Raw genomic sequence first — 72,089 nt, forward strand, 5'->3', positions numbered from 1 at the left:
TCAGTTTCAGTTTTCATTTGCAAACGATTAGCTGGCATGAATTGAACAGATGGAAATGCCATTTTTACGATAGTTTTGTTACAGTGATCAGCCACACAAGTGTCTATTTTATGGGTCTTTTCTGTCATCAAACCCAAAATTTCCTAAGTGGGAACTGGGGAAGAGCAGGGAATGGGATTAGAGTAGCAAGCTCCAGTGGGGGAGTGAGCACCAGCATAGACACGATGGGGAGAGCGCGGGGAATGGGGTTAGAGTCTAGAGCTCCAGTGGGGGAAGCGAGCTCGATAGGATGGAATTTTACAGCACAGAAGGAGGCCATTTATTTGCTCCTTGATGCAGACACAGTATGCCCACCCTCCTGTGCTGCTAGTATACCCTACAATACATTCATGAAACTCTGAACCAGCGATATACAAATTATTTGTTGAAGGCTAAATGACACACATCGCTTTGTCCCTAATCCATCACCCAGTGAGAGCTGCTAACATTGCGTGACTGAAATAACAGAGCGTGGAGCAGTTGGAAACCATAACCTTTCCAGTATTGAAGCCAAGCTTGTGAATTCAGTACAGCTGGCAGATATTTCTCCTGGCTGACCATGTAGACCTGTCCTCTGGTAGGAGCACTTTGATTTTGGCATCTAGGTTCCTTATTAAATGATTATGATAACAATAATAATCCTTGCATTTGATACAGCGCTTTTCACATCTTCTAGACGTCTCAAAGCGCTTCACAGGATATGCTGTAAAGTGAATTGACTGTATATTTGTGGGCGAACGCGCAGCCAATTGCACACAGCAATGTCCCACAAACAGTCGTAGATTGAAAATGACCAATTTATTATTGTTTTTGGTTTTGGAGGATTATTATTAGGCTCTGTGTGGAGTAAGGAAACTTGCCCAAGGTTTTGCCCTCTGCCTGGAATTGAACTCAGGTCCCTCACTTGCAAAGCGAGTGCTCTAACCACTGAGCTACAGGACTCCATTATTGACACTGGAAGAAACTCCCTTCCCTCCCTTCTCACCCACCCTCTGGGACTGTTTACCTTGCAGTAAGTAGAAGCCCAGTTGTTAGACAATTGGCGGATCACTTTTCTGGGGGTAATAATCCCTTCAAAAAAATCTAATAATAATTTGGTCACGACTGTATATGCTGTGCGCAATTAGCTGTTGTGTATCGTCCACAAAATATACAGACAATTCACTTTACAGTAAATTCTGTGAAGCGCTTTGAGATGTTTCGAAGACGTGATAAGGTGCTATATCAAATGCCAGGATTATTATTTTATTATACATTATCCTTTTTTAGGAACCCTGAACCTGTGCCATCTTGTTCTGTTGTTTGGATGCACCTGAATGTATTGTTCCTGGTTTTACTTTCTCAATCCTCTTTAAAATCGTGTGTGCCTCTGAGACATCTCAGTTAAAGACTGAGGAGCCCTACTCTGTCTGATCGCTGCTCTGAGCTCGTTCCTCTAACACTTGGCATCATTCTCATCCCTGTCAAGGCTGGGAGTCTTTAGGAACAGATGGAAAAATGCAATGTATGCAACCAGATGTGAAAATTAGCACTCAAATCTACTCGATATGTCACATTTTTCAACCTGTTGTGCCAAAGTGGCGGCAGTCTTTTGACAACCTTCTCCACCCCCATCATAGTATAATCCACGTTTTGCTTTGAAGTGACCTTGAAAACCAATAATATCAGAACTAATGGCAATTTACTTCTGATGACTAATATGCACATCTTTATATTTGCTCTATCCCAACTTTTATTATATGTGGAAATAATTCTGGGGTTTATGAAGCTTTTTATGTAGACATTGTACACAATATATACAGGTTCCTAACTCTTGTTTCCAATAAATTGGTCATTTCAAGGCAGCTCTTCCTTGCAATGTAAGTTGGTATGAAAACAAAGCTGATTTTTGACAATTACAATAATCTCAATTTAGGACACCTCAATAAAAGATAATAATACTAATAATAATCCTTGCATTTGATATAGCTCCTTATAATGCCATTGAGAGCGCTTCACAGGATATACTGTAAAATATTTTGACTGTGTAATTTGTGGGCGAAACATGGCAGGCACTTTGCTCATACTCGTGTCCCACAAACAGTCATGGAGTAAATGACCAATTTGATTTGGTATTGGGTCAGGACACTGGGAGAGAAAACTCCCTTCTCTTTTCGAACAGCACCGCGGGATCTTTAACATCCACCTGAACAGGCAGACGGGCCTTGGTTATCGTCTCATCTGAAGAATGGCACCTCCCACAATGCGACACACCCCCAGCACTGCATTGGAGCATCAGCTTAGACTATGTTTCCATGTCCCAACGTGGGGACTAAACCCGCAACCTTCTTGCTCAGTCTTTGAACATATTCAAGACTGAGATTGATTGATTTCTTGGGATTAAGGGATATGGGGATAAGGCGGGTAGGTGGAGTTAGAAATAGATCAGCCATGATCTTATTGAATGGCGGGCAGGCTAGAAGGGCTGAATGGCCTACGCCTGCTCCTAATTATTATGTTCTTATGTTCTTGCTCAAAGGTGAGAGAGTGCTATTTCTGAGCCAGGCTGACACGTGGGATGTTAATGGATGGTGATCTATGGCAGTGCTGTGTGTCAGTGTTGGCTCAGTTGGTAGCACTCTCATCACTGTGCCAGAAGGATTGTGGTTTCTATGATTTCTATGGGATTTTGAGTTTGTGGTCTGGAGGCTAACATTGTCGGAGATGCCGACATTCAGATGAAATGTTTAACCCATGGTGCCTGTCTGCCTGTCTAGGGATATGTAAAGATCCCGTGGCAAAATCCCGAAAAGAGAAGGGAGTTTCTCCTGGTCAATGCATGTTACAAGAAAAAAATAGTAATAATCTGGTCACTCAATTCATGACTGTTCGTGAGACGCTGCTGTGTGTAATTGGCTGCCGCGTTTCGCCCACAAAATGTACAGTCAATTCACTTTACAGTATATTCTGTTCTGCGATTTGAGACATCTCGAAGGTGTGGTAAAACTCAGTATCAAATGCAAGGCTTATACTATTATTATATATGCAAGTATTATTTAAGAGAGAAGGAAGTTTCAGTTTTTGACCCTGAGGCAGGTTCTTATGTGTGTTGCTAAAAGGCAACTGTGCACAGAATGAATGGTTCGTGGTGAGAGGAAGAGATACCCCATTACAATAAGGTGGCATTTTAAGGCAATAGGACTTTTTATAGACTATCAGCACAGAACTTCCTTGGACCAAAGTAGTAATGGGCCGTAATGGTGCAAAATTCCAACCAGGTTTCTTCTCTTCTCTCTGTTGTTTCTGTGTGTTTGTTATGGTGTGAGTTAGTACTTTTCCATGTTCATTATTGTCATATAATCACTGTCAATCATAGGAAATCAATGTACTTTTTATTTATCCAATTTGTACACAGATGCTCCACTTTGCCACTTAACTGTAAATATACTGAATGCTTATTTATGATTGTTTTTGCAACACAACAACACAATGGTGATGGGTTGAGAGGAGGCCTTAGCTCACTCCTCAGCAATGTGGGTGGTGTTCTGTCTGAAGAAGACTTTGCATTTTTGTAACGACGGTACTGTTGGAATATCACAAGGTGCTTCACTGCAATGATAATAAGCGTTCATCATTACAACAGCCATCGCCACTCACTTCAAACCCCAACCCTCGAGCATAAATGGCAGAATTCCGGCCTCATGATTCACCACCATCTGTGGCTCGAGCACCTCCACACCTACCACCTCTCCCTTTTGACAAGTACAATAATCTCAATTTGGGACATCACAATAAAAGATAATAATAATAATAATCCTTGCATTTGATATAGCTCCTTATCATGTCATTGAGACGTCTCAAAGCGCTTCACAAGATACACTGTAAAGTGTTTTGACTGCATATTTTGTAGGCGAAATGCGGCAGCCAATTTGTGCACAGCAGCGTCCCACAAACAGTCGTGGAGTGAATGACCAATTTTATTTGGGGGATTGTTGGCCAGGACACTGGGAGAAAGAAATACTGAGTAAATATAGACCTGGATGGATGGGTAGTGACCGTAGGCAAATAAGATGGAGAGTTTGTCACTTCAAAGTCCATGAGGTGATTGAGCAATTCATCTGGATGATTGTTGGCCAGGACACTGGGAAGGTTTAGAGGATCATCGATGGTATTGGTAGATACACATACGCATGCATCGTACACATGTACCCACAGCCCCATCTTGGACCCCAACAACTAATTATGGTTACACAGCGCCATGTCGGGAGGACATCCCAAGGCGCTGGACAGTCAGGGATTTGGACCTGAGCTGGGGGGGTCCGGAGCAGGAGGGGTGGAGGGTAGGAGGGTAGGAGGGTGACTGAAGGTGCAGTCGAAGAGGAGTGTCTTGAAGGAGGCAAAGGAGGCAAAGGGAACGTGGGCTGGAGTTCCAAAGCTGGGGGCAGAGAAGCTGAAGATGACTCCCAAGGGGAACCTTTCAATCCCAGATAAATGGGATTGAAAACTGAACCCAATTTTAAACTTTAGAAAGCATCAGGAGAGTAGAGCAAGAGGTCACAGGTTTGTTTAGAGGAGTAAAGGGGGCAATTTCAGGACAAATCCCAGGAAGTGTTCCTTTACCCAGAGGGTAATCGATGATTTGAACAGGGTTACCTGGAAAGGTAGTTGAGGCCAGGACACTGGGATTCGTTTAAAAAGCAGTTGGATGCTGCTGTGGTGAGAGGATGATTGTTATAGAAGGACGAGATAGAATGGGTCGAAAGGCCTTCTTCATCTGCCCTTGATGTTTCTGGGCAGGTTCACGGAGAGAAAGTGAGCCCGAGCCCAGCTCTGCGAACTACCTGACCTAATATTTTCGGATTCTACATGAAGACCGCCTGAAACTAAAAGTGAACGCTGGATCATAACCGACAATCTGTCAGCTCACATAGTCCAATAAAACCTCCTCACGTCTCTTTTTAAAAAGAGAGAGGTCGGGAAGGAGGATTTGCAGGATAACGACCCTCCAGGAAGGAATCAGACGCCTCGAGCAAGAAAGAATCTGACTGAAATATTAAGCGATATTTTTAAGAGGTCTCACAGATTATTCAGAATTTACTCCATTATTTCTTTTAAATGATGCCAACCTTTCTGCTCCCGTTCACCCCCCACCCCAGCACCTCTGCAACAACCTTATACAAGTGTTAGATGCACACACACGAACACACAATCAAACCTCACACATATTTGCACACACACCCAGACACACACACACATAGTCACAGACACACGCACACAAACACCTCACACACAAATATACACCCACACACCCATCCCCATGGAACAAACACAATAGTTTGGCCATTGGCAGTTGCCATGTTGTTTCTGGTCGCAGTGGGAAAGGTTCATGAAAAAATTTCCTGTCAGATAGTCGCTTAATAACTCAGCCTCAAGTCATGTTCTTTCACTCCACTGTATTCTGTGAAGCGCTTTGAGACGGCTCGTTGACGTTATATCAAGTTCAAGGATTATAGTTATTATCTGGTGTCGCACCGTTTAAAAAATGCTGCATTTTGTAACCAATTTGATACAACTTTCGATAATTATAATAATCCTTACACTCAGTACAGCGCCTTTCACTTCAGAATAATGTCCCAAAGCGCTTCACAGGATATAAATGCGGTGACTGTTTTTTGTGGGCAAACATGGTTGCTAATTTAGACACAGCAACATCCCACAAAAATGACCCATTTGATCAGTGGGGGGTTGTGGGGGGCATTGTAGCCATTATCCATTCTGTTATAACAATAATAATCCTTGCATTTATCATGTCTTTGAGCCGTCTCAAAGGGCTTCACAAGGGAAACTAATTGCGCACAGCAGTGTCCCCCACAAACAGTCGTGAATTGAATGACCAAATTATTATTATTTATTGCATTGGTCGGTTGGTTGGTGAGTCTGTACCTCGAGGGCATCCATCTCCAACCATTACCAGGAATAAAAAAACAAGATTGAGATAAAAAAAATTCCGAATCGATGCAGAGGGTTATACAGGACACAGACTGCCTGAGCAAAAACACTGTTGAAGGAGAATTTACAAAAGTTTTTAAAGGGAAATTGGACCAATATTTGGAAATATAAAATGGTGCGGGGGAGTGTGTGGGCAGGTGAGAGGGAATAGCAGCACAGCTCTGTCAGAGAGATCTCGACACAATGGGTTGAATGGCTTCCTTTCACACTATAACATTCTTTGTATTCCATTCTGACAAGTACCTCCATTAATAATAATCCTTGCCTTCGGTACAGCGCCTTATCACGTTTTCGAGGTGACTCAAAGCGCTTCACAGAATATACTGTAAAGCAAATTGCCTGTATATTTTGTGGGTGAAATGCGGCAGGCAATTAAGCACAGCAGTTAAACTCCTGTAAAGCGATTCATCAATCAACTAACAATTGGGTTCCTACTTGCTGCTTGGTAGACAGAGGCATGTGGAGTAAGGAAACTTGCCCAACGTTTCGCCCTCAATCCCTCCGCCTTGACCCTTCCCGCCCCACCTTCAAATCCCGCCTGAAGACCTTCCCTTTTGATTGTGCTTATGGTCGCCTCTCTCTCCTCCTGGTTCGGGGGTCAGACCCGCCACTGTCAAGCGCTCTGGGACGCTACCCTGAGTGAAAGGTGCTGCATAAATGCAAGTTGTTGCTGTTAAACGACAGAATGGAGTGGTTGACGTAGTGGGGAATCGAACCCATGTCTCTGGATGAGCTACAGGAGTATCACACATTTCATTGTACAGTTTCGGGCAAAGGGGGAGCGGGAATGTAGACTTGCTCTGACTCTGATGAATTGCTCTTTCTTCCTTCTCCCCCCAGCCTGATGCCTGTCAGTAGACCTGGGAAGCCTGTTGGGTGTCGTGCTTGGATATTGGTTGCCATGTTCCACCTCGCCATGGATTTTTCTTCTTGTGAGACGACAGTTCAGGGTCAGAGACTGGGTCAGGGTGTGGGGTCTCCACGTCCCGTGGCCCGTCACAGAACCCCCAGCGCCCGGCCCCCCTGGGAGTATAAACGTGCCGATCTCGGGAGATTTACAAAATGGTGGTGGCTCCGCGCCTTGCACTCTGAGCCAATCCCCCCCGAGCCAAACCGAGCGACTGGGTGGGAGCGAGGAGCAAGCGTGCAGTCATCGGGTGCCCACGCTGTCGGTCCGAACATTCAGCTTCTCCTCCCTCCGGCCCCCCGGCCCCCGGCCAGAGTGTGCGGCCCCCGAGGCTGGGCTTGCTGAGGAGGGTGAGGAGGCGGAGCGAGGGGCCGAGGGTGGGTAACACAGTGACGCAGACGCCCACCTGCACTGTGAACGACGGCGAGGGACGGGTCACCGTGATGTCCTGCGCCATCGACTGGGGTCCAACCCGCCCGGATTACTCCAGCGAGTCCAGTATCCTCCCTGGGGAGCACAGCCCCCGGCCCTCCACCACCACCGTGGCTCTGCTCACCTCGACCAGGACAGCCCCCCGATCAACCACCACCACACGAGCCACGGCCACCGCTATGCAAACCACAACAGGAGCCCCCCGGACCACCAGGTTAATGGGACTGCAGCCAGGGTCTATCAGTACAGCGAAGCCCAGGGACACCATTACCCCCAGGTCACACAGGGAGCCAGGAGAGGCAGCAGGTATGTCAACCCCTAAACCAGCTCCGTTCAATCATCTAACAACAATTTGCATTCACGCAGCGCCCTTGTGCGGGGCGGGTAACAGAGCACTTGACAGTGGCAGAGTCTGATTACAAGCCATAGGGAGAGGGAGGAGGGAGGTGACCGATCAAAAAAGGAAGGTGTATAGGCAGGATTTGAAGTTGCGGAGGGAGGAAGGGAGGGAGAGAGGGAGGGAGAGAGGGAGGGAGAGAGGGAGGGATTGAGGGAGAGAGTTTCAGAGTTTCGGGGAACACATGAATCATTTAATCACATGAATGGCTTTGTTTTGACTTAAACCCGAGGATTAATGGCTTGTTTTCCAAGAATCTACATTTAGTTACAGAAGAAAGAGAAAGGGCTTGTGTTTTTATCGCAGGTAATTACTGTTACACACAGTGACTGTATTGTCAGCAAGTACAGAAATCATTTTGCACACAGCAAGGAGGGAGTGTTAGGCCTGCCCTGAGGATTCAACACACAAACAGCCATAATCTGAAGGATCAATTAATCATTGGGATAATTTCTGGCCAGAGCATTGGGAAACTCCAATATTTCAATCGTACCCAGGGATCTTTAATGCCAGCTAAGTAGGCAGTGAGACCTTGGTTTAACCGCTCATTCTAAAGGCTGGCACCTCACACAATAAATGGAGTCCTGTAGCTCAGTGGTTATGGCACTTACCTTGTAAGTAAGAGGTCCCGGGTTCGATTCTCGGGCAGGGTGAAACGTAGGGTAAGTTTCCTTACTCCACACGCCTCTGTTCACCCGGCAATAATTAGGCACCCGGTTGTTAGTTGATTGGTGAAATGCTTCTCCGGGAGTAATAATCTCATCAAATTTTTTTTCTAATAATAACTTGGTCACTCGATCCACAACTGTTTGTGGGATAGGGCGCTATATCAAATGCAAGGATTATTATTATTAATGGAGTGCTCCTGCCAATCCTGTGCTGGCGTGTTAGCCCAGACTGGGGTTTCAACACACTACCAATTTGACCCAGAAGCAAGCGGGCAACGTGATAGAAATGATCGCCATGATCTTATCGAATGGCGGGGCAGGTTCGAGGGGCCGAAGGGCCTACTCCTGCTCCTAATTCTTATGTTCTTATGTTCTTAAATGTAATTTTGTTGTTGTTGTTGTGGCTAAAGTATAGAAAGCCAGAAATGAGTTGAAGCATTTAGGAGAGAAGCAAATAGATATTCAGGGAATAAAAATATTAAGGAATTTGGAGCATATGAACCAGAGAGTTGTTACGGTTTGGAATGTACTGCTTGAAAGGGCAGTGGAAGCAGATTCGATAATAACTTTCAAAAGGGAATTAGATAGGTAAAGGAAAGGAAAGGAAAAATTTGCAGTGTGATGGGGTAAGAGTGGGGGAGTGGGACTAGTTGGTGGCTCTTTCAAAGAGCCGGCACAGGCACGATGAACCTCCTTCTGTGCTGTAATATTCTATGATTCAATTATTCTATGACTCTATAGGTCAGGAGCAGTAATTGAGGCAGAATCCATATTGACCTTCAAGAGGGAACTAGACAAATACGATAAAAAGAGTCAGCTACAGGGGTGCGGGTAAATGGGCCCAAAAGATTTGGAATGCACTGCTTGAAAGGGAGCGGCACAGACTTGATGGAACGAATGGTTGCCTTTTGTTCCGTAAATTTCTATGGTTTCACAAGAAGACCATTTGACCCAATGAGCCCGCTCCCCCACATTCTGCACTGCTTACCCGCCAGCCCCCTCCGCCTGATCCCCATTTACACCACTTCTGACCGTATTCTCGATATACTCAGTTTTGGGGTACACTGTCCACTGGACCTTAAAGGTAGAATCAAATGGAGCATTTAAAAGGGAAATAAAACAGATGTGGCTTGGAACACTCAGCCGGTCAGGCAGCAAATATGGAGAAAGGAAAGGTGCTAAAGCTCATCGACCTGAAATGTTAACTCACTTTCCTCTCTCCATAGATGCTGCCTGACCTAATTCCCACCAGTATTTTTCCTTTTGCTTAAAAGATCTACGATGACATAATAAACTGTCAGAGTAGGCTTGATGGGCTGAATGGCCTCCTTCTGTTGCCATGGCCCCTCTGTCTCTTAAGATTACCAACAACAAATTACTTTTATACAGTGTGTTTCACCTCAGGAGGACACCGGACAATGAGAGGTTTGCAGCTGAGCTGTGGATTGGGATCAGAGAGAGGGTGGAAATTTCCCAAGTTTCTCATCATCTCTTTTGCTGAATCCCTGCGGTATATTGGAACATAAAACAGAACTGTTGTGGAGTCCTGTAGCTCAGTGGTTAGAGCACTCTCTTTGCGAGTGAGAGACCTGAGTTCAATTCCAGGCAGAGGGCGAAACCTTGGGCAAGTTTCCTTACTCCACACAGAGCCTAATAATAATCCCTCCAAAACTAAAAACAATAATAAATTGTTCATTTTCAATCTACGACTGTTTGTGGGACATTGCTGTGCGCAATTGGCTGCCGCGTTCGCCCACAAATATACAGTCAATTCACTTTACAGTGTGTTCTGTGAAGCGCTTTGGGACGTCTAGAAGACGTGAAAAGCGCTATATCAAATGCAAAGATTATAACTGGAATGATGCCAGACTGAGAGTAGAATATCTGCCCATCAAGCAGACGTGTCGCCATGTCAGATTATATATTGGCTCACGCGGCTCAGTGACAGCCAATTTACCTAATGCTAATTGTTTCACCAATTCATTTCTTTTATCAGCTCATGTTTGCATATTACCTCTTCAGTATTTGCTGGCACAAGAGTGGACATGTGTGGAAATTGGCCAAATCAAATTTAAAGGTTCCGCAAAATGAATGATGATTAGTCAACATTTGGAAGTCTTGTACTCTGAGATGGGTTGAGTGTGGTTAAGAACTGAGCTTGTGGGATCAAGAATAAGTTAGCACTGCAGAATCTAAGGCCCAAAATTGCACTCAGTCTTATTCACTCCATGACCACTTGTGGGACACTGCTGTGTGCGACTGGCTGCCGTGTTTCCCCCACAAAATATACAGTCTACTTTCCAGTATATCCTGTGAAGCGCTTTGAGCCGTTTCAGCGATGTGAGGAGGCGCTGTATCAAATGCTATTATTACGATTATTAATTATAACTTAGAATTGCAGAACTGTGGGAAAGTCTTACTTGAAGCTGGTTTCTTTTTCAGAACTCAGTAAAGCTGGCTTGTATATTAAGAACAAATTTAAGGCTGATCTGAAAATCCTCCTGAACTTGTCCATAAGGCCATGTTTTAATGTTTAAGATAATAATAATAATAATAATAATAATAATCCTTGCATTTGATATAGCGCTTTTCACGTCTTCTAGACATCTCAAAGTGCTTAATGGTGGTGCGGAAGTATAAAAAAATTCTCAAATTCTCAAATTTAGGGTTAATTGGAAAGCTGGTTTTAGAACAACAACAAATGATAATGTACATTTCACATCAGGAGGATGTCCCTGGACAGTCAAGAATTTGGACCCGAGCTGGGGGTTGGGATCAGGAGGGGTGGAGGGCAGGGAGGGTGGGGATAGGAGGGTGACCAAGGCTCGTTCGAAGAGGAGGGTCTTGAGATGTGCCTTGAAGAAGGCAAGGGGGGGAGCAAGGTGAAGGGACTGTGGGATGGAGTTCCAAAGTGTGGGGGCAGAGAGGCTGAAGGCCTCTCTTCCCCCTCCTCTTTCTCCCCTACTCATCTCCCCTCTGTCCCTCCTCTCTCTCCCCCTATATCTCTCTCTCTACCCCCTCTCACTCACCACCTCTCTCCCACCCTGTATCCCCGTACTCTCCCCTCGCTCTCCCCCATCCTCTCTCTCTCCCCCCCTCCTTTCTCTCCCTCCTCCTTCCCCCCCTCTCCCTTGGAACCGATATAATCTAAGCTGACATTCCTATGCCCTGTGTTGCGATGTCGGAGGTGCCATCTTTCAGGACAAGATATTAAAATGAGGTTCTGTCTGTGCCTGTCCAGGTGGGTGTTAAAGATCTCATGGTACTCCTGTATTTGAAAAGAGAAAGGAGTTCCTTCTGGCCAACAATCCCCAGATGAAATTCATCATTCACTTTGTGACTATTTGCAATGCACAAATTGGCTGCCATGTTCACCTACATAAGTATATCTTGTGAAGCAAGATAACTCGACGACGTGATAAGGCGCTGTATAAATTGCAAGGATTATTACTGTTGCAGAAGCAGCTGCAGTGGGTGAGTAGATTTATGTCACAAAGCGCTTCACAGCTGTACTGTAAAGTGAATTTGGTGGGCAAACGCAGCAGCCAAATGCACACAGAAGTGTCCCACATACAGTCGTGGATTGAGTGACCAAATTATTATTAGCTTTTTTGTTTTGAAGAGATTATTATACCTGGAAAAGCAATCCGCCAATCGACTAACAACCAGGTTCCTACTTACTGCTGGTAAACAGAGGCGTGTGGAGTCAGGAAATTTGCCCAAAGTTTCGCCCTGCCGGGGAATCTAACCCAGGTCCTCTCATTTGCGAGGCAAGTGCTCTAACCACTGAGCTACAGGACAAACTCAGCGCTTGCACTGCAAAAAAGGAGATTACCTCTGATCTGCCTGAAGTTTTTCAGATGAAAAGCCTGGTGATATGGCCGATTCCAGTAATCTCTTTGATATTGCCAATAGGTCTTCAGCAAGGGTTTGCGGCCTTAAATTCATATGAAAGTGAACACATAGTTCAGGTTCGACTGCTTAGCATCCAAAAATCATTTCCAGCACAAAAGAAGGTCTTGTGTGTGCTAGTGAGTGCTCCTCCACTGGAGCTCTCTACTCTAATCCCTCTCCTCTTAGCCTTTGTGTCATTTTGTATCAGGTATTTATCCTGAATAACTTTATAAAACTGTCACTACAGCATCAAGCAGTTTCCTTTTAAAACGAATCTCAGTGTCCTGTCCTCCTGCTAACTCGTTCCACTTGTCAGTTGTCCTCTGTGTGACAGTATTTCCTGACATTGCCCTCCACAACCTGCCGCTGCACCAATGTCCTCGTGTCTGCCTTAGGACACCGGAAAATATTGCTTTGGGTTTAATTTCTAAATCCAGTTTACATAGGAACAGGAGTAAGCAATTCAGTCCCTCGATTCTGTTCTGCCATTCTATAAAATCATGGCTGATTTGTACCTCAAGTCCAGTTACCTGCTCTTGCCCCATATCCCTTAATAATAATAATAATAATCCTCCTTGCATTTGATATAGCACTTTTCACGTCTTTTAGGCATCTCAAAGCGCTTCACTGTAAAGTGAATTGACTGTATATTTGCACAGCAATGTCCCACAAACAATCGTGGATTGAAGTGACCAATTTATCATTGTTTTTTATTTCTTGAGGGATTATTATCAGGCATGTGGAGTATGCTGGGAATTGAACCCAAGTCTCTCATATGCTCTAACCACTGAGCTGCAGGACTCCACAACCTAATACCCTAACCTAACAGATATCTATCCACCTCAGTCTTGAAAATGTGAATGGATACAGCATCCACAGCCCGTTGCACACACTAATGTCACACATACAGCCATAAAACCAATTTTACCTTGGAGATTTTTGGCCAGGACTTCGGTTGAGATAAATTCCCTTCTCTTTTCAAATAGCGCCATGGGATCTTTAACGCCCACCTGAACTGGCTGACGGGACCTCGGTTTAACATCACATCTGAAAGATGGAATCTCTGACGATGTATTGTACCCCCAGCACTACATTGGAGTGTCATCTTAGACTATGTGATTCCAAATCCCTGACATCGGGCTTGAAATCACAACGGGGGAACCTTAAGCTTGTGAGCGAGTGATGGCATTTCAGAAAATTCAGGCTTGGGAGGTGTTCTACAGTGCTGCTTGTTGCTGAGATGATCTTTTGCATACATTACCCAAACTGGTAAAAAAAATGTGCCTTAAATACACAGTGTGATGTGTTGCTGATCTCTGGCAGGTAATTAATTGCTGTTAATTATTGCTTGTCTGTGGTGTGGAGCTGCTAACAGCACTCTCACCCATATATAAAAGGTCATCGGTGATGGCAGCCGGCAGCTCTATGTGTGAAGAATTTATGAGTGAAATGCGCAGGATTATCATTTTGTTTTTTTCAGGCTAACTAAATATAGATCCGAGCCCATTTGCATTCTCACTGCAAACTTCATTATTTAATAAAAAAAACAAGATCTGATATTCACCAATCCTGAAGCCCGAAAGTCCGCCTTAATTTAACCTAAAATTTGGAAACCATTCCTCTTTAAGAACTGCGGAAAATGGGCTTCCAAATTAAGCCTGAATTGAAGGATTTTCCACAATTCAATGCCATCTTAAACTTATGAATGTAATAATAATAATCCTTGCATTTGATATAGCGCCTTGTCGCGTCATTGAGACGTCTCAATGTGCTTCACAGGATACACTGTAAAGCGGATTGACTATATTCTTGTTGGGCAAAATGCTGCAGCCATGCCCCATAAACAGCCAAGGAGTGACCAAATTGTATTTGGGGCGTTTATTGGCCAGGACATCGGGGGAGAGAGAGCAAGAAACTCCCTTCTCTTTTCGAATAACGCTGTGGGATCTTTAATGTCCACCTGAATAGGTGGAAGGGACCTTGGTTTAACTTATCATCCAAAGGATGGAGACGTTAAGAAAAACTTGGTTATATTGGATCATATTGCCAAATGAGTTCAGATTGCCAGAGATAAGTGTAAACTGCTCGGTGTTCAGGTCAGACCACGCCTGGAATACTGTGTACAGTTCTTGTAGCTGCAACGTAAGTCAGGTCATACAGTGCAGAGAAGGGGGCGCAAGAATGATTCCCATCATTAGAGGAATGAGCCCTGAACAATGATTAGATAAGTTAGGGCATTTCAGCCTTGATATCTGCAAGGCTTGAAATGGGATTCAGAAAGTCAACTCAAACAATGTCGTCAGATATACAGCTGAACAAAACAACCCAGATTCAGGGTACCAAAGGGCAGTTTCAGGCAGAAACCAGGAAGTATTTATTTACCCATGGGGAGTGAACATTGGGACCAGGTTACCAGGAAGGGGGGTTGAGGCCAAACCTCAGGACTCATTTAAGGAACGGTTTGATGCTGTGATGGGAAGAACGGTGGGTGGGTATTCTGGAAGAATGAGATCAAATGGAGTGAGGGGCTGCCTTCATCTGAACCTCTTTGGCCTGTAACTTGGTGGTTGGAGCGCTAGCCTCACATATGAGAGGAACTGGGTTCAATTCCAGGACAGGGCAAAACTTTGGGCAAGTTTCCTTACTCTACATGCCTCTGTTCACCTAGCAGTGAGTAGGAACCCAGTAGTTAAATGATTGGTGGATCGCTTTTCCAGGGATAATCCTTCAAACTAAAATAGAAAATCAATAATAATTTGGTCACTCAATCCACGGCTGTTTGTGGGATGTCGCTGTGCACAATCGGCTGCCGTGTTTCTCCCACAAATAATAGTCAATCCACTTTACAGTATATTCTCTGAAGCGCTTTGAAACGACTCAAAGACATGATAAGGCGATACATCAAATGCAAAAATTATTATTGTTATTATTGTTGTAATGTATCAGTGTATCCCTACCCCTGTTTGATGGGTTGTTGTCAATGCATGTGATAAAATGGTAAACTTTTAATCATTGATAATCAGTCTGGTTGCATTAACTGGATTGCCGTGAAGCACTTCCTGATACCAGAAAACGAGAGGAGATTCTCTTAATGTTGCTCCGCGAGGTGACGGATTCAGATTGAGCTGAACCCAGGCCTTTTGCTAAAACGATTGCAGTTCTATTACATTTGATTGGAAAATAATTGGTCTCGAGACATTTAATTAAAACGAATGGGGACTCAGTAATGAAGGTATAATCACGGTAATAAGTAGGACAACATCCTATTTAGGTACATTGATGCATATGACAGGTTGTGTTACTGAGTTATCAGTCTAAGAGACAGAATGTGGGCAGCCCGTGTTTCTTTAAGAAGGCGCCACTCTGTATTCAGACAGATTCTAAAGGCTTACTTAGATTTCTGGCCCAGCTTAGCTTAGTGCTCCCTATCTAATCCACTTCAATATAAATTTAAGAATTGGCTGTCGCTATTTCATCTGTCATTGGAAAACGAGGAGACCATTCAGGTCTGACCAACCCGTTTACTAGATCTGGCAAATCTTTTAATTCCTTCTCTCCACACCTCTTAATAGCCATACTTACTAAGTATCTAAACACTTCCTTTTTAAATGCCATTGCAATATTCGGAGGGAGTTGCATTGTTGCAATGCATTATCTCCTCAAATGGTTTCTCCTCCGCGTCCGTCCGGTCACCTCTAGTGTATCCCAGGGTTCTATCCTTGGACTTCTTGTCTTCCTCATCTAGATGCTCCCTCTTGGCGATGTCAACCGTAAACTTCCACATGTCAGTGGATGACACACAAATCTACTTCTCCAGCTGTGACTGTAGGGTCACTGATGTTCTCTCGGCTGTCTGGTGGCATCAGGATCTGGACAAGAGAAAACTTCCTACAACTCAATGTTGATAAGACGGAAGCCAGATTCATTGGCTCCCATCAACATCTTCTGTCCTGTGGCTCTGATCTCCTCAACCTCCCAGCCTGTCCCTCAGACTTACCAAACTAATTTGTAAGCTAGATGTCAGGTTCGACCTACAGCTGTCCTTCCTTCCCAATTGAATGGAGGGACTGAATGGTCTTCTCCTGTTCCTATGTTCCTATAATGATTGTATTAAGCCAGAAATCCTAGAAAGCCCTGAAATGCTGGAATCAGGAATGGAAAATAACATTGACTGTCAGTGGAATCTTCAAATCTGACCTTCGTATCAATGTTATCTTTAGGAACAGGTGGAACAATTGTGACATTTCAAAACCGATTCAATAAACATCAGGAAATGCTCAATTTTTTTCCCCAAAATAATACAAATTCCTTCAAGAAATAAAACAGCTTTCATGTCAAAAATTCAGTTTCATGTCTCTTCAGAAGGTTAAGTCATATGTGAACGTATGTCCTCATCAGGAATGCACACCAAAAGTTCTTGTGACTCCCTACTCGTGATACAGTGATCAAAGTCGTACAGAGGATTTGGGTACTTCAGTAGCTCTCTGTATATGTTCACTGTAATAGAATTATACAACACAGAAGGAGTCCATTTGGCCCATCGTGTCTTGTGTCGTCCTTTGTAAAGAGCTTCCAAACCAACCCTACTCCCCCGCTGTTTCCCCATAGCCCTGTAATTTTGTCCTCTCTTATCTACTCAATTATAATAATTATCTACTTCTCTCTTAAAAGGTGTTATCGAATCGGCTTCCATAACCCTTTCAGGCAATGCATTCCAGATCCCAACAACTCGCTGTGTGAAAATATTCCTCCTCATCTCCCCTCTCTTGTTGTTGTTGTTATTGTTGTTGGGCCAGCTGGACGAGGTTGGTAAGATCCGTGCTTGCCTTCCTGACAGACTGCAGCAACGGCCGATATTATTTCCACTCTCCGCGCTGTGTCCCTATCTCTGGCCAATCCTGGTGCCCTGAAAGGATGTTCACAATGGAGGGAGGGAGGTTGTAATGTTGGAAATGTTCGCGGACGTATAAAATCACCCGCCGAGTCACATGCCGCCCGCAGACCACACTGTCCTAGATTATGAGCTCAAAGTCGAGGCGGGAACATAGGGACAGAAGGAAGCTGTTCAGCCCCTTGAGCCTGTTCTGCCATTCAATAATATATTAATGTAATATAAAATATTCATGTAAAATGTATTTTGAACCTAAAAAAACCTTTTGACCCGCACGAGAGATTGCTTCTCATGGAGACTGGAGACATCAGCTTGGCTCAGTTGATAGCACCCTAGTTTCTGAATCAATGGTTGGTTGAAGTCTCATGTCACGCTCTCAGTACACAAACACTTGGATGGGGGGAGCAGTGCTCCGTTGCCGGAGGTGCCTTCATTTAGAGGAAAACTTAAACCTGTTCAGGTGGATCCCATCATTGGAAAACCCCACAGGGTCCAGGCCGACCTCCTCCAGTTAAATGAGTCAACAATAATAATTAATAATAACAATCACATTTGCAGGACCTTTCTCCACACAAAATGGCAGACAGCAATATATACAGTCACTCCACTTTACAGTATATCCTGTGAAGCGCTGTGAGAAGTCTCTACAACGTGATGAGACGCTATGTCAAATGCAAGGATTATTATCCAACCATGTATATATATATATATATATATATAGAACAAACATGGTAGCTGTCAGCTTACCTTCAGTTTGAACTACGGACACTTGACAAGCTGACTTGCTTTTGGAGGATCTAACTAGATGCACCACGAACTTACGCAAATGGCTGTCAAAGCTTAATCCGTAACAGCATTTAAAAGAGAAATAGGTAAAAACCTGAAGAAAATAATAGTAAATATTACTCCCTGACCATGCGTCACTTCAATATATCCATTCCCTTCCTCATCATATTTGATATAACAACATTAGAAACGCTGAAGAAAAAAGACCAAGGTCTAGTTTGTCTTCCACCTTCCGGCATAATGTGATTTCCTAAAAGAAAACTATCTAATCTGTGTTTGAAGGAATCAACACTTCCTGCTTCAACCGTCTCCCGAGGGAGCCTGTTCCACAGGTTCACTATTGCTGTGCGCAATTGGCTGCCGCGTTTCGGTCACAAAATATACAGTCAAGTCACTTTGCAATACATTCTGTGAAGCTCCTCGAGACGTCTTTTTTCAAAGAGCCGGTCCAGACAAGATGTGCCAAATGGCCTCCTTCTGTGCTATATAATTCTATATGATTCTATGATCTCAACAATGTGATATAGCGCTATATCAAATGCAAGGATTATGATTATTATTGTGTCCTTGGTGGGTGGTTGATGAGGGGCTGGGGCTGCAAATAGAGGGAAGAGTACTGTAAGGGTGACACAGTGTGTTGCTATGCAATGGCGCCAGGCTAGTCCGGCTCTTTGTCTATAATCTATTCTAATCGCCCACAAACACAAGCCTGAGTCACTCTCTCTTCCCACTCAGATGCCCCCATTCCCGAGTCACAGCTATGTTTGCCAAGCCATTTGCCAAGACAGGGATTGCTGAATCCTTACATCAGGGGCTGAGCGGCTGGAAGCTCGCACTGATAGGGGAATAGAGTTTGCAAGAATGGGAAAATCTGGGAAAATCCTTATCATTTTCAGGTCACACCTGAAGACCTTCCTATTTGACTGTGCCTATAGACACCTCCCCCTCCCCCCGGCTCGGAGTCGCGCTCTACCACTGTCAAACGCTCTGGGATGCTAACCTACGTGAGGGCGGTGGGGGAGGGGTGCACTGTGAAAATACAAGTTGTTGTTGTTAGTTGCTCACTCCACAGCTGTTTGTTGGGCCTCGCTGCACACAAATTGATTGAAGCATTCGACTACAACATACACAGTTACTACACTTTATAATAAATTCCGTAAAGTGCTTTGAGATGTCCTCCTAATGTGAAAGGCCCTATATAAAATGCAGTTATTATGATTATGATTATGATTATGATTATGATTATGATTATGATTATTATTATTATTATTATTATTATTATGTTATTACACTTTAAATCACTTGGTAGAGCTAATTTCTAAATAGTTTATTTCTAAAGTGATGGTCAACCAGACCAACAACTGCCACCTTACATATGACTGGATGTTACATTCCTTGATCTATTTGCTATTCTTAAAATACCTACTTTTTACAGGAGGTTGATAATTTGTACAGCAGATATGGTGTCAAACCATTTCTGAATAGTCTTATAAACAATCTAGTAAATGCACTGATGTTTATAGGAACTATGTTTGTTTTATTCAGCCACATACATTCACATACAAGTTGTAAGATTACATTTCCTGATCGTCTCCAGTTCCTTAGTTCAAAATGAGGAAGTGTGAGGTCATCCACTATGTATCCAAGAAATACAAATCAGAATATTTCCTTCATGGTGAGGTAGGAACTGTGGAGGAGCAAAGGGATTTAGGTGTCCATGTACAAAAATCGCTAAAAAACAGTCATAGGTAGAAAAAGTAATTAAAAAGGATAATAGAATGTTAGCCTCTATCTCAAGGGAGCTGTAATCAGAGCTGAGAAAATGATGCTTCAGTTGAGCAGAGCCTTGTGGGGTCCTGTAATGTAATGGTTTGAGCACTCACCTCGCATGGGAGAGGACCTGGGTTTGATTCCGGGGCGGGGCGAAACCTTAGGCAAGTTTCCTTACTCCACATGCCTCTGTTTCCCTAGTAGTAAATAGGAACCCGGTTGTTCGTCCATTGAGGATCGCTTTTCCAAGGTTAATAATCGCTGCAAAAACGTATTAAATTTTTTTTTTGTCTGTTTCTGACTCCATGGCTTTTTTTGAGCCATTGCTGTGTGCAATTAGCTGCTGCGTTGCGCTCACAAAATATACAGTCACTCCACTTTACAGTATATTCCATGAAGCACTTGGAGATGTTTCGAAGACGTGATAAGGTGCTGTATCAAATTCAAGGATTATTATTATTGGTCAGACCCCATCTGGAGACTGCGTTCAGTTTCGGGCACTGCACCTCAGGAAGAATATATTGGCTCTGGAGGGGGTGCAGCAAAGATTATGATACCAGGGCTAAAAGGGTTAAATTACAAGGACAGGTTGCATAAACTTGGTCTCTATTCCCTTGAGTTTAGAAGATTCAGGGTGATCTGATTGAGGTGTTTCACATGATAAAAGGATTCGATCGGGTGGGTACAGAGAAACTATTTTCTCTGGTTGAGGAATCGAGAACAACAATAATAATAATAATCCTTCCATTTGATATAGGACTTTTCACGTCTTCTAGACGTCTCAAAGCACTTCACAGAATAGACTGTAAAGTGAATTGACTGTATATTTGTGGATGAAACGTGGCAGCCAATTGCGCACAACAGCGTCCCACAAACAGTCGTGGATTGGAATGACCAATTTATTATTGTTTTTTTTTGAGGGATTATTATCATGCGTTATTATTAAGGAAACTTGCCCAAGGTTTCACCCCTCCGGGAATCAAAACCAGGTCTCTCGCTTGCAAAGCCAGTGCTCTAACCACTGAGCTACAGGAACAAAGGGGCATCAGCAGGATGGAGGGTAGGGGCAGAGTGGCAGAACGCCCGCCTGCCAATGGTGGGAGGGGGGCGAGGTGGGGATGTGATGCAGGCTGGAGCCCTCTGAGAGGAGGGTGCGGGCAGGATGATAGGAGCTTAGGAGGTCGCAGAGGTAGAGTGGAGCAAGGCCATGGAGGGCTTTGAAGGTGAGGACCAGGTTGAGGTACAGATCAGCCATGATATAATAGAATGGTAGAACAGGCTTGAGGTGCTGAATGGCCTCCTCCTGTTCCTATGTTGTAATTACTTGGGATAGCCACATCAATAACACTACATGTGCAGTCTATTTCATTCTTTACTATAATATCTGGTCTGTTGCAATTTTATCTGGGGAAATTGTCATGTCACTTATGAGGGATGATACAAAATCATTATTATTATTATTATTTTTAATAGATATTTATTATAATTAAAAATGATATTATCATTGATAGCTTGTATTATTATTAATGATAGCTTTATTGTTATTAATAATAGCCTTTTTATCATCATTATTATGATGATGATTCAATCTCCTCTGCCATGGTACAACTCACCTTTACACAACTTTTACCTATTCAAGGGTTAGTCCTTAATGTGGACTAATCCTTGCTTGAAGGATAGCTTGACAAGTGATGTTGATCACTTCTTTAGTGCAGCTTCAGGAACAGTAAAACAGTAAATCCCTACTGATAGAGGTCACAGGATCCCAATTTTATGTTTTATATACAATCCAATATTAAAATGTTTTTCATACGGAAACTCCACTTTGTCTGCCCACATCAGCAATCCTTTAATTTGATCAAGTAATAATAATAATCATCCTTACATTTGATGTAGCACTGTCTCAGCATTGGAAGGGCATCTCAAAGGCTTCACAGGATTCACTGTGAAGGGCAGTGACTGTATATTTTGTAGGTGAACACGGCAGCCAATTTGAACACCGCAATGTCCCACAAACAGCACAAAGTGAATGACCAATTTTATCTGGGGAACTGTTGGCCAGGACACTGGGAGAGAGAGAGAAACTTCCAACTCTTTTTGAATAGTAACTCTTTACGCTTTTGCACAGGAATTTGCTAGCGGAACAGGCTTCAGGGGCTGAATGGTGTGCTCCTGTTCCCATGTTCCTATGTTGTAATCACTTGGGATAGCCACATAAATAACATTACACATATACAGTCTATTTGATTTTTTTATGATAATATCTGGTCTGTTACAATTTTATCTGGGGAATTGTTCATGTCACTTTTGCTGGTTGATACAAAATTATTATTATTGTTATTATTATTAATGATAGCCTTTTATTGTTATTAACAATAAAAAGTATTAACTGTGTGTTTGTAGACAAACATGTCAGCCAGTTGCACACAGTAAGGTCCTATAACATCCTGGGCAGGGTGAAATGTTTGGAAAGTTTCCTTACTCCACACGCTTCTGTTTACCAGCAGTAAGTAAGTAACTCGGCTGTTAGTCGATTGGCGGAGATAATAATCCTTAAAAAAAAAAATTCAAAATAATTTGGTCACTCAATCCACGACTGTTTGTGGGACGCTCCTGTGCACAATTGGCTGCCGCGTTTCACCACAAATATACAGTGAATTCACTTTACAGTATATTCCGTGAAGCGCTTTGAGATGTCTCGAAGATGTGCGCTATATCAAATGCAAGAATTATTACTATAACAGCTTAGAGCTTGATGACCAATTTATTCCATACTTAATTTAAATAGTATCATGGGTACTTTAACATCCACCTGAACAGGCAGACGGGAGCTCAGCTTAATATCTAATACAAAAATGCAGTGTGCCCCCAACGTCAACCTGGACTGTGAGCTCCAAAGTCATGGTGTGTATGAACCCACAAACCCTCTGACTCAGAGGCAACAGGACTACTGATTGAACCAGACTGATCAGGCTGAGCGTTGGGGGCTCACAACACATTATTGTGGAGGTACGGGAAAAGGGGTTTGAGTTTGTCTTCTACAGAGGGGTTGAAGGAAAGAGAAGCGAAGAGCATGGCAGGCAGAAACGCTGAGATAGGCAATGATGGAGCTGATATGTCCACATGTTGTTCGGATCTGGAATGCACGGCCTGAAAGGGTGGTGGAAGCAGATTCGACAACAGCTTTTAAGAGAGAATTGGAAAGATATTTTGGGAGGACAAATTTGCAAGGCTGTGGGGAGAGTGGGATTAATTTGGATAGCTCTTTCAAAGAGCCAGTACGGGCACTATGGGCTGAATGGCCTCCTTCTGTGCTGTATAATTCTGTGAGTCTATGTGTAGAGACTCCTGGGGGAGGGAGGAGGAGAATGTATAGGGCATCCTGGTCAAAGGAGTGTGGTAAACCATGTGCAAACATGCATGTGCAAAACAGGTGCCAAGTTGTGAATGAGGAGAGGAAATTCTCACAGTCTGTAGGTTTTCCGACATGATGGGAGCCCAGGATTTTTGATAGGTCAGAACTTCAGCTGTTTAACATGGACACAGAGCTGAGCAATGTCAGCCGTTACAGTATTAATGTGGGTGTGTGTCTCAAACCTTGTGTATCTGTCTATTAGATTGTGCGTATCTGTCTATCAAAATCCACATATCTACAATATATGCTGTGTATCTCTCTATCTCACTGAGCAAACTGTCCAGTGAATCTTGTATTTTTCTTCCTGCTCATTATGGATTTATCTGTGTCGAACCATCGTCATTTTTATCCATCTGCCTGTGCCTACGCTGTGAGTATAGTGTTGAGTTCCATAGCTCAGCTCAGCTCACAAGCAAGAGGACCCAAGTTCAGTTACCAGGCGGGGCAAAACCTTAGGCAAGTTTCCTTACTCCACACGCCTCTGTTTACCTAATAGTAAGCAGCAACCAACCCAATTGTTAGCTGATGGGTAGATTGCTTTTCCCGGGGTAATAATCCCTTAAAAATGTATATAGTTTGGTCACTCAATCCCCAGCTGTTTGTGGGACACTGCTATGAGCAATTGGCTGTTGCGTTTTGCCCACAAAATGTACAGTCCATTAATTTTACAGTATATTCTGTGAAGCCCTTTGAGACGTCTCAATGATGTGATCAGGGGCTCTATCAAATGCAAGGATTATTAATATTATTATCAGCTCTTTGCCTTAACTTAACATCCTTCCAGTGAGATGTTAGTCCTAGCTCTCATCTACCTGCTCTTTCGGTGGACGATAAAGATCCTATCAGAAAAGAGAAGGGAGTTTCTCTCTCGAAGTCCTTGCCAACAAATCCCCCAGAAAAAATTGGTCATTCACTTCATGGCTGTTTATGGGGACTTGTCCTGTGCAAAACAGCTGCTTTGTTTGCCTCCAACCACAGTCACAGCATGTGACAGTAATTAAGCTGTGAAGTGCTTTGATATGATAAATCAGTATAAAAATCATCTTGCGTCTTTATAATTAACTGTTTGTTTCAGAGTGTGAATAGCTATCTATTTTTCTGTTTTATGGCTTATCTTTATATCCTTCTGACTATATGTGTGTGTGTGTGTGAATCTCTCTTTGCAACTCTCTCTATGTAAATCTCTCCGAATCTCTCTCTGCATCTCTTCTCTGTGCATTTCTCTCTCTTGGTATCTCTCTTTCACAATCTCTCTCTCTCTCTGCATATCTCTCTCTCTCTCTCTCTGTACATCTCTGCAGTAATATTTGCTGACTATGAGAAACACATTCCAGGGATGGCTTAAGTAAGGTGAAATTACACAAGAGATACAGGAGATAGAAAATGAGTCATTGAAAGATATTGATGGTACTCAGCCTCCGAGGTTCAATTGGAGTCAATAAGTTAGAAGAAGAATGACCAGATATATCTTTTTTTTTAATCTCCAGGTTTGGCCGTTCACCAGATCATAACCATTACCGTGTCCCTCATCATGGTGGTCGCTGCCTTGATAACAACCCTGGTGTTAAAAAACTGGTAAGTCTGTTTGTGAGACTCTTGGTCTGTAACAGTTAGCAGTGAAGAGTCTAGTGATAATCCAGTCTCTAGGTTGAAATATATCATGTTTCAAAATGTGGTCTTAGTTGGTCAGACAGCTTCGTCTCAGAATTTTAAGACATTTATGTCGTAGATTCTTGAATTCGCATTTGGAAGCCAATCCCTTAAGAACTGTGGAGAAATGGCTTCTTTGTTAAGGCTGAATTCTGGGATAACTGAAGTTGTAAAGCAAATTGGTCTCACAGGCTGAGACTAGAGACTAGAATTTTGAGCCTCTCATGCGGTATGTCTGAAGTGTGTGATAGAATCTGTAAAGAAACATTTTCCATCTATTCTTAAAGTCTGGCCATGAGTGTGACACCTGCCCCCCACCCACTACTCCCTCCGTCACCATCCCCACACCAACCCCACTGCTCCCTCACTGCCCCCCCTCCCTTCACACCGCCCCCCCCACCCCTCCACTCCAGCACAATGGTTGAGTCTGAGTATTTCAGTGTCAATATTGTTGCTGTCCATTATTGCTGGCAGTGTGTGAGGGGCTCTCCAGTTGACTTGAGCTGGGATATCCCACCAAGACCAAGACGTTGGATCGAAGATCTGAAAAGAGTGTCGCAAACGCTTAGCGGAAATCCAACTGACCCCAAACATCAGACCCAACCATTCTCCTGAAGCTGGTGGGGGTGGGGTGTAGGATTAATTCACACCAATAGCCATCTCTTTAGGAATAGTTGGAAAACTCTGATGTATCATTAACATAGCACATGAAATGTGTTAAGAAACATTGCATTTTTCACGTTTGCCCATATCATCGTCCTGGCTATCCCATTCTCTTTGTAAAGGAGGGAGGAGAATTGGGAATGGAGGATTCAGCTTCTCCCAAGGTGTCCTGTTCAGTCAGAACATGAAAGGGGGGTGGAAGCAGATTTGATAATAGCTTTCCAAAGGGAATTAGATAGGTACTTAAAAAGGAAAAATATGCAGGGCTTTGGGATAAGAGCGGGGGAGTGGGACTAGTTGGTGGCTCTCTCAAAGAGCCAGCACAGGCACGATGGGCCAAATGGCCTCCTTTTGTGCTGTAAGATTCTATGATTCTATGATATTTCCAGTGAGAGTTAAGCCACAGACCTATTTTTGTGTCATTATCAAGTTTATCACTGAGGGGGGGGGTATTTTTCACACAGCTGCTCAGCTTAACAAGTTGGGGGAACTGAGGGAGGGAGAGAGTGAAGGAAATGCAGAAACAGGTTTGATGTTGGAATTGTCACATTGAATCGAAGAAACAGTGGGTTTTCATTACCAGAATAATCAACTGAATTTGGGATATGAACAGATTTTCCCCTTTGCCTCCCATTCATTACCCACCCCCCACCACCCCCAACCTCAGGACAATCGGTCAATGTGATGGGACGAATTTAGCATCGACTATTGTTTGGTTTGATCGCTGGTGTTCATCTGGATTTCGGCTCAAGCCAATTGAATCCCGGGAAGCTGGGGCCAAACATCAGCTTCTGGCTTGGGATTGGTGCAGAGCTGTCGGGAGTTGGGTAGAAGCAACCCCACAGGTGGAGTGTGGAGGGGATAGACAAAGTCATCACTGAGGACGAGGGGAATCTGTCTTTGAGTGGGGTTGTTGACTGCTTCAAGTTTCCAATGAGAGGTTCACCACCTTTGATTCCTTACTAACAAAATCTCACTGGAATCAGGGGAACATAGGAACAGGAGGAAGCCATTCACTCTTATAGAATGTTTCACCATTCCATAAGATCATGGCTGATCTGAAACTCAACTCCAATTACCCGCCCTTGTCCCTTGATACCCTGACATACCACCTATCTATCTACCTAAGTCTTGTAAATGTGAATGCATCCAGCATCCACGCCTTTTGGGGGAGAGAGAGTTCCAGATTTCCACTGCCCTTTGGGTGAAAAACTGCCTCCTGATTTCACCTGATTTCGGCCACAGATTGCACTCAGCAACGGGAGTGTAGCTCACAAACTAGCAGTAATCGTCCAGGTCAAAATCGGGACGTCTGCCCTATCCAGGAGCTGCTGATAAGCCAAACTGGCAGGTTTGTCATCAATGGTGCCCTGGAGACTAGGGGTTAGCCTAAACCTAACCCAAACTCCACACCCAGACCACAGCAAAGGCATGACTTAATTATTGCGTTGCCAGGAGACAGCTCAACCCCAGAGTCTGTTTCCTCAGGGCTGTTGACCACCCACATTTCACTCTAGATAATGCCACGTTGGGCAAAACAAAAAGGTACCTTTATTTCCCAATTTTGTAGCAGGTCTTATTCATACCAATATAGCATAGACCGGAGCCATGGGCAGGTTTTAAGAAAGAGTTTTGAACACACTGAGATAGAGAGAGAGAGAGAGAGAGAGATATCTTGAGACATTTGGAGAACGGAGAGCTGGGGGAGAGTTCCCACTCTTTTATTGCTGTTGGACAGGGACAAGTGGATGTCTCAATGACGTGATCAGTGCAAGGATTATTATTGTTGTATATTGGCTAAGAGCAAGGCTGAAAGTCGATCAATGGTGGGGTGAAGGATTTGTGTAGAGAGGAAGGAGCGGATAGGGAAGTGGGTGGGAATGGATTGTAGAGGTAGGACAGAGGCCAGGGACATATTGGCTAAAGGTACCAAACCATTCACTCCCTGGAGAGCACAGAAAGTATTCCTCAGGCCCTGTTCCCACCTCCTCTCCCTTCTCCTATTGCTGTGTCTTTCTTTTGAATAGGGGAAATTCTATTGTACAAAAAAAAACAGGAAGTTGGGAAAGGTTTAAGTCAAAATCAGATTGAGAATTTCCTTCGGAGATTTCCTTTACCTTTTCTCAAACTCTTTCTCCTTTGTTTTCCTCCTGGTGGGGTCTTCCCTTCCCACGATGACCTCACAGCCTAGAGCACAGGTGAGCAATTCTGCCGTGACTGTGCGTCAGCCCTGTTTCTGTATCTTTGTTGTATGTTAAATAATGACTCTGTTGCACACTCGTCGAGGTTAACAGTCAATGCACTAACACCCCGCCCGGGAACCGGGGGTCACCTCCCCTTTCATCCCACTGCGTCGCCCACTCCTGCTGGAGCTTTGGTTCAGTCCAACCCTGTTAGAGCTGAGTCTGATTATAGCGCGGGTAGGAAGTGCAGTACAGTTGCCACTTCCTGCATGACCTGATGACTCGGAAGCGGAACTGGTGGCCATTTTTATTTTGCAGATCCCATTATAACTCAGGGTCTGAATATATGTTCCCCCATGTCCCCCCTGGTTTCAGGTCTTGACTTTCCCATAACTTCAGCTCGAGTGTTGGTCCCAAAAGTGTTCGATTTGAGCGTAAGAAACTACGTTACAGGTTTACCTCAGCCAGTATCCTGTAACACACCGCTCACTCACTCGCTGTGTCCCAGCTCAGATACATGTGCTGTTCTCCTTCACTCGCTTGGCCTGAAGCAGTGATCTGTGGCCTGAACAATTGGGCTGAATTCCCGGCCAGGCAGGAGTTCAGATCTTACACCAGCCGGTAAATATCAACTGAAATCACACTGTTTCTTAACAGATTTGATGAACCCAGGTATCAAATGTGCAATTAATGTAGATTTCTCCCATAAGCATTTTCAGGCCAGGTAGAAGCCAATCCGAGCTGCTGAAACTTGTGTTTCTGGCGGGTGGGGAGGGTTCACTAGGCTTCAGGATTCGTGACCCTTTCGATTAACAATGAGAAGAATGAGGCCAACACACTGATCTATCACCTCCGGGTCCCTGGGAGGAATCTATCCCAGATTGATCGGATGAAAGTCTGTTGAGTCCAAGCGTTCAATGTGCAAATACGTTAAACTGCTCAATGTGGCAAAATTCACTCAAGTTAGCCATGGTGTTGCGTTGCGTGCGTGGGAAATAAGAAACGTCACATTAATGTTACACTGATCCAAAGGGGGACATTCTCCCAGGTCAGATACTTAGTGATTTAGTGACACCCACATCTCCACTTTGTGGTTTGACAGCTAATGATTGCAGGATGTTGGAAGTGAGGGACGAGCAGTAATCAGAGAAACAGAGGATGGAGACAGGAGAATGATCACATTGAATTCGCTCTGGAATGTCCCATTTTCCCATCTGTTCCTAGAGATGGAAATCATCAAATGGACCCCTTCCCCTGTCCACCAAAAAAAAAACTTTGACACAATGGTTTGGGCTTTGGACCAAACTATGGTTCTGAAATCTTTAAGTGTTTTTGTTCCCACAGACAGACTTTAGGAAATGGTGGAAAATACAATGTTTCATAACAGATTCAATGTGACAATTACCATGTTGGATTTGTTACAGAAATGTCGCACTTTCCACCCCATTAAATGCTGCGATGCAGTTTCAGCCCCTGGGGGGACAAACCCTGATGAATGAGTGACAGTTAAACTGAGACATTGGTTTGATGTTAAACAGTGAAAGGATGCGGTTTGAGAAGAGAAATGTAGTTCCTGCTAGTAACCAGCGGCATGGCTCTGAGCTTCACCTCACTAACTGGGTCGGACAGAAAGCTAGGGCAAGCGACTTGAGGTTCACAAGGTAGATAACAAGAGACTTCAGATGAAGAAGGTCCTTTGGCCTATTTTATCTCATGCCTCCAGAACACTCACCCTACCATTCTCCCATCATGTCATCAAGCTGTTTCTTACACAGATTTGCATAGATTGTACAGCATGGACAGAGGACATACGGCCCAACTAATCTGTACCGCTGTTTATACTCCACGCGAGTCTCCACTAACCCCTTACTCCCTCCTTATATCCTTGCATTCCCTTCTCTTATTATTTAAATAAAATGATTTGCTTAATTTTATTAAGAAAGACATATATATATACCTACCTGTTACCTAATAATATATTAAGCAGAAATATTATCTGTTATCTAGCTTCCTCTTAAATAAGTCCAGTATTCTGGTCTGAACCATCTTTCCTGGTAGAATGTTCCTATTGTTATTTCTCATCCGTGTAAAGAAATATTTCCAGCTGTGTGTCCTGAAATTTCACACCTCGAAACCTGTGTCCTCTTGTTCTGTTGCCTTGGGGGTAGGGTATCTGAAAGTATTCCTTTGACCGTGCCTTCCATCACCCTCCTACCCCCACTCTCCCTACCCTCCACCCCTCCTGATCCCAATCCCCAGCTCGGGTGCAAATCCCTGACTGCCCAGCGCTTTGGGACATCCTCCCGACAAGAAAGGTGCTGTGCAAATGTAATTTGTTGTTGATTGTTGTTGTTCTTACTCTGACAGATAATGTAGAACATTTATATTTAAATTCACAAATGTATACATTTACAAATGATATAGCAAAGGTAGTATTTTAGAGAAGCATTTTATAGGCAGTGCAGAGATTTCCATCTCATTGTTCAGACCTACATGTCAACCGAGAGGTGAGATGCCAATGGGAGGCAGGTGTGCTCTTTCCTGCTGTATGTTATGGGGTTAACAATGGGGTGGGATTTGCGATGTTCCACTTATGGATTCCTATGGATCTGCAGAAATGCCGCTCTGCCAGTAGATGGTGGAACGGATTCCCAATGGTTCCCCTTCCATCCAGTTCATAGAATCATAGAATTATACAGCACAGAAGGAGGCCATTCGGCCCATTGTGTCTGTGCTGCCTCTTTAAAAAGAGCCATCCAAATCACCACTTCCCCCCTCTCTCTCCATAGCCCTGCAAACTTGACCTCCCTACATAAAATCTCTTAAAAGTTGTTATCGAATCGGCTTCCACGTCCCTTTAGGGCAATGCATTCCAGATCTGAACAACTCACTGTGTGAAAACATTTCTCCTTGCCTCCCCTGTGTTTCTTTTAACAAATGTTTTAAATCGGTGCCCTCGGGTTACCAACCCACCCGCCCAGTGAAATGGAAAGGAGCCCCCGCTAATTTTGCATGAGTCAGATTCCTTATTAAGAAATATGGCAAATTACCGCAAATTTCACCTACCATGACTCTACTAATCTGACTCACCACCAAAGGAGAGTCGTTTAGACACAAAGATGATTTTGAAGCTAAACCATGAATATTAAACTCCAACAAAGAATGAATCCCAATGAATTCAGACATAGAGAATGTTTATAGCTTCTTATCACATCAAAGTGTTTTCCAGTAATTACTGTCGTGCAGTGATTTTTTTTGTAGGTAATCGCGGAAACCATTATGTGCACAGCCTACGGTCACACACACAGCTCCATGGTGAATGACCGATTAATCTGCAGGATTGTTGGCCAGGATTCCAGGAGAAACTCCCTTCTCCATTGTAGGAATTTTAACAGGTGCCTAAGGACAAGGCAGAGGAGGGCCCCGTTTAAGTGTCCCATCCAAAGGACGGTGCATTTGACAACGTAGTGCTCCAGGATACACTCGAGCGTCAGGCTACACTGTGAGCTCGAGGCCCTGGTGTGGGGTCTTGACATCACAACTTTCTGATCTCAGAGGGAGGAGGGTATCACCCTCATTGCTTTGTGAGGGTGGGGTGGGGGAGGCAGTGGCTGTCAGTAAAGGGGGGGAGAGGGGAGGGGGAGAGAGGAGGGGGAGAGGGGAGGGGGAGAGCTCTCTTCTTGTCGCTGAAGTCAGCAGATGTGTTTATTTCACACAGTTGTGCACAAAACGGGAACCGGCGGCGAAATAACCATCAGAGGAAGATCAACCACCAGGAGGAGAGCTGCCAGAACCTGACGGATTTCACCGCGACCCGAGTGCCCAGTAACATGGACATATTCACGGCCTACAACGAGACTCTGCAGTGTTCTCACGAGTGCGTGCGAGCTTCCATGCCTGTCTACGCGGACCAAGGGCTGCACCAGACTGTGTACAAAACCACTTTCAACGGAAATCGGTAAGGCAGGTGTGGTCTCCAGAGCAAATTGGTTACCGATCTATTCTCTCTCTGTGTTATACACGTACTTGTTTGGATCCGAACAGTACAAATCTCAGACTCGTAGCCCGTGCCGGGGATCGGACGTTGGCGTTGGGCTTTGACCCCCAATGAGATATTGAAGCCACAGAAGTTCCTACTGAGCTATTCCCTGCAGGCAGCGATGCCCAGCAAACGAGTAGCGTTTTAAGTTAGGCAGCAGGGCATTGTGTCCAGTTTTGGGGCTCCTAATTACAGGAAGGATGTAACAGCAATGGAAAAGGTTCCAGCATCGATTCACTTAAATGTCTCCAGGGGAAAGGGGCCTTCAGTTACAAAGAGGGACTTGAGAAGCTGGGCCAATTTTGACTGGTGCTGAGAGGTTAAGAGAAGATAAAGATCAAGATCTGGTGGATTATGCAGGGTTAGACAGGATAAACAGTGATAAATTTCCTCTAAACCGAAGTAAAAAATGTTACAGATGCTGGAAATCTGAAATAAAAGCAGAAGTAGCCACGGGCACTCAGCTGGTCAGGCAGCATCTATGGAGAGAGGAAAGTAAGTTAACATTTCAGGTGTTAACTTTCCTCTGGTGGGTGAATCTTTCACAGGAAGTCACGCATTTAGGATGATCATTGAAGGCACGCAGTTAGGATGATGATAAAAAAAGAATTGAAGTGGAGGGAGGTTAGAAAAGTGGCTTCACTACTTTGTTGAATGATGAAATCCATTTAGCAACTTCCTTGCTGCCGTTTCTCGCCAGCTTTCCCTGTCTCAATGGCTGTAGGCTCCAAAGCAATCTCCGTAGCCCTTGTACACCACTACTGAGCTGGCATTTGTACTGACTGGTGTTTGTAGTCTAAACCTCTTAGGGTGTGGGCTCTTCCTGGCTGGCAAGTTGTAACCGTCACATTGCAAGTTGATGTGTGTTTTTTTGTTGGGTGACGTGGCTTTTTTTTTGCTCTGCACAACGGCCCCTCTCAGGGCAGGTCAGGATGTCTTATCAGTTGTTATTCATTCATTCACACAAGCAGCCTATCATCACACCGGAATAACATGGCAAGAGGGTTTGAGGAAATTATCAAAGGTCGGTATAGGCAACTGCACCAAAGCAACATTTCTCTCTCCCTCTCCCCTGCACCCCCCCACCCCCACACCCTCACATTTGGCATAATAGTTTGGTCAGAAAGTTTGCTCCTGATTGCAGGAAGCAACTAGAAAAGTGGCTTCACTCAGCCCGTGACGTGAGGTGCTCAAAACACAACGTCTCACTATGACTGTTCAAGTTGGCCTCCCAACCATTCTGAACGAGGCTTCAGATTCAACCATTGTGCCAAAGCTGTGGGGGTGGGGGGTGGGTTGGGGGAGTGGAAAGACTCAACTGAAATTCTGCCATTTCTTAACAGATTCAATGTGATAATTAACGCAATAAAAAACGCTTGAACCCATAGTACCAGAAACTCAGAGGAGCTTTCTGATTTGGGTTGAGCACAAAATGCTTTCAACCTTCTCCAAATCTGTATGCAAACAGTGGAGCTGTGCTCAGCACACAGAGCACACGGCACAATTCCGCATGAGCCCAAATTTTAAGAAGCAATAATCTACTTTTCCCCTGAGAGACGGTACTGTGTATATCTCTGGAGTATTGTGTTCAGTTCTGGTCACTGCAAACAGAAGGAGCTGCCCCAGGCTCGAGATGCAACAATAAATGACATTTACACAGCAACTTTCATGTCGGGAGGATGACTCAAGGCACTGGACAGTCAGGGTGGGGTTTGGGAACAGGAGGGTGGGGAGCAAGGAGGGTAGGAGGGTGATTGGAGGTGAGGTCGAAGAGGATGGTCTTCAGATGGGCCTTGAAGAAGAAAGGGAAAGGAAGACACAGTGTGGTGGAGAGCAGCGAGGATGGAGTGTGAGGAGGGACGGGAGCTCAGCTTGAGGAAAGACTGGATATGATGGGTCTCTTCTTGTAAAGAGACGTCTCTGAGCAATCTTTGTAGAGGTCTATAAGTATATAACTAAAAGAGTCCATCTAGAATAATACTTTCAGATACACCAAAGCAGAAGGACAAGAGGGGACAGGTTCAGGGGTGTGAAGTGCAAGTTCAAGACAGACGCCAGGAAATATTTCTTTACAAAGAGGTTATAACAGCTTAGTGAAGAGAGTAAAATAACATAGTATCACGAGCTGAACCACTGCAGATAATGATCTGAGTGAAAAGTATACAAAGATTGTTCCATCCCTGAAAAGCCTGTCTCATGTTTTCCATCCCGTTAGTCTGTCAGCTTGGTATTGAGTAATATATCAAGCTGAATAATATATCAGTGAAACGTGTTAGTGACGATATCGAAGCTGGGGAGGTAAGTGGAGTCTCTCTGGGGCTGAACTTGCTGTGAAAAGACACTTCTGACAAAGATAGACAAATTGCCCATAGAGATGCAGACGCGTTCTCAACAGCACAAACCATGTCCCAAAACAGGTAGCATTATCATCGCTGTTGCCACGCATTTATTTAAATGAAGATTTGTACAGAGCAGTGGCTGGCATTTATTGCACCCAGGTCCAGGCAGCGATGGTACTGAGAGATAAGGCCCTGCTATCTTATCCTTTACGATGACTTACGATCTAAGAGAAGGCAGGAGCGGTGACCTTAAAATCCTTGACTGCGCTACAGTTGGGGGCTTTGGAGTCTAATCAGGTAAATGCTTGCCTCAGTCTGCAAACTCTTGATGTATCAGGGCACAGAGAAGGGCTCACTAATTAACAATAGCAAACCGAGCACCTGACGTTAGCGAGATTCCTATGCAGGATTTATGAGCCTCGCATCCCGAAGGAGTTTTAGCTTTGACACTGGTTAACTGATAAATCTTCCACATTCGTAAGATCTGTTGTTGTAGCATCAACATGTTCCATCGCACACATAAGCACCTCCCAAATCTTAAAGATGTCAAGTCACACAGTACAGCGCAATATCTTTGCCACTGTCTTAAAATTTCAGGTGGAGCAAAGCTTTGGAGAATTCTTCAATTCCATTCTTAATCTGGAAGCCAGTTTCGTTTTAAGTACTGCGGAAAATTGCCTTCTCAATAAAGCCTGGTTATATAGGTTCCTGTCAGTCTGCCCCATCTTAAATTTGATGTGAATGGACTTGAGGCTAAGATTAGGTGGAATTCATCGCCCTGGGCTATTTACATCCATCAGATGATGGTTTGAAAGCCAAGAACAGAGGATTATGGTAATGAGGGTAGGTTTAGAAAATTGGGGATCTCAAAGGAGCAGAGAAGGTTAAAAAAAATCTGACAGACACCATCTTATTATTTTTGCTAACAAAGTATACAGCCACTTTGCAGTATATTCTGTAAAGCATTTTGAGATGTCTCAACGACATGATAAGGCATTATATCAATTGCAAGGATTATTATTATTATTGAAAGGGTTGAGAATGATATAATAATAATCCTTGCATTTGATTTAGCACTTTTCACGTCTTCTAGCCGTCTCAAAGCGCTTCACAGAGTATACTGCAAAGTGAATTCACTGTATATTTGTGGGAGAAGGTGACCAAGAAAAGATTATTCCCTCTGGCTGATGAATTGGTGATGGTCTGGAGGGTGTGGATTTGAGCTCACGTTTAGCGCAGGAAGAGCTAAAGAGGAAAGATTGTCTTCATGAAGAGTGTTATTGGAACATGAAATATTTTGGCACAAGCAGCTATTGAAACTCAGATCACTGAGTAAGTGTCAGAAGAAAAATAGTGTGAAAGAGTATGAAGCGAGAGTAGGAAATTGAAATCAGAGTAGAGATCTCCAGTGGGGCAGTAGGCACAGCATAGACAAGGTAGCATTGTGGTGTGTGGGGGGAGCAACAACAACTTGCATTTATATAGTGCCCCTTACACAGGATAGTGTCCCGTAGCACTTGAATGGGGTTGGGCAAGGGAATGGGATTGGAGTAGAGAGTAGAGAGCACCAGTGGGAAGTTGAGTAGCAACTGCAGCAGCAAGAATTCAACTGGCCAAAAGGCCTTGCTGTGTGCTGTGTTATCACAAATCGTTAACATTTTTGAGTTGTGCAACATTCTGAACCGTGACATCAACTGCTTTTGATGCAGAACATTGGAAAAAGCCACGTCACCCATCACTGGATGTTGCAGCCAGCCATCACAAAGCCTTCCAGCACTGGCTATCTGGCTGGCTATGTGTGTCTTCCTCTCAGTATACAAATGCACGTTTCGCTGCACCTGTCTGAGCATGACAGTTTTCAGGTGTCTGTCAAAGGGATGTCCGTTTGCTTTTCAAGCTGGGTGTCTGTCGGTTCTGTCTTCTGTGAGTTCATAAGCAGCATAGATTGTTCTTTTGGAAGCCTTGTTGTTTCATTTGAAGCTTTGATCTGACTGTGGGGCAAACTGACTGGCTGGAATAGTGTAGCATATAGCCTCAAAGTCCTATAAACACTTAATTCATTGGAATATTGGGGGTGAATTTGGAACAAGGAGGGAATAAAAGGCAGGAGAAAAACTCTATATTTCCTTGAAATAGCAATGGAGAGATGGAGAAGGCAAAGGACATCAGTTCATGACCATTCTAATCTCAAGGCAGAAGGGACCTAAATTGCTAGCTTAACCACTAAGGGGATGGTGATCTGGAAATAATGAAATTAACAAACATATTAATGCAGAATGTTTGTTAACCAGCAGCCAGATAGTAATGTCAAACATGTACCTGTGTTGTACCAACCTGCTATAGAACAAGTACAAATTTACAAGTAATTCTGCCCCTCTGGCAACCTTTTGCCTTCAGCTAGTCATCGTTGTGTGACCAGAAACTATCAGAGAAAGGATTCACACTCTGTTCTTTCCAAATTAATCGTTGGTTTTGATATATTTTGGCTACAAGCCAAGATTCACTTGGAGCAACACTCAGCAGTAGATGTGCTGTTTTGCTCTGTAATTCTTTGGGCTGCACTGATGTGTTCAGTGAACGAACGTAACACAAGGCCCCATAGGATGGTCATCTGTGGAGAAGCCAATGATTCTGCTCGATCGTGGAAGTTCCGGCCCTAACGAGATGTAACGTGCGATGTCTCTTGGTGGGATTCTGTCACACAGAATTCCTGTCAAACTCCGGTCTGGAGGCAGATGGCAGTGATGGAGAAAGCAGTGATCCCATGGCCTAATGTCCTTCTGGTTACCGGGAAAAGTCCTCCCGTTTGTTCGGCTAGGATTCAGAATCCCGTTAGGAAGCACCGCAAACTAGAGCCCAGTAACTGTTGCTTTGGTGCAGTTGATTTAATTGTCCTGGCCTTTCAATTAACCAATTGGGGTGAAACAACATTAGGTTGGGTGAATATCAACAACAACAAATGACATTTACACGGAGCCTTTCACGGCGGGAGGATCTCGCAAGGCGCTGGACAATCAGGGATTTGGACCTGAGCTGGGGGTTGGATCAGGAGTGGCAGAGAGTAGGGTAACGGTTGTTACTAAGGCAAACATAGCAACCCATCTGCACTAAATTGGATAAGACAACATACAAATGACTCAAAATGTTCATCGAAAGGCTAGTTTGAACTACGCAGCACAGCCATTTTGATGTGATGATTTATTTACTGATAATATTGAAACTGAGGCTCCACTGTGACATCTCTAACTTTAATGCTTGCCCGACACCCCACTTTACTACGACAATAGATTTGTTCTGTTTCTGCCATTTGCTCGTCTGTTTAGTACTTTGGAAGCCTCCATGCTGTTGGCGCAAAAGGCGCAAATTCTGTGTTTCTCACGAACCGGGGGCCGAGTCAGAAATAGTGCAAAAGGATTTCTCTCATGAAGATGGGGCAAACTTTGTCACTTATTCAGTCTTTCTGCTGGGCCAACAAAAGGCATTAATGGGTGACTAAGGTGGTGCAGCCCCACTCCGCTTTACTTCAGTAAAAGGGCAACTACACCATAAGCAAATGGGACAGAGTTACATGTGGAAAGGTGGTGGCGTCATTTCCCTGAAGCTTCCATTGGCTTCATTGCCTTACAATGCCAAGCTGGGGTAGTTTCAGCCCTCACGGGAAAGCATTAGTTACATACGATTGGAATGAATTGAAGGGAACCTAGTTGGAATGAACTTGCTCACATTTCTATTTCTGTAAATTGATTGGCTTTCACACTTTTCACTGTGATGTCCTTCTCCTGCCCTGATTCATTTGAGTGGATCAAAACTTTTTCCTTGAGTGTGATGTGCCTTAAAATTTAAGACAGGGCAGAAGCGTGGAAATTTCTCCAATCCAGCCTGGTTTGGGAGCCGCTTTGTTCCGCAGCTCTTAACGAGAAACCGGCTTCCAATTTAAGATTAGATTAAAGGACTTTGCACAGTTCTGCACCATCTTAGATTCTAAGAGAAAAATATTCTCATACGCTTAAGACTAGGCAGAATTTTAAGTCCCTTTCGGGTTTCCCATCTCAGGAAACTACAGAAAAAAATGGCTTTCAAAAAGAACCAGAATTGTAACAATTATCAAAATTCAGGAACAAACTTCAATAATAATAATCTTCGCATTTGACACAGCGCCTTATCACGTCTTCGAGATGTCTCAAAGCGCTTCACAGGATATACTGTAAAGTGAATTGACTGTATATTTTGTGAGCGAAAATGTTAAGACACTGGACTTTAAGGCTGAAGCCCTGAAAAATATTAGGTATGTGATAGCTGAGCTTCTGGGATGTTGGCAGAGTATTCCATTAATGTCTGCATGCCGTACCATTAATTAGTTTACAGTCAGTCAGAGAGCAAAGGTCAGTCAGAGGGGAAGAAGACTGTTCTGTTCTTATGTCTGACTGATGGATGAAACTTAAGCACGTTAAGAATGGTTGTTTTGTTGGTGGGGAGATGATCGGCTTTCACCAAACGAAAATAGGGAGGTTTCAAATATTCCGACCATTTCCGTTCTCTGTCCGCGTTCTATGGGCTGTTTTCTTTTTCCTCCGCCCCCCTCCCCAAGTCCTTTGCTTTTGTTAACAAACCCCAGTCAACCAAAGCTGGGGCGTGTGTTGGTGCTTTGGTCACTTGTGCTCAGTGTGTCTCTGTGCACATCAGATCTTCTGCTGTCCGCTTCTGTCTGCCTGAAGTGAAATGTTCTTGAGGGAAGTGCAGTGGCCACACCAGCATTGGTTGGTTGGTTGGTTGTTTGGACGGTGAAGGCTGGTGACTTGACCGACCAGACTTTCTTGACAAAGTAGCTCTTTGTGGGAACACGTTAAAGCATCGACCTTCAGAGAGAGGCAACTTTCCCAAGACTTGGGGGCAAAAACATATTATACAAGCAAACAAATACTTATTTCAGAAAAAAAAGTTGGCTCGCTCATTAGGTCTCGGCTCCAATTGGAACAAATTTGCGTTACGTGATGTGATAAATATTACAAGGACAAAATTTTCAATCCTTTGGGATTTAAATTCCCCCCCTCTCCCCCGTCTTCTGGAGATTGGTTTCTCCCTTCAGCCATTATGGCACATAAATGCCACTATATTGTTTTGGCTTAAAATAAGCCAAACCTTCTAATATTAAAAGCTGTTTGAGTGGCTAGATTTTTTTTAAAAGGTAGTGAAAAGAAAATGACGGCAGTTCATCACTGAGAAAGCTGAAGGCATAAACCATTCCCCAGAAGTCAAAGGGCTGTTTGGCCCCAACGCAGTCATACACAGGAAAACAGAGCACTTGTGATAATCATCACATCACATAGCGCAAACTTCCCACCGGCACATTCATAGTATCATAGAATCGTACAATCCTACAGCACAGGAGAAGGCCATTCAGCCCATTGTGCTGTACCTGCTCTTTGAAAGAGCCACTAACTCGTCCCACTTCCCCCCAAACCCTGCAAATTCTTCCTATCTAATTCCCTTTGAAAGCTGTTATCGAATCTGCTTCCACCACCCTTTCAGGCTTTGCATTCCAGACCGTAACAACTCGCTGGGTAACATTGTAGTACCTTAACATCAAAGTTATTTTTATCCATTCAGCAAAGTTTTAGTGAAATAACTAACATGAAATAACCAACGTAAAAGGCATGATATAAATATAATTTTGTATTGTATTAGTGGCCCATAGTTCTTCATGGTCTTAGGCCATAATCAAACTGGTAAGCGTCCCTCTGCTTGTCTAGTTAGGACCACTCTACTCTGTTAGGGCTTTGGCTTTCAGGGATTTCAGGAACCTAAGTGACTCTCAGGCCCTGGTCTGTTAGTCCAAGTCTTTTTCCCAAGCCATATTGTCTGATCTATCATTGGCAAATGACAAATCAAAACCAAATGGGGAAATAGTCTCTGGGCAGGAAGAGAGAATTTCATTATGATTCACACAGTTATGACACAAACGTAAATCTATTTTAAAAGCAAAAACAAAATCTCAAGGCACTACAACAGTTTGAATTTATCTCACCGTAAAAAAATCCAGGATAGTGTTGAATAAATATGAAAAGGCTTCTTTTCAAGATTTACACTCCTTGCATTGTTGCATCTACTTTACAGACCAAAAGAACTAGGTGAGAACTTGTATAAATCTCCATCCTTCAAACACGTTTAGGACTTTCCCACTTGAGGGATTCCAGAGTGGGATAGAGTAGCATTCTGGAATTGGAGAGAGACAGATTCTGGGATTGGAAAGAGTGGAATTCATATTAATATTCCATGCCCAATGGATCAATTACACCAAAGCATTGCATTCATATAATCTGAAGGCTAAAGTACTTTTGACTTCACAACAATTGTGAAAATTGGATTTTGGGGAGACTTTTACACCATTTCTTAATAAAAATTCTTAATTCAGAAATCAGGCCATCTGTGGTCCCAACTCATAGGAACTTGAGTTAAATTTAAATTTAAGGCTCGTGTAAATCTGGAACTCTCTCCCCCAAAAGGCTGTGGATCCATTCACATTTTCAAGGTTGATAGATACTTGTTAGGCTGGTATATTAAGGGATGTGGAGTAATGGTGGTAAATTGAGTTTGGGTATAAATCATCCATCATCTAAAACAGGCTTGAGGAGCTGAATGACCTACTCCTGTTCCTATGTGTGTTGATCGATATTTGGGTTAGGGTTTGCATGAGTTAGCCCAACACTCCCTTTCACATTTTGCAATTAAAGAAATCCCTTAAAAAACGTGCAAAAGTTGTCTGAAAAACTCAAAATTTACTTGGAATGGATGCCATTTAGTTTTGAACTGTACAAACATAGAGAAGCTAAAATGCATCTCTTAGCACATATGACAAACAGCCGTGTTCTCCACTAACACGGGAGCTTCCAGTCACTTTAGAAAGACTAACCAAAGGACCAGCAAAATGACTTCTTGATAAACATACTCTGGAATAAAATGTTATTCAATGTAATTAAATAACAACAACTTAAATTTATATAGCGACCTTCACGCGGGTAGTTTCCCATAGAGCATATATAAGAAAAATAAATGTTGTTGCATTTTTTCCTAATTTAATATACACATGCCTTCGCTCAGTGAAGAATCATTTAATAATAATAATAATACTTGCATTTGATATAGTGCCTTATCACTTTGTTGAGACGTCTCACAGAATATATTGTAAAGTGAATTGAACGAATATTTTGGGGTGGAAACGGGAATTCAATGGGAATACTTCCAAGTCACTGATATTCCCAGAACTGGTGTGGTTTTTGCATTACTCTGCTACATGGATTTCTGTCCCAACGCCCTGGATCTAAAGTTTCGCCAAATTCCTTGTTAATTGTTATTTTCTCTCCCTTTCCCCAAATTTGACCCAGTGCAAGACTTTCAGATACATCCAGGCAGCAGGTCAAGGGTTCACAATTGCATGACTTTTAACTTATGATCTCCTGATCTGCTATTTTCATAATGGGAACGTAGGAACAGGAGGAGGCCATTCGAGCCTGTCTCGCCATTCTATAAGATCATAGCTGATCTGTACCTCAAGTCTAATTACCCGATCTTGCCCCTTATCCCTTGATACCCTGACCTAACAGTTATACATCACCTCAGTTCTAAAATTGTGAATGGATCCACCATCCACAGCTTTATGGGGAAGATAGTTCCAGATTTTCACTTCCCATTGGGTGAAAAACTGCCCCTGACTTCACTCCTAAATGGCCCGGCTCTAATTTTAAGATGATGCCCCTTGTTCTGGATTCCCTGAATAGAGGAAATAGTTTCTCTGTATCTACCCTATCGAATCCCTTTAATATTTTAAATACCTCATTCAGATCACCCCTCAACCTTCTAAACAAAGGAATACAGACCAGGTTTATGCAACCTGCCCTCATAATTTAACCCTTTAAGCCCTGTAAGTGCTGTTCAGGGTCAGACTTTAGAAAGAAGGGGAAAATGACAATTAACAAGCAATATTTATCCCGCCATATTTTTTACAGATTTGTTCACACACCAAATTTTGTCCACTCCAATGTTGCAGCAATGCCCCAGCGTTCCGAGCCGCTACCTCACGTGAAGGGCGCTCCATAAATGCAAGTTGTTGTTGTTGCTCTAAAACAAAATAATGCACAGAAGAAGAATTAATCTGAATGACGTTATGCTCAAAGGGCTGAATTTACAAGGAAAATATTTTGCAAAGATCCCAAAATGTATCAGGATAAATCCATGTCTCTCCACATCTTGTTATGAAGGCCATTAATACCCTCCTAATTGTTAATTTTTTAAAAAAAAATGTGCTCAATTAATCCATGACTGTTTGTGGGACACTGCTGTGCACAATTGGCTGCCGTGTTTTACCTACAAAACATAAAGTCAATTCCAGTATATTCTGTGAGGCTCTTTGAGACGTCTCGAAGACGTGACCAGGCACCGTATCAAATGCAAGGATTATTATTAGTATTAACGTTATGTAAACTTTGATATCACACTATCTTGAAATAAAATAAAATCCTCATCTTAGTTTCCAATTGCCTTGGTTACGCTGAAGATGTAACATTCAGTTGACATGAAACAGTTTTTTGTGGGGAATGTTGAGGGAGGTGTTAGTAGCCCCCGCGTATCCCACCCAGGTCTGTATTGTTCGAGGATGAAGGTCGATGCTCTAACCAAGTGACAGAGAGCCACTTCACAGGGCTTTGTTTTCCAGGCTTAGCTTGTACTTAGGCCTGCCTGATGTATATTAAGTGCCATCTCGCGCAAAGCCCATTTTTCTGCTCGCTGCAGAATCTCCCCACCAGAACGCCAGCTAATCCCAGTGCCCTACGCTTCGGAGAAATGGTATGAAATCTCCTGCTGACTGGCTGAAGGCTCTTTCACCTGAGGCAGCCAGACTCCGCGTGCCTAGTCCCTGGTAAGTATGACTGTCCGTTGCACGAACCGATTTTGACTTGCTAATTCTGTCCCCCAAAAAAAGAGGTTTGGCTACAGAGCAACGGGATGCAATGAAACCAATTCAGAGATCAAACTCCGCTTGACCAAAAGATCTTGGGGGGCATCCGGTAGCCATTGCCTGGTCCATCCCCACCCACCGAGTCTGATGTTTGGCAATAATAAGCGGTTAAAATCAAAATGTGTAAAGGAAATTGACTCGCTCCATCAAATGTGTAATAATCCCTTCAAAAATAAATAAATAACAATAATAATTTGATCACTCAATCCATGACTGTTTAAGGGATACTGAGTGTGCAATTGGCTGCTGCGTTTTGTCCACAAAATATACAGTCAATTCACTTTACAGTATATTCTGTGAAGCGCTTTGAGACGTCTTGAAGACGTGATAAGGTGCTATATCAAATACACGATTATTAGATTATATCTTCACCCAGATCTCAGCTCCAAATTGATGGCATTGAGATGAGATCAAGCCATGACTAATTGAGGTTGGAGTCGGCTATTTCTCTCAAACCCTGAAGTGCAATCCCACCTTAACTAACTTGGAAGCTTCACGGGTTGAGAATTAAGGCTCTTCTGATTTACAATTCGGTTATTGTGGAGCTCTGAATCTGAACTTCAGGGCTTCGAGACTGAGGCAACTGGGCCCTTTAATACCCTGACCCAACAAGGCCTGGATGCCCAGTGACGATCACAAAGGCTGGCATTGTGGAGAGGTTTCATTGCATTCCCGAAATCTAGCATGAAACGCGGTGACACCAACAGTGATTGTGAGTTGTGAGCCCTTCACACTCGCAAGGAAGTAGTGGGCCTGAAAGGTCGCTGATGCGATCTGCTTCTGATTTCTTTCTGCTGTCGATATGTTTCCTTACGGGGAAGGGCGGGGAAGTGGGGGGGAGGAAGACGGAAAGGATTGACCATAAAAAAGACATGGACTTGTAAGTATGTGATGTCTAAAGTCCTTTGTGACTGTCAGGATGGAGTGAGGCAGCCCTGTGTTTGGTGGAACACCCAACTTCTTTTGAATAACGTGCAACCACATTACAGGTATCTCAGCATTGGAGAATGACCTGTTTAAAGTAGACAGCTCGGTTATCCTATCCGCTTTCCTCTGCTTCTAGGTATTCCCTCACCCGCCCATCCTTAACATATAATAATGAGGTTTACAATTGATAAACTCTCAAAGTGCCTTCACATGTTTTAATGGAAAGTGCAGTGTATTTGCAGGCAGCCATGTTGCACACAGCAAATGTCCCACAAACAGCCATGAAATAAATAATCAATTTTATCTGGAGGATTGTCAGCCAGGACACTTGGAGAGAGAAACTTCCTTTTCTTTTCAAACAATGCCATAGTTGCCAAACATCCATCTGAACAGGCAGACGAGATGGGACATTGGTTTAACATTTGATCAGCACTGTATTGGAGTGTCCGCCTACACTGTGAGCTTGAAGTCCTGACGTGTGGACTTGAACCCACAACTTTCTGATTCAGAGGCGAGAGTGGAGCCGATAGAGCCAAGTTGACACGATTGTTGCTTAGCAACTCAGAGCTAAGCAGAAGGAGCACTTAATAAGAGAACTTGCATTTTTTTTTAGTGACTAAAATGTCAAAATGTCTCAAAGCGCTTCACAGTAATTGCTGTCACATATGGTGACTGGTTTTCTGTAGGGAAACGGAGCAGCCATTTTGTACACAGCAAGGTGACCATTTTGTGCAAACTGTCATGAGGGAGGACTGTTGAGCGGGAAACCGGGAGAAATGTCCTTCTCTTTTCCCGCAGTGTTCAAGATCCTTAATGCTCACCTGAACAGGCAGATGGACGTGGGGAAGAAAACATGAACTGAGCACTGAGCTCACGAAGGGAAAGAAAGACAGAAAGGAGCAAAGATTTCATATGGCCATTTCAGAAGAAAATGATTTGGAAAAAGAGGGCAAAATCTTCAAATTAGAGGGCCACAGTAAAAGTTTTTATGAATATATTAAAAGAAAGAGTGGTAAAGAGGAATGTGAGCCAATTAAAGACAGATGTTGGTGAGACTAATGGACAATAACGAAATGTCAGGCTTGTGGAATGAATACTTTGCTTCTGTTTTCACAATAGAGGAAGAGGACAAAGTACCAGTGGTAGAAGGGAACCTAAAAATAAGACAAAGAGAGATGCTAAATGCATTTAATATAAATAAAAAATGGTAATCAAGAAAATATTGAGACTAAAGCTAGACAAATCTCCAGGACCTGATAGATTCCACCCTAGGGTGTTAAAATAAGTAGGGGAGGAAATTGAGGACGCCTTTGCCATAATTTTCCAAAGCGCTATATTCAGTAATTGTGCTCTTGGATTGGAGATTTGCAAATGTCACTCCATTATTTGAGAAGGGAGGGAGGGAACAACCAGGTAACTGCAGACCTGTCAGCTTCACTTCAGTTATGGGGAAGTTACTGGAATCTCTTATCTGGGTCAGAGTGACTGAGCACATGGTCAAATATGAGCTAATCAAAGAGAGTCAGCGAGGATTTGGGAAGAGGTAGGTGGTGCTTGACAAATCTAATTGAATTTTGTGAGGAGGCCACTAACATGGTGGATAAGAGAGTGTCTGTGGATGTCGTCCACATGGACTTCCAGAGGCATTTGATAAAGTTCCGCACAAGAGGTTATTAGCAAAAATAAAAGCACATAGAATGGGCTGAGACCTTGTGACATAGGTAATTGGTTGGGAGGCAGGAAACGGAGAGTAATAATAATAATAATAATCCTTGCATTTGATATAGCGCTTTTCACGTCAGGAGGATGTCCCAAAGCGCTTCACAGAACACACTGTAAAGTGAATTGATTGTATATTTGTGGGCGAACGCGGCAGCCAATTGCGCACAGCAATGTCCCACAAACAGTCATGGGTTGAAAATGACCAATTTATTATTGTTTTTGGTTTTGGAGGGATTATTATTAGGCTCTGTGTGGAGTAAGGAAACCTGCCCAAGGTTTCGCCCTCTGCCTCGAATTGAACTCAGGTCTCTCACTTACAAAGCGAGTGCTCAACCACTGAGCTACAGGACTCCACGATAGTAGCTATAAGGTGAATGTTCTCTGATTGGCGGGACGTGACAAGTGGTGTCCCACAGGGTCTGTAATGAGGCCTCAGTTTTTCACTGTATATACATAGTAAATGACTTGGATGAAGGAATAGAAAGTTTTATATACAAATTTGCAGATGACACAAGATTAGGAGGCAAAATTGTGCAGATGGGAGCAGGAACTTACAAAGGGACTTAAATACATTAACTGAATGGGCAAAACTGTGGCAGATGGAATTCAATGTAGGAAGTGTGGGGTCATCCACTATGGATTCAAAAATAGTAAAACTGAATATTTTCTAAATGGGGAGAAACTAAGAACTGGAAGAGCAAAGGGATTTGGGTGTCCAAATACACAAATCACTATAAACACGTTTACAGATACAAACAGTGTTCAAAAAGGCTAATGGGATGTTGGCCTTTATCTCAAGGGAGTCGGAATTTAAAGGAGAGGAACTGATGCTTCAACTATATAGAGCCTTGGTCAGAGCCCATCTGGAGACTGTTCAGTTTTGTGCACCACACCTCAGGAAGAATATATTGGCTCTGGAAGGGGTGCAACACAGACTCATCAGAATGATACCAGGGCTAAAAGGGATAAATTATGAGGAAAGATTGCATAAACTTGGTCTCTATTCCCTTGAGTTTAGAAGGTTGAAAGGTGATCTGATTGAGGTTTTTAAAATAATGAAGGGATTCCATAAAGCTACTCCTATACTTCTATGAAGTCCCCCGCTTTTAATTACGAAGAGCCCAAACTTGTCTAATCATTGCTCATAACTCATTTCTCCAACACTGGGAATCATCTGCTACCTTAGTCCTGGGTTCTCGATTGGATTGCTCAAAGCTCTGGCTTTTATTGTTTGAAAACCAATGATGAGATGTGGACCCAGCAACAGTGGACATCGATTTCTTGAGGCAGATTTCAGCTAATGTGATGGCAAGGGACTGACAATGAGCTCAGCCTGCGATGGGAGGAGAGGGTGGTGGGAGGTGGAGAAATTAGACTGCTCCTGTGGGCAATCCTCCTTAGGCAAGTTTCCTGACTCCACAATCCTAGCAGTAAGTAAGAGCCTTGTTATTCGATTGGTGGATCGATTTCTGACGGTAATAATCCCTTCAAAAAAAATTAATAATAATTTGGTCACTCAATCTATGACTGTTTGTGGGACGCTGCTGTGTGTAATTGGCTGCCATGTTTCGCCCACAAAATATAAGTTAATTCACTTTGCAATATATTCTGTGAAGCGCTTTGACACGTCTCAAAGATGTGATAAAGCGTTGTATCAAATGCAATTATATTATTTTTATTCAACCAATATTGAGTCATACTATGGCACAGAGCTTACAAACAGAACAACCTGTGTCAAGCCTTTTATTCTGGCCTCTCGATCCCATTAATTTTAATGGCAGGAAGAAGCTAAGGAGATCTCTGCTAACATTCCCTCAGAACCTCTCTGGGCAGCTGGTGAGGCCCCCAGGGTTTAGCCTGCCTTTTAACACGGAAGCTCTTCCAAATATTGAAAACAATTATCTATTCATTCCCTCTGTTGAGAATCACAAGTATCCAGTGGAGAGTGCCGGGTGCGGTTTGAACCTACTTGCTTTGAATATCAATGAAGCCGGTCGTGCATTGAGCCCCTGCAATTCGTTCAACGACCTGCCCTTGCCTTTCACTTGGTAAAACATTTCAAAGTGCTTAACGGAGATGGAGTGGGAGAGCGAGCAGGGAGGGGGACTGTGTGTGTGGGGGTGGGGTTGGCGGGGAGGGGAGAAGGGAGATGGCTGAAGGCATAAAGAGTCATATAGCACCTCTGAGTTGGAAGATTGCGGTTCAAACCCCACGTCAGGGCTTTGAACTCATATCGTCCAGGCTGACACTCCAATACACTGTTTTAGGATGACGAGCTCAAAGGACCTTCACAACAATAGTGCGAGGCAGCAATAAACAAGACCAACAGGAACCTGGGCTGTCTTGCCAAATCAGTTGAGGTCTGATCCCCAGAAGTCATACTCTAGTTGAATAGCTCTCTTCAGGGGATTACTGAGTGGAGAGGGAGGAGAACTTGAAGGTGTTGATCAAAAACACTGTGAAAGAGATAAGATTCTAATAGGTCTTTGAAGGCAGGGAGAGGCACCAGGCAAAATAATTTGGGGAGAGAGTTCCAGGGATCTGGGGGAACGCAATGGCAGAAGGTTTGGCCACCAATGATAGGATGGGAGGTGTGAGGAACAAAACCACAGTGGATGGTGTGAGCAGGGGAATAGGGCTGGAGGAGATGGTCCAGGTTCAGAGGGCTGAGAAGGCAAAGAGATTTACAACCCTTGACAGGGAGGAGGAAACACCAGAGCTGTGAGCAGGAATGAAGGTGGGGCCTGAATAGAGCTATTCAACTAGAGCATGACTTGTGGGGATCAGAACCTCAACTGATTTGGCGACACAGCCCAGCATCCTGTTTGCCTTGTTTATTGCTGCCTCAAACTGTTTGACACGGTGAGTGGCAATGAGTCAGCTAACACCTCCAGATCTCTTTCAGCTTCTCCCTTGGCAAGTTCTCTCCCATCCATGTAGTATACATGCCTCCTATTACATCCTATATTCAGTCCCTTGCAATTATCTGTATTAAACTTAATTTGCCAGTGATCAGCCCATGTGCACACCCCAACATGCTGCCTCCTCTGATTCTGCGGTTCCTCCTACCTTTGAATTAATTAGCTTTGGCTTGGAAGGCCATAACACTCACTCCAATGACAAAAAAGCCTCAATCTCCAAAATGCCGTCCTTCGGATGAAACCACAATCCTGTCTGCCTGAAAAGGTGGATATTAAAAAATTCCACAGCGCTATTCGAAAAGAGAAGGGAGTTTCTCTCTCCCAGTGTCCTGGCCAACAAAACCCCAGATAAAATTGGTCACTCACTTCATGACTATTTGTGGGACACTGCTGTGCGCAATTGGCTGCCACATTTCTCCCACAAAATACACAGTCAATTCACTTTACAGTGTATCCTGTGAAGCGCTTTGAGACATCTCGATGATGTGATAAGGCACTATATCAAATGAAAGAATTATTATTATTATTATTATGGTTGATCGGGTTCCGTCAAATCGTTCGCCAAAGGCTCATTTTTTTCCACCCAAATACAACTCACGGTTGCTGATTTGGTGTTTTTTTTGGGGGGAGTGGGGAAGGGGGGGATTTTGCTCATTTCTACCTCCTTGAAATCTCCTCCTTTTGCTTTTCTTGTCTGCAGGATTCCGCTGGTGAACCTCTGAAAGGGATCGGGTGCCCGGCTTTCTCCAGCGGACACGAGAGGCTGAGATTGATTGAGCAAAGCTGCGTTTATTTTTCTAAGTGCGAAAAAAAAAGCCGGCAGATCTCGTTATTTTGATGAAGAAAGAGTGAGAAAGGAAGCTATTGTGCGGAGGACGGAAAAAGGGGATTGGGATGAGGGTGGGGCTGGGGGTCGGGTGGGTTGGGGAGGGGGGGGGCAAGTTCCATAACAGGAGATTCTGAGACACAAAGAGAGAGAGAAAATATACAGAGCAGCCAAATTTTTAACAAAGACTGAAAACTGTTCAAAGTGTCTATATAATGGAGTCAAATAATGAATTTGGATCCATTACCGTTAGTGCCATAAGATGCCATGTACTTAGAGACTACAGGCTGGTATGATCCAATCAGAGACTTTATCTCTTTGAGAAGAATTTGATATATTTTGACCGGGAGAAACGCTATCCTTAATTTCTTTTACGTGGGACACGTTCCCGAGGTGATTCCCAACACGTTTGTCGGGAAGAGATTTCAAGGGTTGGAAGCCAGCGATGAGAAACTTGGATACAGTCAATTTTGCTTGTGTCACGGTGTATATATCCGATGTTAAAACTCTCGTAGGTTCGTTTCTGTTCCTTCCCTCTGTATCTTTCAGCCCCCACCCCTCCCCCCCCCCACCTTTCCCCTCCTCGATTCATTCCCGAGGCTGTGTTCCTAGGGCGAGCCCTGTGGGTGATTGGCCTCACTTGGTCTGGGATGACAAGTGGAAATTATCATTGGGATTTTGGACTCATTTTGGTTTGGAAGATTCCCATCCGGCTCAGCACAAAATCCCAACAAGTGAAGGAATGTATTTGAAAACATACTGACACACTCCACACTCACATCTGTTACACACACACACATAATACACACACAGACACACACATACACAGATAAACACAGGCACTGAAAAGCACAGACGGATGTACACCCCTTTCTCAATAGCCCTACACCCACACTGACACTCTCACACTGCTACATACACGCACACACACGCACACACACGCGCACACACGCATTAAGATACCAAAACACACACTGAGGTACATCCCTCTCTCAATATCCCTCCCCCCACACACGCGCACACACATACACACTGACACGCTCATACTGACACACATGAAACATACACGCAACCTGAAACTGACGCAAAGAAACACGCACATTCACACAGTGAGACACACTGACAGATACACCCACTAACCCAGACACACACACACGTATTCTGATACACACACAAGCACACACACAAACACACACCAATTAACACACGCTGACAAACACACTATCTCACACACACACAGACACACAGGCACACACATTAGTTCTTTCACTCTTGCACACTCGCTCTTGCACGCTATTATTATTATTATTATTATTATCACACACTCAAATTCTCTCCTTCTCACACTCGCGCACACTCTCTCTCTCTCTTGCACATTCTCTCTTGTCCTCCTCCGCCACTCTCTCTCTCTCTCTCTATCTGTAGTCCACCCCCGACTACTTTGTGCAAACACTGCATTGAGATTCCATCTGCTGTTGCCATGGCGACCCCAGAGCGTGCTCTCGAAGCGTGTTAAAGAGTCGTGCCGTTACCCCCTCCCCCCACACACACACAAACCCGGAGCCCACACGCTAACTCACGCATTGGGCCCGACAGTTTAAAGGGGAAGTACCTCCCGTTCACAATCCCTCGCCGTCCATTCCCCTTTAATGAACACGAGAAATAGAGTCAAGACAGACCGTTTGGGCGGCCGCGGTCCTCCGATCATCTAAACAGTGAAAGATTGGAGGAACGGACTGTGTGAGCGATGGGTTAATATTGTGGTATTACACGTACACACACACGCATTGAGACACCAAAGCACACGCTGAGGTACATCACTCTCAATATCCCTCCCCCACACACCCGCACACACACTAACACACTCACACTGACACACTCACACTGACACACTCACACTGACACACACACACTGACACACACACTGACACACACACACTGACACACTCACACTGACACACACACTGACACACTCACACTGACACACATACACTGACACACTCACACTGACACACTCACACTGACACACATACACTGACACACTCACACTGACACACACACTGACACACTCACACTGACACACACACTGACACACTCACACTGACACACATACACTGACACACTCACACTGACACACTCACACTGACACACATACACTGACACACTCACACTGACACACACACTGACACACTCACACTGACACACACACTGACACACACACTAACACACTCACACTGACACACACACTGACACACACACTAACACACTCACACTGACACACACACTGACACACACACTGACCCACTCACACTGACACACTCACACTGACACACACACTGACACACACATTGACACACTCACACTGACCCACTCACACTGACACACATACACTTGGGGGATTGCCGCGTCAGGAAAAGTTCGCCTCAGGACGGAGCCTGGAGTTTTTTTTGCAGCCCACGTCCAGGGATTCAAACCCCCTCGAGGAATGGAGGACGTATCTTTGATTTTATTTAATTTCTTCATGTATCTTTTCGGCGTCAAACCTTTTCTCTTCAAGTGGGTGTTGTGCAAATTATATATAGAGGTGTGAAAAACGCAAAGAGATTCCGCATCAAAAGCACCGGGGCTCGCCGTTCGCTTTGCTTTGTTTTTATAGCACACACTCGCCGTGAGAGAACCCGTTCAGACCACGGCACGCAGCCAGGACAACCGCTGGGGGACAATTTGCGGGGTTTCTTCACTGATTTCCAAGTAACAATTGTTCCCAGCTCATCTTCCCATCGCTGTAAGTTCGGTTGGATTCAGGCCGACATTAAAATCCTCTTCTTCCCCTGTCGCTATTTTGGGGATCAGCCTGGCTCAGTCAGCAGCTCTCTCTCTCTCTCTCTCGCCTCTGAGTCAGAAGGTTGTGGGTTCAATCCCCACTTTAGGACTTGGAATCACAGCGTCTAAGCTGACGTTCCAATGCAGTGCTGTGGGGAGCACTGTATTGTCAGAGGTGCCGTCCTTCTGATGAAATGTTCAACCCAGTACCCGTCTGTCTGTTTCAGGTGGACTTTGAAGATCTCACAGCACTATTCAAAAAAAGAAGGGAGTTTCTCTCTCCCTGTGTCCTGGCCGACAATCCCCCAAATAAAATTGGTCACTTCCTCCCCATCATCAGCAGGTGAATTTGGATGAGGAGGCGAATGACCAGTTTTTATTTGCAGGATTGTCGGCCAGGACACAGGGAGAGAGAAACTCCTTTCATTCCTCGGTTGAGTGCGAGATGTCACTGCACAGATTAGCTTCCATAACACAGGGAAGGACCTAGGGAAAGGAACTGCAGTAGGCAATTCAGCCCATCTAATCTGTTCCAGCTCTAGATTTTGCAGATCTTTTCGCCCACAAAATATACAATCAATTCACTTGACAGTGGCGACATCAGTGTATCCTGTGAGATGCTTTGAGACATCTCAACGACTTGATAAGGCACTATATCAAATGCAAGGATTATTGTTATTTATTATTGTCTTTTATAATTCCCAATTCGTTGTACCTCTCAATATCTCTACCACCCAAGTATCTGTCTACCTCTCAGTTAAGCAGCTGTATGATTTCTACAGATCTCTAAGACTGAACATATTAATAATATATCCCTTCATTTGATTTGGAGCCTTATAATTGAGTCATCTCAAAGAGCTTCATCGGATTTTACTGTAAAATGTAGGGATTGGATATTTGTAGGCGAATGCCACAGTCAATTTGCACACAACAGTATTGCACAAACAATCATGATCAAAGGGGTTTGTTGGCAAGGACACTGGGTGAAAGCCCTTCTCTTTTTGAAATAGATCAAAGGGACATTTAACATCCACCTAAACAGATTGAACTGTGGTCTTAACGTCTCATCCGAAGCAACGACACATCTCGCAACACAGCGCTCCCCTAACGCTGCGCAAGAGACTGTGAGCTCAAAGCCCCAAAGCCGGGGTTTGAACCCACAGCCTTCTGACTCAGAGGCAAGAGTGCACCTGACTGAACCAGGCTGACACCTGTCTCACTTTCCACACCTTCACAAGCATCTGTGTGAAGATATTAATGCTTCCTGTTGTCAGTTTTAATTAGTCCTGTTCGGTAAACTGCTTCGAGACGTTTTATTTCAATGTGAAAGGCGCTGGATAAATAGATACAGGTTGAGGCAATGTGTCCAAATGTGTATTCAGAAATTCGATCTCTACACAATCCCGTGAAATCTGTGAAGAAATATCGCACGATAGACCCTCTTTTTTAAAAAAAGTTGTGGAAATATTTCATTTTATATTACGCTGTACAAAAAAAAAGCGAGTGATAGGGATTTTTTGTCGAAGACGTTACAATTGGTTGTCGAAGCATTAATCAAGGTTTAGCAATCGGTCAAATATTTAATGTTAAATGAATTGGCTTTGAAACAAAAGTTGGTGGGACGTTGTTGTGAATGTAGAAGGTGTTCACAAGGTCCTATCACCCCCATGTTTTTNACTAACAACTGAAACGTGGAAGAATTATGATAATTGTATTTAGAAGTTACTCCATTGTATGCAGTACAAGTGTTTAACTGTATTAAGACCTCCAGAGGATTGGTCAGTATGAGGGTGAGTGTGTGTGAGAGCTCCATCATTTTCACAGCAGATAATATCCCGTGGCTATGTTTGTTGTCACATCTTCCGTAACATGGATGGAGTCAGTGAGGAGGAAGCTGCTGGTATCAGACATTATGACACTCGACTCATCCTCAACAGAAAATAAAAATTAATTGTAAAAAAAAGGGTGGGGGGGGTGGGGGGGTAACAGGACTTTGTGAACACCCTGTACATTGAAGCAGCTAATGTGAGTGTGAGAGAAAACTAAATTAACTCCATGGGAGAAAGTCTGTGACGTTTTATAACACTGTGTATGAGACTGGTTTGGGTTCTAAACATCCCCCTCACCATCACTCTTGGCACAGTAGTTGGGCCCAAAGATTCCCGTGCTTCCTAGTGAAGGACGGTTTTGAGCTTCAAAGCTCAAGCTGCTATCCTGTCGGGTGACACTTATACTCCATCTCTGAGCTGATATCAATGTATTTTTCCTTTCGCGCTCTTTCGGCCCCCAAAGAAGACAGTGGCCCAAAGCGTTGTGGTCTAAATGGAATTGTGGGGAGGAGGGTTGGAGGGGTATTTTTTTCGCATCAAAATCAGTTCTCACATCATCTTCTCACCCGCGGGCTGGAATGGGTTAAAATTCCACAGCAATCAGCCAAGTGAGTGCCAATTTGATATTGCACTGGGGAGAAAAAATATCATCTTTCAGGGTTAAATTTAGCCATTCAATGGGCTAAATATATCAATAAATTAAAGGACTGAATGATTAGATATCACAAGGAGTGGCTTGATGCTAACCCCCATTCCCCCATCGTGTTCGATTATGATTTACACCGATTGCTAAAAGTTCTGGAATGAGAAAGTGGGTGACGTGCGATTCTACAGTAAAACCACACACTTTGACATGACGCATTCGTTGGATAAATACTCGTTTCAATCTTTTTATCTGGTTCTTGACGGAAGCAGACACTTGCCGTAAACTTGGGGTTTATAGATTGCAAATTGGTGGCCATTTTATCCTGCCTGAAGTCATAACCGTGTGACTTGCACACTGCATAACTGTTTGGTTCTTTTTTTTTCCTTATTTATTCGGAAGCCACGACAATTAGAGAGAGAGAGAGAGAGATGTGTACAAAATGCGATTTATAATCTACACTGTACGGAAGAGAGGGAATTTTCAGAAGGAATAAAGCCTTTTACTATCACCCCAACCAAAAGAAACAACGTTTTTTTCGGATTACAAAAGCAGCAAAGGTCACGGCATTTTTTTTAGTTGAGGACCTAGTTTTATTGACCGTTGGTTTCTACTTTGTCACTGTCGTAATTCTTACTGTGTTTGAGTGCACTGTAAATGCAAAACCTGTATCAATTCTCCTGTGTAAGTTTAGTACTCTGATGTTGCTATTAAAACCTGTTAACAACATGACGTCCATGAGATTGCCTTTGTTTGACACAGCGACATCATGTTAGCGCTTCACAGGCAATTTGCTGTCCACTACGGTGACTATCACGTTGGTGACAGCAGCCATTTTGATTAGAACACGATCTCTCAAACATGGCGAATGACCAATTTAGCTGGAGGATCATCAGCCAAGACATCAGACAGGAAAAAATTCCCTTCTCTGCGGGGCAGGATTTTTAAAGTATACCTGGACAAGTAATAATAATAGTAATCCCTGCCTTTGAGGTATTGCCTCATCACATTGTTGAGATTTCTCAAAGTGCTTCACAGAACATAGAAGCATAGGATCAGGAGGAGGGCATTCAGCCCTTCAAGCCTGTTCCGCCATTTAATTAGATCATGGCTGATCTGTACCTCAACTAATCCTTTCAATTCCAATTTCCCGCTTTCTCCCCAAATCCCTTAATACCCCGACCTACCAGTAATCAATCAACCTCACTCTTGAAGGTGAGAGTAGATCCAACATCCACGACCTTTTGGGGGCGAGAATTTCAGATTTCTACCACCCTTTGAGTGAAAAAATGCTCCTGATTTCACTACTAAATTGGCCTGGTTCTAATTTTAAGACTATTCCCCCTTGTTTTGGATTCCCCCACTATCATAGAATCATAGAAATACACAGCACAGAAGGAGGCCATTCGGCCCATCATGTCTGTGGCGGCTCTTTGAAAAGAGCTTCCAAATCAATTCCACTCCCCCTCTCTCTCTCCCCATAGCCCTGCAAACGTGTCGTCCCTGATTTGATTGCGGTAATTATCACCCTGCTCAACTTTCTAAACTCAAGCGATTACAATCCAAGTTTATACACCCTTTTCTCGTAACAACCCCTTTTATGCCTGGTAACATTCTGGTGAACTTGTGCTGCACTCCCTCCAGGACCAATATATCTTTCCTGAGATGCGGTGCCCAAAAATGAATGCAGATGGGGTCTGACTGACGCTCTATACAGCTGAAGCATCATTTCTTCCCCTTTGTATTCCAGGTCCTTGAGATAAAGGCCAACATTCTATTTGTCTTTGTGATTACTTTTCGCACCTGGGAGTTAGTTTGTAGTGATTGTGTATATGGACACCCAAATCTCTTTGCTCCTCCACGGACTCCTTAATTTCTCCCCATGAAGAAAATATACTGCTTTATCTTTTTTCGGTCCATAGTGGATGACCTCACTCTTCCCTACAGAGAATTCCATCTGCCACAGCTTTGCCCACCCATTTAATCCATATAAGACCCTTTGCAACTCCCTGCTTCCATCTACACAACTTACTGAGCCTCCTAGCTTAGTGTCGTCTGCAAACTTGGAGATAAACCTTTCTATTCCTTCATCCAAGTCATTTATATATATATGGTGAATACATGGGGTCCCAGTACAGACCCCTGGGGGACACCACTTGTCACGTCCATCAGGTAATGTTCCCCTTATCCCTACTCCCTGTTTCCTGCCTCCCAACCAATTACCAAGCCAAGTCACAAGGTTACCTCTGACTCCATGCGCTTACATTTTTGGTAATAATCTTTTGTGTGGATATAAACAACATCCACAGACACTCTCTTATCCACCTCAAAAAATTCCAAACGATTAGTCAGACACGACCTACCCTTCACAAACCCAGGCTGACTCGCTTTGACTAGGTCATACCTGTGCAAATGTTCAGTCACTCTGACCCTGATGATGGATTCCAGTGATGAATTTTCCCTACAACTACAACAACAACTTGGATTTATATAGTGCTCTCCACGCCGGACGGCGTCTCAGAGCGCTTCACAGTAACGGATCCCGGGGCCGAGCCAGGGGGAGGGGAGGAGCCAGGGGGAGGGGGAGGAAGTTGACCAAAGGCACGGTCGAAAAGAAAGGTCTTCAGTAGAGACCTGAAAATAGGAAGAGAGGGAGCGGAGACGAACGGAGTGAGGAATGAAATGCCTCGTGGCATAGTGGCTGAAGGCACGGCCGCCGAGGGTGGAGCAGAGGACTCGGGGGACAAGGAGGAGGCCAGACCCGGAGGAACAAAGGCAACTGGTACTATTTGGAGGAGAGAGGAGGTCGGGGAAGTACTGGGGTGGAGGGATTTGAATACAAGGGTGAGGATCTTGAAGTTGATCCTCTTAACTGAAATATACTATAAAGTATTTTGTGGGAGAAACTCAGCAGCCAATTGTGCACAGATGTGTCCCACAAAGAGTTGTGGATTGAGTGACCACATTATTTATTTATTTGGCTATTTATTCATTTTTGAAGGGATGATTACCTGCAGAAAGCAATCTGCCAATCGATTAACGATGGGTTTCCTACTTACTGCTAGGCAATCAGGTGTGTGGAGTAAGGAAACTTGCCTAAAGTTTTGCCCTTTGAGATCTCGGTTTTATTGCCTCATCCAAAGGATGGTATCTCTGACAACAACAACAAATTATATAGCGCCTTTTAGGATGTCCCAAGATGCTGGACAGTTTAAGGTTCAAAGAATTGGCCATAATATAGCATTCCTCCCAGCTCTGCTCCGGAGTGTCAGTCTATGGTCTCAAGGTTAAGACTTGCACCTGGAACCTTCTGCCCCAAAGGCGAAAGCATAAAGTAAGTCAAGCTGACATTTTGGGACAAAGGCATTCTATTCTTTTTACCCAGAGAGTTGTTCGGTCTGGAATGCGCTATCTGAAATATTGGTGGAATCGAATTCAATAATAACTTTCAAAAGGGAATTAGATAGGTTCTTAAAAATGTAAATCTTGTAGGGAGATAGGGTAAGAGCAGGGAAGTGGGACTAGTTGTAGCTCTTCCAAAGAGATGGCATAGGCACGATGGCCGAATGGCCTCGTTCTGTGCTGTAGATTCTATGATTCCATTCTCTCTAGTTTCTAGGGTTCCTTATCAAAACGATTTGGCTATTCCTCTCCCCGTTGTTTTAGAGACACTGTTGCTGCAGATTAGCTGTCTTGTTTGCCTACATAACAACCTTCATTTCTAACCAACTGTATTTTGTGAAGCGCTTTGAGAGTTTTATTTTTCCATGAAAGGCGCTGTATAAGTTATTATTATTACCTTTTACCAAGGGTGCTCAACCTTGCTTCTTGGAACTCTCCTCTTGTGTTCCTTCCAATCTACCTGACGACTTCCTGCCCCTCAGCTCTTCTTTGCTGATAAGACAAGTTATCTCAGCCTGACCCAAACAATCATCCTCTCGCTTCTGGGTCAGAAAGTTGTGGGTTTAAGCCCTAGGTCAGGGATTTGACATCACAGGATTTTTTTTTTGGGGGGGGGTGTCAGCCAGGTGACAGTCTATGGAAACCAATCGCAGTGCTTAAGAATATCGAAACCAAGCTGCGCTTTCCGTGCATCCCACCGACTCACGGAAATCCCAAAAATAAATTGTTGGAGTGGAATGCACTCCACTGGAGGGTCGCAATCCTGTTTACCTAATTCCGGAGAGTATCAGGCTCATGCCGTAGTGCAATATTGGGAGGGAGAGCACTGCATTGTTAAAGGTACCGTCCTTTGGATGAGACGTTGAATCCTAAAATGAAGTGAATTAAGTGTATTAACTACACATAGAGTGTCATAAATCGGTCTTGCTGACGGCAGGTTACAGCACACAAAGGAATGTGAGGTTCCCAAAACTGTGCTAATCTTTATCACAAGAAAATCGCAAATTTATTTTACCCCTTAACGCTTATGGGATATATTGAGCAGTGGATAGAGTGGGGAGGGGGAGGGCGGCGGGAATTAGATAACTGTAAGTCACTTAAGCTCTCTGGGACACCGCCTGGCGTGGAGGGCGCTATATAAATGCAAATTGTTGTCGTAGGTCATTTTGATAAAAAGGATGAAATCTGTGATATTTCTTATAAAATAATAATGAGAAGAATTGTATCCAGTTTCGCGCATTTCACATCAGGAGAATATCCCAAAGCGCTTCACAGGATTTACCGTGGAGTGACTGTGTATTTTGTGGGGGTGAATGGGGTGGCTAATTCATACACAGCGCCATCCACCAAACAGCCGTGAAGTGAATAAACGATTTTTATTTCTTAATATATTTCTTAATAAGGAAGAACTCAGGTTAGACCCCATTTGTCATTCGTTATTATTTAATGGTCTTGTTAAGGCTGGATTGGAATATGAGCTGGAATTTGAGTCAGACCTGGGATCATCAATTTGTAATTAGTTGAGGGCTGATCACTAATGATCACTAATGATACAACGCTGCCTGAGCATTACTGGTTGAAAAAATAATGATAATTTGGTCACTCAATCCACGACTGTTTGTGGGACACTGCTGTGCGCAATTGGCTGCCACATTTCGCCCCCAAAATATACAGTCAATTCACTTTACAGTATATTCTGTGAAGCACTTTGAGACGTGATAAGGCACCACATCAAATGCAGAGATTATTATTATCATCATCATCTATCCACCTCAGTCTTGACAATGTGGATGGATCCAGAATTCACAGCCTTTTCTTACAGATGCGATGGGCCAAATGGCCTCCTTCTGTGCTGTAAATGTCTATGGCTCAATGGGGTACAGAGCAGAGCCCACAACTGCTCCTCTGAGAATGCATTGTTAACCCAACCTGCATTTTAGATAGTGCACACTTTCCAAATCAGTGGCTCCACCACATCCATTCCTCTGGATACGAATCAGCCCCTTGCTGGATCCAAGCCACTATTTGACATTAAAGTTTTTGCAGTGTTTAAAGGCCAGAAAATGAACAGAAAGCTTTTGGTGTTGGCACCGAGTCATGTCAGTTGCCAAGGCAACAAATGATGAAAAATTGAACTTCTCAAACCCAGTTCCAAGGGGTAACTCCTCTCCTGTGAATCTCTTTGATGTTCCATTTCCATATTAACAAGTTGCATTCACGTGGGTTGGTTATCATCTCGGTGTGAGGATGATTGGCTTGGAGGGTCATCGAGTGGGGTCTTGAACTAATGTGAGTTTCTCAGTTTCACTTGTCATTTCATTACAATACAACTTGCATTTATACAGCACCTTTTACCTTGGGAACATAGAAACCAAAGTAGGCCATTCAGCCCCTTTTATCATCTTATATAATGGCAGCCTGTTCTGCCATTATATAAGATGATGGTTGATCTGTACCTTAACTCCAATTACCCGCTTTTGCCCCATATCTCTTGATATCCTGACCTAACAAATATCTTATCCACCTCAGTCTTGAAAATTTGAATGGATCCAGAATCCACAGCCTTTTGGGGCAGAGAGTTCCAGATATCCATGAGGCTTTGTGTGAAAAACTGTCTCCTGATTTCAGACCTAAATGTCCTAGCTCTACTTTTAAGATGTTGCTCTGGATTCCCCAAATTTTGAAGGTGTTTCAAAGGTGATCTGAGAATCTCTTTGTACCTCCAAGCAACTATGTTTCTTCAACACCACCAGCACTTAGCAAGATCTGGAAATCATTAAATCTTAGATTAAAACCAATGCAGACACTTGTACTTATATTTCAAATAGAATTTAGGAGGAACTATTTCATGTAAAGGGCAGTGAGATTGTAGAGTTCACTGCCTGAATGGTGATGTGAAGCAAATAGTGTAGATACATTCAAGAGTGAAGCTAGACATGAGGGAGAGGGTATCTTAAAGGTGTGGGCGGAATGGAGGAATGGATGAAGACTTGTGGGGAGTATAAGCACTGGCACGGACAAAATAAACTGTGCCTTTCACATTAGAATGGGTGTCTCGAACTAGTTCACACTCATGATGGGACAAGAGAGTGTAACTATAACACCAAAAATAACTTGCATTTACACAACGCCCCTCACCAGGGTAGCGTCTGAGAATACTTGACAATGGCAGAGCCCAATGCTGAGCCAGGGGGAGAGGAGAGGTGACCATAGGCACGGTTGAAGAGGAAGGTCTTTAAGCATGACCTGAAGATGGGGAAGGAAGGGACAAGGTGGAGGGATAGAGGAAGAGTGTTCCAGAGTTTTGGGGTGCAGTGGCTGAAAGTGACCGATGATGGAATGGAGGGCACGAGGAACAAGCAAGACTTGTCTAAGACTATAATTTACAATGTGAAGCAACAACAACTTGACTTTATATAGCGCCTTTCACACAGGGCAATCCCAGAGTGTTGAAAGAAGCTAGGAAGACGTTCTACTCTTAGAGGTTATCAGAATATGGAATGGTTTGTTGTGGGCGGCAGTTGGAGAAGAGATGACTGGGGAGGAGGGTGGGGTGGGGGGGTCTTTTGAAAGGGAATTAGATAGACACGTGCAGAGGAAGGGGATTAGAGGGGCTGAGGATAGAGCGGGGAATTGGGATTAGGAAGGATTGTTTTTCAGAGGGAGTGAGGGAACAGCAGCCAAGCCGGCACAGAGGAGGAGGAGGAGAGGATGTAATGTTAATCATCAAAATTTAATTTTTTTACACATATACTGCGTTTCCATAGCAACCACCGCATCTAACGATAGTGTTACTGAGCGGAGAGAAGCATGGAGCTTTATTGAGCGCGGCAGTGACCTCCAGGGTGTGGGGCAGCTTTCTCTCTCAGGTCTGTCTGTCTCCTGGGGACGTTTATTCGACCTAATGCAAGTTGGGGTTGATGGGGCATGGAAGCTCTTTTCATCTTATTGGGCAAAGACAGGTGGCCGATAACCCTCCATTCTGAATCACGTCATTGGGGGGATGTGGCTTTGGGGAGATTCAAGCCTCGATTGTATAATCCCTTCAAATAAGATTTTTACAACAATATAAATAATAATTTGGTCACTTCAATCCACGACTGTTTGTGGGGACGCTGCTATGCACAATTGGCTGCCGTTTCGCCCCCAAAATATACAGTCAGTTCACTTTACAGGATATTAATGTCTCGTCCGAAGGACGGCACCTCCGACAATTCACCTCATGGCTGTGTGCGGAACATTGCTGTCAAGAAAATGGCAGCCGAGCTTGACCTGATTTACTGTAAAGTGATTTCTAAACATTATACGCGTTATGAAAATGCAAGTTCTTTCTGTCTCTGAATATTTTTCACGTGATATTCTTGGCCTAACTATCTCCACTAATGCTGATACTTGGAGAAGGATTAAAAGTGGAACCTTGAAATTAGCATTTTTATATGGAGTACTACATTACCCTGAAGTGTTCTCAAAGCATTAATCTAATCTCAGAGCCCAGGTGCCATCTGAAAACCATTTAAATGTTGCTCTTGGGGGAATTATAATATGATCTGAATGCTTTTGATTAGATTATAGCCTCACAATGTATATACTGACTGTGTCATTTCACTGTGGGTAGCATGGGCTGGGGAAATAAAACAATAATAATCCTTGTATTTGATACAGCGCCTTTCACGTCAGGAGGACATGTCAAAGGGCTTCTCGGAATACACTGCAAAGTAGTGGCTGTGTGTTTTGTACGCCAAAGGTGGCAGACAATTGCTTCAGAGGAATATCTCGCAAATAGCCATGAAGGGAATAATAATAATAACAATCCTTGCCTTTGATACGGCGCCTTATCACGTCTTCGAGACGTCTCAAAGTGCTTCACAGAATATAGTGTAAAGTGACTTGACTGTATATTTTGTGGGCGAAACAGGGCAGCCAATTGCACACAGCAGCATCCCACACACAGTCGTGTGATTTATTTTATTTGGGGGATTGTTGGCCAGGTTAGCTGGAAGGAAGAAACTCCCTTCTCTTTTCGATTTGTGCTGTGGGATCATTAATGTCCACCTTGAACAGGGATATTCGGGACCCTAATTTAATGTCTTATCCAAAGCTTAGCACCTTAATAATAATAATAATAATCCTTGCGTTTGATATAGCGCTTTTCACGTCAGGAGGACGTCCCAAAGCGCTTCACAGAACACTGTAAAGTGAATTGACTGTATATTTGTGGGCGAACGCGGCAGCCAATTGCGCACAGCAATGTCCCACAAACAGTCGTAGATTGAAAATGACCAATTTATTATTGTTTTTGGTTTTGGAGGGATTATTATTAGGCTCTGTGTGGAGTAAGGAAACTTGCCCAAGGTTTCGCCCTCTGCCTGGGATTGAACTCAGGTCTCTCGCTTGCAAAGCGAGTGCTCTAACCACTGAGCTACAGGACTCCACCTTCAGCCATTCAGCACTCCCCTCAGCACCAAAAAGGAGCATCAGCCTGGATTATCAGTTCAAAGTTCCAGGTGGAGCTTGAGCCCACAACTTGTGAGCCAAAGACGAGAGTGCAACTGATTGAGCTAATAATAATGACAATCTTTGTGTATGATAATGCGCTTTATGCTGTTGCCTCAAAGCGCTTCACAGGAAGCACACTGGAGTGTAGTGACTATGTAATTGAGGCGAATAACCCTTCGTGCAAAATAAAATTGTGCCTTTTTTTGGTGATCTTAAATTGATACTCTCTGGTTGTGCACAAGAGGACCAGTGTTCGATTCCCGTGTGGGGCGAAACCTTAGGCAAGTTTCCTTACTCCAAAGCACCTCTGTTTACTAGCAGTAAGTAGGAATATGGTTTTTAGTTGATTGGAGGATCGCTTTCTGGGGATAACAACCTCTCAAAAAAAATGTGGTCACTAAATCCACGACTGTTCGTGGGTCATTGCTGTGCGCAACTATCTAAATGAAGTGATAGTGCGCTATATCAAATGCAAGGATTACTATTCAGGATTATTATTACCAGACCAATGGAAATAGCTTCTCCCTGTATCTTGCCTTATTAAACTAAAACTGGTCAATGTGAATGTAGATGAAGCAGCAGAGGGAAAATCAAAATTCATTGCTTTTCATCCTCTCTGTTTAAATATCTGTCTTGAAGTTCTGAAATTTAGCACATCTTTGAGGTTGACTCTAATATCTAACCAATAAGCAAGTTGTTGAGGCTCTCGTGGCTTAATTATACTGTTGAGCTAAATTGGGTTAGTACAGTAATCAATTTAGCCACAGTTTCTATCGCATATCTCAGTTGATAATTGAGGGAAACATCTTTTTTTCATATAAAAACACCTCAGTCGTTCCACATTACCTTAAATAAATAATTAAAAGCTTCTATATCCAGGTCAGTTTGCTCATTATCTTGGAGAATCTAAATTGCTAATACAAAAAAAGAACATTTTGTCTTTGAAATTAATTTCAAAATAATGGTCCAATTTAATGCTTGCTCCTTCTAAGTAGGGCTGACAGACAGTGACAATTGCTGTTGAAAGTTTAATTCCAGCAAATAATAAATTAAGAATGAGCGGGGAGTAGGAGGGGGGAGAGGGGTTAAAGGTCATTTTTGAAAGATATCAAAATACCTGATACCATAAATACATACAGTTTTTATATCAAACCATTGCTCTGACGTTTTCCTTGAGAGAACGCTGCATTGAAAGACTGACTAGAACATCTACCTCCTCAGCCTTATTAACCAAATAAATAAATGTAAAACAAAATGTTTTTACTGCGATTATAACGCCGTGTGTGTCCCTGTTCACAGTTGACGTCAACCATCCTGCGAACAATTAAGAAGGAGATGGGAGTTTCTCGCTCTGTCCATCTCACAATCCTCCAGAGTAATCGCTCGTCCCTCTGTGGGCTGTCCGTGGCACTTTGCTGTGTGGAAAATGGCTGCTATGTTTGCCTAAAAAAATTAGTTACTGCACGGAGGATCTGGGTTTGATTCCCTGGCAGGGCAAAGTTTCATTATTCCACTCGCCACAGTAAGTAGGAACCCGGTTGTTAGTCGATTGGCGGATTGCTTTTCCAGGGGTAACAATCCCTTCAAAATTGACAAAACAAAAAATGTGGCCACTCAATCCATGATTGTTGTGGGACACTGCTGTGTGCAATGGCTGCCGCATTTCGCCCACAAATACACAGTCATTACACTTTACAGTATACCTTGCAAAGGATGTTCCAGCAGTGGGAAGCTTGCCAGCGATCGCAATAGCAAGACTGCATCACTTTACTCCAGCAGTGCTCACAAGGCACACTCTGGGGTCTCCACACCTTGGCTCTTGCTAACCGGAGCCTCGTCTCCAGGCTGTGTACCTTCGGGGGGAGTGTGTGCTCCATACCAAACAGAAACCACATATATGAGAAACTCTTGGTAGTTTGATTTAGAGACTCCAAGGCATTTTCAGACATTGACATAATAGACATTGGATCATAGAATCATAGAGTTATACAGCACAGAAGGAGGCCATTCGGCCCATAGGCAATGCATTCCAGATCCCAACAACTCGCTGTGTGAAAACATTTCTCCTCCCCTCCCCTCTGTTTCGTTTAACAACGATTTTAAATCGGTGTCCTCGGGTTACCGACCCACCCACCAGTGGGAATAGTTTCTCCTGTTCACCCTATCGAATCCCCTCATCATTTTGAAAACTTCTATTAAGTCTCCTCTTAACCTTCTCCTCTCCAAGGAGAATAATCCGAGCTTCTCTCACCCCTCCTGATAACTGAAGGCCCTCATTCCTGGTGCCATCCTGGTCAATCTCCTTTGCACCCTCTCCAATGCCTTGACATCCTTCCTAAAGTGTGGGGCCCAGAACTGAACACAGTCTCGAGCTGAGGCCTAACCAGTACATAACTTGTGTATTCTATGCCCCTATTTATAAAGCCTAGTGTCCCGGATGCTTTTTTAACAGCTCTATCTGCCTGTCCGGCCACCTTCAAAGATTTACTTATGTGACCCCCAGGTCTCTCTGTTCCTTCACCCCCTTTAAGATTGTACCATCAGCTTATATCGCCTCTCTTCATTCTTCCTCACAAAATGCATCACTTTGCATTTCTCCACATTAAACTTCATCTGCCACGTGTCTGCCCATGTTACCAATCTCTCTATGTCCCCTTGCAGTCTGCTGCTATCCTCCTCACAGTTTATTACTTTCCCAAGCTTAGTATCATCTGCAAACTTGGAAATTGTACTCCCTATACCCAAGTCCAGGTTATTTATATAGATTAAAATAACTATATAAATGGATGGACAGTCATATGCATAGACACACTCACACACACACGCGCCCACATAGAGAGATCCTTGCATTTGTTATAACGCCTTTCATGTAAGCAGGATGTCTTAAAGTGCTTCACAGGATTTACCATAAAGTTTAGTGATTGTGTAATCAAGGATTATTATTCTATTTTATTAATGCACGCCCTGGAGTGAGAGTGGAGCTGCCTAGAACAATTTGTTCGATGGGGAACCTGCGCTGACTGAAGGGTGATTACAGAGCCGGTTGCCATGGAGAACTCTGAAGAGTGTGTTATATAAGCAAATCCTCGGGAACAAATGGTTTATTGCACAAGAGTGAAAATACATCATAGAAAAGGTACATTACACAGGGCAGCCTGAAGCCCGAAGTATTCAAGGCACAGGGAGCCTGACTGAATAAAAGGAATGTTACACAGACGTCTTTGCCAAGACAGTGGGTAACTTACAAAGGAAAGCAAACTGCACATTACATTGTGAACTTTAGGATGTAAGGGTCAACATACACAAGTCCTGTCAAATCCACACTGAAAACAGTGCCATGTTGGAGGCAGCAGTGAATTGTATAAGATTATAAGATACGGTCAGATAATAAGAACATTTGAACATGAGAATTTGCTGGCAAAGAAGACCAAGGTCCATCTAGTTCACCTTCCATCATCCGGGGAGTCACTTGACATGCCGTGTCCCCAAACTATATACCCCAGATATTATTTTCTAGCAGAAATCTATCTCATTTGCTCTTGAAACAAACAAAATTTTCTGCTTCCACCATCTGTCTGTTCCATAAGTTTACTGCTAGCTCACTGAAGTAGTATTTCTGCAGATTTGTTCTGAATTTAACCCCCTTCCATGTTGCATCTTGATCTCATCCTTCCAGCATACCCACCCAAACATCCTTACATAATAGCATCGAACTGTTCATTTTTCCATGTCTGTGTAACATTCCCTTTATTCGGTCACGCTCCCTGATACCCTGGATTCTTCAGGCTGTTCTGTGAAGTGTACCTTTTCTCTGACGTAATTCCATGCAACTCACTTGTGTGCAATAAGTGATTTGTTCCTGAGTACTCGCTTACATTTAATGAACAGCTGTCCCAGTATCCCGGCCTCAACCACCTGTGCTGGTAATCCTGTTCCAACTATTGATTCTCCTGCTGTGTAACTGTACTGACTTTAACCTATATCTGTTGTCCTGCCCCGTCACAGTCCAGGCTGATGCTCTAATCCGTGCTGGGCTGTGCTGCATTGTCAGATGCACATCAGATGAAACATTAAACTGAGGTTCTGGCTGCCTGTTCTGGTGGATGTTAACGATACTGTGGCAATGATCGAAAAGAGGCAGAAGTTTCTCTCTCCCGCTGTTCTGGCTGACAATTCCCCAGATACAACTGATCATTCACTTCACGGCTGTTTGTGACACATCGATGTGTGCAAATTGGCTGCTGTTTTCAACTTCAAGTATGCAGTGACTAACTCCTGTGAAGCACTTTGAGATCTCCTCTTTAATGGGGCGAGAGAGAGAGAGGAAGGGAGAAAGAAGAGAGAAGGAAAGCTTTGTTCAGTTGTACCCACTGACCTGTCAATCCAAAGCTACTGATGCTGTCTACCCACTGAGACATGCAGCGTTACAGTTCAAAGTTCAGATTGTGATGGCATCTCAGTAGCCCCATGGAGGGGGATTGAGCTGGAGATGGGTCAGAAGTCAACCACTAACCCAGCCATTTTGTTGTCTCAGACACCTCCTCGTTCCCAAACGCTGTGTGTGGAAGCCACCCCTCTGACCCCTTTCTCTATTTGTGTTTCTCCCAGAGACGGTCAGTGTGGCAGGGCTGTCTCAGAGACAAACACAAATAGGAAAGAGCCCAAAGGGAGGGAGCCAGTAACTCATTCGCATCCCTGGACAACGGGACAAAGTCAAATGAACAACTTTTTTTCACACCGCCTTATCACGAGCAAATATCTCGAAGCGGGTTTAAAATGATTGCCACAGTATCAAATGCAGTGACTATTTTTTTTAGTCCAAGCTGGAGCTTGGAGCAAGTATTGGAATTAGTGTGTGGTCACCGAACCAGAACCCGGCAATATAATAATAATAATCCTTGCATTTGATACAGTGCCTTATCAAGTCATTGAATCATCTCAAAGCACTTCACAGAATTTCCTGTTCAGTGTGTTTTGACTGTATTTTGTGGAGAAACTAGGAATCTGAATGAACAAGCCTCTGGTGAGAGGCAAGGTGTGCTCTTTTTGCTAGACTCCAAACAGAAGTACTGAACGACACTTCAATTAATAAAGGGTCTTCAAAGCAGCTGCTAATAAAAGACTGAAGATTAGAAACTAAGCGAAGACTATCAAGTGTTGAAAATGTCATCTGTGGATTAAACCAACCCTTCCTGAACACGTCTGTTCTTCTGTTCGATTCAGGATTTCTGTTTACCTAGCAGTGAGCGGGAACCCAAGTGTTAGTTAATTGGTGGATCGCTTTACCTCCGGCAATAATCCCTCCCAAAAAAAATAATAATTTGGTCACTCGCGACTGTTTGTGGGACACTACTGTGCTGCCGAGTTTCACCTACAAAATGCAGTCTTTGCACTTTACAGCATATTCTGTGAAGCACTCGCTTTGAGATGTGATAAGTCACTATATCAAATGTAATGACTATTTTGTAGGTCAGTCTCACAAACAGCCACCACCAATTTTAGTTGAGGGATTTGGTGGCGAGGAAACCAGGAGAAATTCCCTTTTCTTTTCAGGTAGAGCCATTTCATGGACTTTCATGAAACCATTAACATCCACTTGAACAGGCAAATGGGACCTCGGGTTAAAGTCTCATCTGAAGCACGGCATCTCTGACAAGGCAACACCCCACACCCCACCGTCCCAACTCTGTATTGAAGTGTTATCTTAGACTAGGTGAGTTCAAATTCTGACATTGGCCTAGATCCCAAGAGCTTCTGACCCAGAGGTGAGAGCGCTATCACCTGCGCCAGGCTGACACACTGTACTGATTTATGCACAAACAATCCTGAGACTTTGCCCCTTTGTTACTGTTATAGGAAAAACAGTAAGACCCTGTTATGACACAGTACTTCAGATCCAATAATATTGGCTCAATTTACAACTTATGGCTGCCGATCCCACTTCCCAGTCATCAGGTTCCCACTGATGTCGCTTTCCTTTTCTAGGGAAAGAGGTTAGAGTAGAGATGGTGCTCCAATGGGGGAGCGAGCACCAGCACCGACACGATGGGGAGAGAAAGAGAGCAGAGAATGGTTAGAGTAGAGAGCTCCAGTAGGGGATCGAGCACCAGCACAAACACGATGGGCCAAACAGGCTCCTCTATGTTATAATTGCTTTAAAACTTTATACATAGAATTACATAGAATATACAGCACACAAACAGGCCATTTGGCCCAACTGGTCTACGCCCTATTTATGCTCCACATGAGCCTCCTCCAGCCCTTCCTCAACTAAGCATAACCTTCTATTCCTTTCTTCCTCACGTACTTACCGTTTTGATTTGCATAGAGTTATTCCCAAACAAACCTGCAGAAGCAAACCAGCATCCTGTCAGTGGAATTGAATGTGTTTTTTTTTCCATGTTGCTCAATAAACTATTTGAGGATTAAAACAAATTAAAAACAATTATCCAATGGTATCGGAGGGCTAGCGTCACCGGATAAGAAACGTTTCCAATGGCTGAAACTCACGGGACCCTGTGACCCTCGGGAAGCTGGCTTGTTGCCTGCTGCAGCCTCTCTCCCTGTAATCTATATAATACTTCTATAATACTAATTAATCCCTTTAAAAATCGATAACATCCTCCTCCAACCACAGGAGGCTCCAGTGTTTCTCAAACCCCAAAGTCTGTGCTCCCACTCTGAGGAATCCTTTCCGCATGTCGGTGGCTGATAGCTCTCCTTCTGGAAAGTTCCACAGCCGTTGGGTCAATATAATTAATCTGGCACAGCGCTGATTGTAAGGCAATGACACAATGTCCTTCTCTCTGAGTCTGTGTCCTTCAGGGACAAAATCTCTTGTTAAGAGAGTCACAGAATGGTAACATTCCACAGTGCAGAAGGAGGCCATTCAGCCATCGGAGTCTGTGCCTGCTCACTGAGTGACAAGAGTGACTATTCAGCTCGATTCCTAGGCTCCCTCCCTCCATCTATCCCTCCAGCACTTTGTCTTAAAATGTTTCTTCAATTCAGTCAGTGGAGTTCTGTAGTTGAGTGGTTAAAGTGCTCGCCTCATAAGCGAGAGGACCCAGGTTTGATTCCAGGACAGAGGGAAACCTTAGACAGTTTCCTTGCTCCGCACGCCTCTGTTTACCCAGCAGTAAGTAGGGACCTGATTGTTAGTCGATTGGCGGATCGCTTTTCCGAGAGTAATGATCCCTTCAAAAACAAAAAGGGGGTCACTCAACCCACGACTGTTTGTGGGGACGCTGCTGTGCGCAATCGGCTGCCGCGTTTTTCCCACAAAATATACAGTCAATTCACTTTACAGTATATTCTGTGAAGCGCTTTTAGACGTCTCGAAGATGTTTTGATAAGGCACTATATCAAATGCAAGGATTATTATTATATTAATATTATTAATCTTTTAAATCCCGTTTTAAAGCCCGCCTAAAGACTTACCTCTGTATTATTTTTACGTCCTCTTCCACCCCTCACCCCCCCATCCCACCCCACCGATACCCTATTCACTCACACACACATCGAGCTCTGTTACGTGCTTTAAGCGCCCTCCTGATCGATGTGAAAGGCGCTGTGCAAAACTAAATTGAATTGTATTCTGATTCAAAATTAGATTTTCTGCAGTTGTTAAAAATGAAACAAACTTCCAAATGATTTTTTTTTTTTAAAAATTGCCATAGTTCCGCCCAATCTTAAAATTTAAGACAGAATGGGCACAACAGCTAATTTCAGGCATGTGATGTGCAAAGCCGAGGTCTAAGTATTGCATTGGAGACTCCACTATAAAAAATGTATTTGCCTTAGAATGTTTGATAGCATCCGTTTCCAGTAGATTAACAGCTCCACAAACCTCATGTTCAGTCATGTTGCAGACTCCATAACATTCAAATTGTTCCTCTTTTTCGGTATCCGTTTGAAATGAGGCTCAAAACCTCTTTAACCTGAAAATATTATTTTCTCTCAGTGCCAGTTGTCCTCTCCTCCTTAGAGCATTACCATTGCTCTCCCCCTCCACTGGGGCATGGTCTGGGCTGACACTCCGATGCGATGCTGGTGGTGAGGAGCCTGCATTGCTTACAGCAATCTGTGCACAGCCATGTCCCATAGACGGCCATGGCATCAATGACCAATTTTATCTGGGGGGGGAGTTTCAGGCAGAACAGCAGGAGAGAGAGACTCCCTTCTCTTCTCTATCAGGTCTTTAAGGTCCACCTAAACTGATAGATTGGACCTCAGTTTAACGTCTCATCTGAAGGATGGAACCCTCAAAAATGCAGTGCCCCCCACCCCACAGCGCTGCACTGGAGCGTCTCCCTGGGCTACTGAGCACTAAATACCTGACTGAACAACAAGAACAACTTGTATGTTTATAGTGCCTTTCTCTCAGGATAGCTCTGTAAATTGGCAGGAGCGGGACAGGTGATCAT

The 72,089-nt window shown here is 43.7% G+C and overlaps 1 protein-coding gene across 1 annotated transcript; it reads left to right on the forward strand.

Moving 5' to 3' along the window:
- The first annotated feature begins 6,928 nt into the window (after positions 1-6,928).
- Positions 6,929-49,894, forward strand: ajap1 (adherens junctions associated protein 1). The gene is made up of 6 exons (XM_042343773.1): positions 6,929-6,989; positions 7,214-7,672; positions 24,675-24,762; positions 27,687-27,698; positions 31,402-31,641; positions 49,345-49,894. Exons 1-6 carry the CDS (start codon positions 6,929-6,931, stop codon positions 49,364-49,366), a joined length of 882 nt encoding a protein of 293 aa, XP_042199707.1. The 3' UTR covers positions 49,367-49,894.
- The last annotated feature ends 22,195 nt before the right edge of the window (positions 49,895-72,089 follow it).

The sequence above is a fragment of the Callorhinchus milii genome, unplaced genomic scaffold (genome assembly GCF_018977255.1).
Source record: "Callorhinchus milii isolate IMCB2004 unplaced genomic scaffold, IMCB_Cmil_1.0 Scaffold24, whole genome shotgun sequence".
Classification (NCBI taxonomy): domain Eukaryota; kingdom Metazoa; phylum Chordata; class Chondrichthyes; order Chimaeriformes; family Callorhinchidae; genus Callorhinchus; species Callorhinchus milii.

Excerpts from the sequence above, each read along its gene's own strand:
- ajap1 (XM_042343773.1), top strand. The coding sequence starts at position 6,929 with ATGTTCCACCTCGCCATGGATTTTTCTTCTTGTGAGACGACAGTTCAG. Across the intron at positions 6,990-7,213 it reads AGTTCAGGGTCAGAGACTGG|CTTCTCCTCCCTCCGGCCCC; the intron begins GTCAGGGTGTGG and ends CCGAACATTCAG. Across the intron at positions 7,673-24,674 it reads GGAGCCAGGAGAGGCAGCAG|GTTTGGCCGTTCACCAGATC; the intron begins GTATGTCAACCC and ends TTTAATCTCCAG.